Below are 71,453 nucleotides of genomic sequence, written 5' to 3' on the forward strand. Positions count from 1 at the left end.
GGTCAAGCTCACTGACTTTGTGTGTCCCCCAAAGCTCTGTTCTGAGAATATTCTTTCTTGCTTGGTGATCTCATCTGCTTTCATGTGATCAATGATCATCTCCATGAAGAGGATTCCAAGATCTGTGTATCCAGCCCGAACTCTGCACTATCTGTAGTCTTGACACCGCCGACTGTCTTTTGGCTGTCTCAAACTGGATGTCCCATAGACATTTAAACTCAGCACATCCAAAAAGGAACTCATCATCTTTTCCCCCAAACCTCTGCTCTTTCCAACTTCCTTATGACTTCCAAGGGCACTACCATCCTACCCCTCACCCAGCTCACAAGCTTGGTGTCATCCTTGACTCTTCTCTAGGTAGATAGAATGCTAGGACTGGAGTTAGCAAGACCTGAGTTCAAATCCAGCTCCAGATGCTTACTGGCTATGTGACCTATCTATATAAGTCATTTAACTGATTATTTTCCTCATTTTACAGCTTCTTCAACTGTAAAATGGGGATGATAATAACATCTACCTTCCAAGTTGTTATGAGGATCAAATGAGAAAATATTTGTGAAGAGCACTTAACACAATACCTGGCTTTTAGTAGGAACTATACAATTGTTTATTCCCTTCCCTTCCCTTCCCTTCCCTTCCCTTCCCTTCCCTTCCCTTCCCTTCCCTTCCTTCTCATTCTTCCTTTCCTTCCCTTCTCTTCATTCTTCCCTTCCCTTCCCATCCCTTCCCTTCATTCTTCCCTTCCCTTCCCATCTTCCTTCCCATTCACTTCACATATCCAATCTGTTGCTAAGTCTTGTCCTTTCTACCTATACAACATTACTAATCACCTTTCCCTTCTCTTCTCTGATACTAACACCACTGGGGTGCAGGCTCTCATTACCTCCTGCCTAGACTTGCAATAATCTTTTGCAATAGCTTTCTGGTTGGGTTTCCTTTCTCAAGCTTCTCCCTATACCAATTCAACCTCCACTCAACTGCCGAAGTGGTTTTTCCTAAAGTGCAGCTCTCACTCAATAAACTCCATTGGCTCCCTAGCCAGCCTCAAATTTAAAATCCTTTGTTTGGTTGTCAAAGCCCTTCACACCTGGCACCTTCTTCCTTTTCTAGTCTTCTTAGACTAGACTCCCTTCTTATGAACTCTATGGTCCAGTTCCTCTGTCTTTCCTGCAGTTCCTATCTTCTCTGGCTCTCTGCCTTTTTACAGCTGTACCAGATGCTTGGAATGCTGTGTTCCCTCTTCTCAGCCTCTTGTTTTCCCCAGCTTCCTTCAGGACTCAGCTCAAGTCTCCCTAACACAAAAGATTATTCATAGTCTCCCTAGATTCTAGTACCTTCTCTTCTGAGATTACATTTCCCAGATTCTGTGTATTTCTTATATTTCCCTGGTTATTTATGTGTTACCTCCTCCACTAGAACTCGAGCTCCTTAACAGGGACAACTTTTGGCTTTCTTTGCAGCTCCAGTGCTTAGCACAATGCTCGGCATAGAGTGGGCATTAAATCAATGCATGTTGTTGGCTGCTAGAGATTCAATGACCAAATAAAATAGTTCTTATCTTCCAGGACTTAAATTCTATTTTAGGCTTGGAGTGATACATTTTGGCGACAATTGAATTCAATACAATTTGAGTAGATAGGAAGCAGTAATTGGGAGGGCATCAATAAAGGCTTCTTGCAGGGGCTAGCATTTGCTTCAAACCATAATGGAAGCTAAGAGTTGAAAGTAGTCCAGTGGCAAAAGTCCTGGGGAGACAGAATAAGACTTGTTCTGCTCTTTCCCAAAGGGCAGAACTAAGGGCAGTGGGGCCAATTTAAGCTTGACATTTAGGGAAAACAATGAGAGCTTTCCAACAGCATAATGGATTGCCTTAGGAGGTGGTGTGCTCTCCCTCCCTGGAGACCTTAAAGCATTTGTAAGACATGGCATTCTATATGAAAAGGGATTCCTTTTAGGTATGGGTTGGACTAGATGGTTCTTGAGGTCCCTTCCAATTCTCAAATTCTGGGATTCTGGGGAAAGAACTAAGGAAACGGTGACAAGGAGTGTAGGTGATTCTTTCCAGGAACTTGGCAGTGGAACTCAGAAGAGATATATGACAATAAAAGATGGAGGAGTCAAGTTTGGGTTTCCTTTTTTTTTTTTAAGGTTTGGGGATACCTGGATATATATTCAGGCATCAGAGAAGAAAGGAATCACTGGCTAGAGAGAGATGGAAGGCAGAGAAAATAAATGTGAAGGAGATAGACGCAAGAATACAAATGGAAGGTTTGACCACAGCACAGAGAAGGGTCACCTTCTGTTTGGTCTAAGAGACCAAGCAATAATAATAGCTAAGATTAATCTAGTGTTTTATGATTTACAAGATGGTGTATCCGCAGAGCCTCATTGGAACCTCACAACAAGTGGGAGCCTGGGAAGTGTTATCCACATTTAAGAGGTGAGGAGAATAAAGCTGTGAGAAGTGCAATGACTTTCTCATGGTCACACAACTTATAAGTATTAGAATCAAGGTTTGAACCCAGGTCTCTGCTGATTCTGAATTCAAGGTGATTTTTCACTTCTTCAGGTTTCCTTCCTGAGATAAATAGAACAAAACAGACATCACCTGAAGCCCCCAACTGCTTTGTCCCTATAGTTCTTTGCTTCCAGAATTATAACCAGGATGGGGTCAACAGAACTCATGAATGTGTCAGGTGTTAAGAATGCTGAAGAAACAATGCAGCGTAGTGTCTAGCTGTTGGTTGGATTTTTTTCCCCCCAACCAATCAAAAAAGTATTTCTTAAGCACTTGCAGTGACTTATACTGTGGTAGACATGAGCTACAAGCACAAAGAGTGAAATAATCTCTACTTATAGTGAGTTTACATTCTAATGGTGGAGGAAGGAAATACATATGAAAATGTACTCAGCAAAAATAGCAATTTGGTACATAGATTAATTAAATATGAAGTACTTTGGGATGCAGGGCACCAGCAGTTGGAGGGATCGGTAAAAGCTTCATGCAGAAGATGGTGCCTGAGACAGATCTTATGGGAAGAGAGGGACTCTGAGTTGGAGGCAAGGAGGGAGTAGATCCCAGGCATGGAAGACAGTCTGGACCTGTGATTTTATCAGGGGAGGGGACTCCAAGTGAGAAACCTCCCTCCCCAACGATAGAACTCAGTATGTTAGAGTTTTCCCCCTATGATTTAGGGAAAACCAATCAATCAACAAACACTTATTAAGCACCTGCTATGTGCTAGTCCCTGTGCTAGGTGCTGGGAAAGCAAAAACAAAGGTGAAAGCCAAGAAGTTCCTGCCCTCAAGGGGCTTGTAGTCTCCCCAGGAGAGTGAGTATGTGCCAAGGGGATTGGAGGGTAAAGGCACTGGTATCTGGTACTTGAGCTGAACCTTAAAAGAAATGCAGACTGGCACCTGTTCTGAGATTTCTGTTCCTATAGAGTGACTGGCTCTGGAGTCACACAGTTAATATGTCTCAGAGAGAAGACTTGAACCCAGGTCTTCCTGACTTAGGCTGACATTCTGCCCAAAGCACCGTGTTACTACTTAAACTTCTTTGATAAGATTAATTAGCTGAAATATGCAGTTACAAGTTGGGGGCTGGAATGAATCCCTCCTCCCATCTACCCTCTACCAAGTACTGGCCTTTCTAGAAGAAACCTCAAGTTGGTATCCCAGGATCTCTGTCTTCCTCTTTCCTTCACAGGGCAGTGACCTATACCATATCCTCAACAACTAAGGGAATATTTTGGGTCATTTACCCAAGGCATAGCATGGGTTACTTGCCTGGAGCACAACAATTCTTCATTACAGTTCAGCGAGCTTCAGAGAAGGGTAAGCTCCCACCTCTAACATTTCCTCCCTGTGTGACCTTGGGTATGTCATTGGAACTTTCTGGGTCTTTGCTTCTATCCTCTGTATAATGAGGGAGGTAGAATTAATGACTTTTTAGCACTAAATCAATGATCCTATGAAGTATACCCATACCACTGGGCTCAGATACCACCCCCCTTGTCCCCATGCCCCGAAAACACTAATGTAGGCTCTTGGGACCCATTCAACCCTGAAAGGAAATCAGGGAACAAGTGGCAGAGAGCCTGGCCTTGCCGGGCTGGGGGCCAGTCAGAGGAGAGCTCATGTGCCTGCTCTTGGAGAAGCTCTATTGAGATTTCAGTTCATCATCAGAATGGCTCATTTGCAGTGATAGGTAGTCCAGTTGTTAATATCTTTAATGGTATAGGAAGGGTAAACTCCATCACTTGGCTGAACAGAGAAAATATGCAGAGAAGCCACTGGCTTTCCATAAATCATCAGAGTATGGAGCTACAAGGGAGGGAAGACTTAAAATTCAGGTCAGGAGATGGGTATTCTCATAATCCGTGCTAGAGAGGTAATTTATTCTGTTTATATCTTTTTACTGCAAGACAAGGGTGGAAGGGGGGACCCCTCCACAGTGATTTTGCATTTTAAATATTAGTTCAGACCACAGTGGGGCGTCACACTTTTTATGGTATTTATTTCGATGCAGGAGGAAAAGGATGGGGATTGTGTGTGTGTCAGGGGCGGGGGGACAGCAAGAGTGATCCTGGGTGAAATCGATGGCTTTTAACGGCCCGATCTTATTAAGAATTACAACTCCGTGAGAGAAAAAGAGAGAGGCTGGGAAGGAGCCACTGAGTCTTGGCTCCAGAGAGCTGGGAGCTGAAGGAAGGGTTATGGTACAAAAAATGGCCTCCCTATATGATTCCAATTGTTGGTTTATTTTTACCCCCTCTTTCCTGATATCATTTTATTTTTAAATGATAATAAAACACAAATGATTAAGACATAGAAGGTGAGCAGCTACATCTGTGGAATAGAACAGGAAGGAAAGGAGGAAAGAGAATAGAAAAACAATAGCAGAGGGATAAGACACAACAAGAAAGACACACAAAGAGAAACAGAGATGGAAAGAGAGAAACAGACCCAGAGAGACAGAGAAACACAATTCAAAGACAGGTGGAAAATATAAAAACAGATAGAAAAACAGAGATAGAGACAAAGGATCGATGCACACACACACACACACACACACACACACAGAATCAGAGACACAGAGGAAGAACAGAGATAGAGAACAAAAGACTGTAATAGAGAGAATTTTTAAAAAAGAAACATGTAAAAAAGAAGATGCCAGCTTCTCTGTGGGCTAAAGTCCCTCGCAATCTGTCTTACAATATTCCATCTCCCACCTACAAGCCTTTGCCAGGCTGTGCCCTGTGCCTGTCAAGCTTTCAATGTTCACTGTGGCTTCTTGGAATCTCAAGTTCCCTTCAAGACTCTGCTACAGTGCCATCTCCTACTCATGATTCCTGTCTGTTTTCTCGCCACTGTTTAATTCAGGGCCATGTTTAAAACCTTGGCAGGTGATATACTGGTCAGCTCCAATAAACAAGCTAGATGAGATCTGCTTTTGCAAGATTCTTTTCCCGAAGGGGTTTTTGGGCACTAAATCCCTCATTTCTCCTCACCCCCATGGCAGACAGACCCTAGAGAGGTGGTTAATGTGAATCAAATCCCTCATTCTAGGAATGGGCAAGGTGAGATGTGAAGGGGTTTATTTGTGTGTGGAGGGGTGGGGGAGCAAATTCCCAAGCTGTCCCTTGGGGCCCAGGCTGGATTTTGGACCAGAGTCCTACCCTCTCTTATATCTATTGTGCTGTCTCTGAAATTCCTTTCTCTCACTGCAGGAAGATGGGAGATATTCCCATTGTTTCTTCATGTCCTGAACTCATGAGAAAAAAACTTGCTGTGCTTTTGAGGACCTATGGAGAGATGAAATCTCTTTCCATTATGTCAGATTGCCCATCTACTGGAAATAGGTTTCCAAGACTGGAGAAACAAAGTCCACATTCTGCTCAGGCTGGGTCAACAGTGTTATCTTTGCATTCAAAATATGGCCTTATTCCAGCTCTCCAAATCTGTTCTCTTCTATTTGTTTAGAAGCTGCATGCTGGAGTGGAAACTGTTTGATTTGCAGTGAGGAGAAACCACAGTTCAAGGCTTGCCTCTGAGCCTCCCTAGCTGTGTATTCTCGGGTGGGTCACTCATCTTCTCCAAGACCCTCATCTGTACAATGGGGACAGCAATCCCTTCGTTATCTATGGTGCAGAGTTACTGGAAGCTAAGTGGTCTAGGGATTAGAGAGCTAGACCTGCGGTCAGGAAGACCTGAGTTCAAGTTTGGCTTCAGATACTTATTATCTATGTGACCATGGGCAAGTCTGCCTCAGTTTCCTCAGCTGTAAAATGAAGATAAAAACAGTATCTATATCCTAGGGTTGTTGTGAGTATCAAAGGAGATGAGATTTATAAAGCGCTTAGTGTAGCACCTGGCACACAGCAGATTAATAAACGCTTGTTCCCTTCTCACCTCCTCCTTCCCTTTTATTGGGCAAATCAAACGAGATAATTGTCATAAAAGACTTCGTAAACTTACAGCACTATCTAAAAATCAGCTTTTATTATTCTATACTGTCCTATATGCTAACTCTGCCTCTAATAGGGGTTCCAAGAAGGACTCTTACTATGCATTTCCTTCTTTCCTGGCTACTGCTGAGCTGTGGAAGGTTAATAGAGAAAAGGCCTATTCCATCAATCCACAAACAGTAATGTAGTACCTGCCTGCTGTGACCAGTCACTGATAGTCCCTGCCCTCAAGGAGCTGACATTCTATTGGGAGAGTCAAGTTGATAACCATTTATTAAGTGGTCTACTATGAATTGGCACTGCTAAGAGCTAGAGATAAAAGAAAGGCAAAAACAATTCCTGCCCTCAAGGAGCTGACATTCTAAAGAAAAAGCATGTACACATACAATTATATGCTGAATAAATACAATGCAATTTTGTGAGCAGCTGAGGGAAATAGGTCAGTCACTCAATAAACATTTATTAAGCATAGTGCCAGGCACTGAGCTAAGTGCTCGGCATGCAAACAAAGTCAAAAGACAGCCCTGCTCTCAAGGAGCTCATGGTGGAATGGTTTTTCTTTTTATTGTTGTTGCTCAGTAGTTTTAGTCATGTCTGACTCTTCGTGACCCTGTTTGGGGTTTTCTTGGCAGAAACACAAGAGTGCTTTGCAATTTCCTTCTCCAGCTTATTTTACAGATGAGGAAACTGAGGCAAACAGGATGAAGTGACTTGCCCAGGATCACACAGCTAGGAAGTGTCAGAGGCTGGATTTGAACTTCTCTTCCTTTTCCTTTTCAGAGAAGGCTTTATTTATGTAGGCGCCTGCCCTTAAGAGAGTCTTGAAGGGAACAAGGGATTGTAAGAGGTGGAGGTGAAGAGAGAGTGCACTCCAGGCAGGGGCACCAGCTAGGTAGGGCAAAGGCATGGAATCACATCTTCTACAGGAAGCCATTCCTGATCCCTCTTAATTGTAGGCTTTCTCTCTTCCCACTATTCCCAATCTATTCTGCATGTAACTTACTCGGACATAGTTGTTTGCATGTTATCTGCCCTGTAACCTGAGCTCCTCAAGATTGAGGACCATCTTTTGCTTTTCTATGTATACTTACCGCTTAAACAGGCGGTACCACATAGTAGGTGCTTAATTAATGTTTATTGGATGACCAGACACAGAAGATAGAATGTTTTATGTGAAGATTGACTAGAAGGCCATTCTGGAAGGACTGCAGAGTGCTCTAAGGGTAATACTATTGAGTTCCCTCTTGACAGGAAGGGAGCTAGCTGAATGCTCAGTTTGGAAGAAAGGGGTAAAAGATAATCTTTGCAATTCTAAAGGACCCACGGTGAAAAATGCCATCCACCTCCAGAGGGAGAACTGATGAATTCTGAATGCAGATTGAAGCATACTTTTTCACTTTCTTTATTTGTCTTCTTTTTTAGTGTGTGTTTTCTTTTGCAACACGGCCAATATGAAAATATGTTTTGCATGACTTCACATGTATAATTGATATAATATTGCTTGCCTTTTCAAGGGGTAGAGGAGGAGCAGGTGAGAGGGAGAGAATTTGGAACTTAAAAAAATGTAATTCTAATTGTAATTGGGAAACATTTAATTATATGTGTATGTGTACATACATACATACATGCATGCATACATACATATATAATTGGCTATCATAATCCACTGGGAGGTAATGGGGAGCAGATCTCAGGAGAGAAACACTGGAATCAAAGAGTCACAGAACGCCTGAGCTGGACCCTCTCATCCTAAACACACGTGGCCAAGAACAAAAGCATTTTGACAATGGGTCATCCAGAGCTTCTTGAAGATCTGGGGAGTAGAGGAGTGGTTCTGAACTCATTACCTTCCAAGGAAGTCTATTCAATTTATGGTTAGCTCTAATTATCAAGAGGTGTTTCCTTCCATGGGATCCAAGTATACCTCTTGTCAACTCCCACCCATTGCTTTGGGGGTTTCCCTCTAGGACCACACAATACCAAGCTAATGAAGACTTCTTCCACTAGAACACAGCTAGTTAGTGTATCTTCCCTTTCCCATTACCCACAGTTTTTTCTTTTCTAGGCTTATTCTCATCTACAATTCCTTTCACTGATCCTCACATGGTGTGAATTTGAGGCCTTTTGGGATGTGACCCAGCTTAACAATGTCCTTCTTAAACCATGGTGCCCAGAAGAGAGCATAACATTCCAGATGTGGTCTGATCCAGGCAGAGGGAAGTGGGACAATCACCTGCTTCAAATATACCTTTCTTAGAACAGTCTAAGTGTTTGAACTTTTTTTTGGAGGGTTCCTAGATGACATCATTGATTCGTATTGATCAATGTTTTCCCCAGCCATGCCTCATCCCTCCGTCTTTAGTGGGAGGTAATGAGCATTAGTGGCACTGCCTGCCTGGAGTCAGGAAGACCCGAGCTGATTTGGTTTTTTTGTTTGTTTGTTTTTAGGCAGTTGGGGTTAAGTGACTTGCCCAGGATCACACAGCTAGTAAGTGTCAAGTGTTTGGTCTGAGGTCAGATTTGAACTCAGGTACTCCTGACTTCAGGGCCGGTGCTCTATCCACTGTGACACCTAGCTGCCCCAGGAAGACCTGAGTTAAAATCTGGCCTCTGACTCTTACTAGCTGTGTGACCCTTGGCAAGTCACTTAACTCTGCCTCAGTTTCCTCATCTGTAAAACGAACTAGAGAAGGAAATGCCAAACCACTCCAGTATCTTTGCTAAGAAGATCCCAAGTGGTGCCATGAAGAGTCAGACATGACTGAAATGAACATCAGTCGCTTTTTCTGATGAACGTTCTTAGAAATACTTGACTCCATGACACCCAACTCTCCTTCCCGTTCCTGAGACCTAATGAAGAAGAGTCCTCCACAATTCTTTCATAACCTTGGCCAGTGGGTTTCCCAATGCAGAACTGCCCAGTCTTCTCAAAGCAGTGCTCCTATCCCAGAATTTTGTATCAATAGCAATGATGTATTTCCTCCATGGAGAGCACACTATTGCTTCATAACATCTGACTATGTCACTCTCTTGCTTAAGAAGCCTCAGTGACTCTCTATTGCTTCTAGAATAAAATACAATTCTTTGGCAGGTAAAGCTTTTTCATGGCTTGACTTCAACTTAAATTTCCAGGATAATTACACACTCTTCTTCCTCACAAACTCTATATTTCAGCCAAACTGCTTTAGTTGCTATTCCCTATATGTGACATTTCATCTCCTGCATCCTTGACTTTGCATTGGCTGTCATCCATACCTGGTATTCCTCTCTTCCTCAAGTTCACCTGTTGGAATCTCTAGCTCCCTTCAGCACTCTGCTCAGGTATTACCTCCTACCCCTGGCACTTTCCAGTTCTCCTAGGTATTAGTGACCTCTGAAATTATTTTTGCCTTGTATGTATTTTGTATTCATTTATCTGTATGTATATTGTTTTTCCCCCTATGGTATGTAAGCTTTCTGAAGACAGAGGTTTAACTTTTGCTTTTGCATCCCCATTGCTTTGCATAGGGCCTGGCCCATAGTAGATCTTAATAAATGGTTGTTGACTTGAATTAATCAAAGTATGGATTCATAAAACGACAGGGTAGAGTTGAGGGATACTGAGTTTCTGAAAACAGAGAGGAAGCACTAGGGTCATACAGAGTTGAGCCAAGAATTGGCAACCTGGTGAAACCCAAGAAAGGAAAAAGAGAAGGTAGGACTGAGTTGTTTCCCAAGGGAGATATGAAGAGGGCCAGAAGGGTTCATGGAGACTGTGAACAGACCAGTGTACAGACAGACCTATATAAGGACTGAGGAACATGCAGAGAAAAGGTCTCTTCTTTCTCCAACTTTCCCTCCAGCTGTTGTCTGACCACAGACATTATAATAAAATCTGGTGTTTCATACTCTCCAGGTACCTGTCTATCTACAGACATAATAAAACAATCTGTGGCTTTACCTAAAGGTTTCAAGTAACCTGAATTTTGCCTCAACCTCAAAGAATTCATAGAGATAGAATTAAATATAAATTTAAGCTGAGAGGCCAACCTCTGCCTAAATGTTAGAAATTTTCATAACTGGGGGCTCAGAGAAATTGTGATTGAACTAATAACTTTTCACTTAAAGTAAACTCCCTAAAGCCACAGAAAAGGGAACCGTATGAACCCTGGGGGCCATTAAATTGTCCCCAGGCCTGAAGTGAGTTAACTATTGTTAGCTATTACTCTTAACTATTCTTATTCTAAGAGTGTGTTAGCACCCCCACCCTGGGATCAAACCAATGACCTCTGTCTACATTAGCACTCTGGCCAAATCCAGTGAGCTAATCAATCCCAGGGAAACAAGAGCCACACAATTTTTTTGTAATGATTAAGCAAGTGTGAAGGGCTCCCCTCGAGGACCAAAGTAAGGTAGGTAAAATTTTATTTTCTTCCCACTTATACTGTGTGCTCCCTAACTCCCTGGTCTCTTCTCAGCTCCTCTTAGACTTCAGCAGCTTTCTTATTATACAAATGAGGAAACTGATCTCCATCACCTTCACATTCAATCAGTAGGATGGAAATTCCTTGTGGGCAGTGATTGCTTACTTTCCCTGTGAGAAGCTCTTGAGGTAGGTGGTTGGGGAAAGTCCTTGCCTAGAGGTATATTATCCTATCTTCTCTGTTTAGAGAGAGGGAATGTAAGAAAGGGAGTGTCCTGGTCTGAAGAGCTGAATTGAATTTCATCTGCTCTTAAAGGGAAAAGGTTCCTTTAAGGGCACCTGAAACCACTGTAGTGGTGGGAAATATAGGCAATGGCCATGATTATAAATTAAAAATTCCAGAAAACAGTGAGATGAATGAAATCAATAGGTAATATGGCCTGGTGGATAGAGCGTTATACCTGAAAGTGTGACCATCTGGGTTCAAATGTTTCCTTTGACTCTAATGGATTCATAGGAATGTAGACTTAGAATTGGAAGGAACCTGAGGCCTGGGGAAATCCAGCGATTTGCCTAAGGTCACACAGGTACTAAATGTGTGAGGTAAGATTTAAATGAAGTCCCGATGACCCCATTTTATCTCTTTTTTTTTCCCCCATGAAAAAATGTTATTGAAGATTTCAATTGCCTTTGAACATGAAAGACAAGACTGATGTACAGTGACTCTCAGTGGGGTTTTTCCCTTGCCTTTTGATCAAGATTTTCCTTTTCCTATTTGTACATAATTTTAAAATCAGCCTAGCCTTGTAATTTATAAAGCATATTTTTCTGCAAGTGAAATTCCAATTTTGTTGTCAATTAGAAATAGTGATTACCTTTACCTATCGTAGTATGAGTTTGCAGTGAGGCTTTGAGGCCAGAATCATATCATACTTGTGTACATTTAACGGACAGAATTAAATACATTACATCAGTTCTTGCAAATCTGGGATATTTCTGTCCTTCCCACAATTCCCCTGAGATACTATGATATCTTCCTCTACCAGTTGAGGGAGTATGAGATTACAGTAGGTATGATGTACTCGTCTAGTGTGGTAAAAGCACAGTTGGGTGGAACAGTAAACAGAGCATTGGGCTTGGAATCAGGAAGATTTATCTTCCTGAGTTCAAATCCTGCTGTAGACACTTCTTAGCTGTGTGACCCTTGGCAAGTCACTTAACCCAATTTGCCTCAGTTTTCTCATCCTTAAAATGAGGTGGAGAAGGAAATGCCAAGCCACTCCTGTACCTTTGCCAATAAAACCCCACAAGGGGTCACAAAGAGTCAGACATGATTGAACAACCACAGGAAAGTGATAAAGGAGAAAACAGCCCACTTGAATATCAATGAGAAGTATATCTTTGAGTCAAGAAAGCCAAAAAAAAAAAAGGCAGTAGAACAACCAAAACATAAAAGGCCTTATTTTAAATATATCCAAAACTGAAACACAAAACAAAATATAGCCCTCAGAGATGGACAAATCTGAGATTGGTATCTGATTTCCATAGTAATTTTGAGAACTTCCAAGAGAAGCTACTAATGGGTACTAACCCCATTTTATCTCAATGCTTTGTCTTACTTAGCTCTAGGATCATGGGCAAAATACTTAATGTCTTGGAGCCTCAGTTTCCCCATCTATAAAATGGAGATAATTCTGCCTGTAGTACTTATGTCATAAGGTTGAGATAAGGCTGTAATGCTGTTACACATATGAAGTGATCTGCAAACCTGGCAGATGCTGGCGATAAAAAGCCAAAAAAAAGAAACACTAGCCTTTCTCCCAAAGAGAGTACATTCTATTGTAGGGATAGAAAATGTAGGAAGATACATGAGTAAGTGTCCTTTTCTTGACATGAAGAACTCCCAGTTGAAGAAACTCCATCTACCAGTGCAAGCTGGCACCTTCTAGTCTTCGGCAGTTGTCTAAAGTAGTGGGAGATGAAATGATTGCCCAGAGTCATATAGTCAGTAGTTTGTCAGGGGTGGAACTTGAACACAAGCCCTCCTGGGTTGGAGGATAAAAGGAAGAGGGAGGGAGAAAGAGAGGGAAAAGAAAGAGAGGGAGAGAAGAATGAGAAGAGAAAGAAAGGAGAGAGAAATAAGAGAAAAGGATGAGAAAGAGAGAAATGGAGGGAGAGAGAGAAGAGCAAAGAAAGAGAGAGAAGGAAAGGGTGGAGGGAAGGAGGATGGGAGAGGGAGATGGAGGAAAAGAGGGAGAGAGAGATGGAGGGAAGAAGGGAGAGAGGAAATTGAGAGGGGAGGAAGAGAGAGGGAGAGAGAGAAAAGAGGAAAGGATAGAAGGAGAGGGAGGGAGGGACAGGGATGGAAGGAAGGAGAGACACAGAGAGAGGAAAAAAGGAGAAGAGAGAAAGGAAAGAAAGAGGGAGAGAAGAATGAGAGGAGAAAGAGAGGAGAGAGAAATGAGAGAAAAGGAGGAGAGAGAGAGAGAGGGAAGGAAAGAGAGGAGAGCAAAGAAAGAGAAAGAGGGTGAGGGGAAGGATGAAGGGAGAGAGGGAGACAGGGATATGGAGAGAGAGAGAGAGAGGGAGAGAGGGAGAGAATGAGAACACTAATAAGAGGGTTGGGGGGAGGTGGGAAGGGGGTGAAGATCAAGAAAGGCCTCATTTAGGATTTAGGATGTGGCATCTGAGCTGTGTTTTGGGGGAAGCCAGGGATTTTCCTGCAGTACATATCTTTCCCCTGGACTTAGCACTAAACTTCTCTACAGTATGCCATATGGTTCTCTTCTCTTTTCTTCTGCTCCTCCTCCTTTCCCCTTCTACTTCCTCTCTCCCTTCTTTCCTTCTTCTCTGCATCCTCTTTCTTTTCTCCTCTTAGCAGGGTTTCGGTTCATGTAAACTCTCAAGTATTCACGAGTCCTGTTCCACTGCCAAACACTTGCAGCCTGGACTCTCATAGTAAAGAGAAGTCAACGCCCCTGTAGATCCCAAATAACAGCTCAACTAAAATTCTATTTCAGTTGACTCCACCCTTGCTATATATAATTTAATTGGTTTAAAACAAAACAAAACAAAATAGCTCAAGTTTTAAAAAAAAGCCTCCCTTCCCTCCACACAAAGAAGTGTTTGGGTTGAGAAATGTTGGTGCCTAATTAAAACAGCCTCATTCTCTCTCTTTTCGTGGGTTATTATGACAAGTAGTGGGATTATCTGGTAAATCATTTGACCTGATTCCTATAGAGCTCCCATGGCTGCTGAATTTGCCTGTGAAGATGAAAAGATAATCAGGACATCTATTCTCACTCCTGGGCTTGGGGAAGGGGAGGGAGGAGGCAGTCAATGACTTCAGACTAATAGGAAGGGGGTGGGGAATAAATGGATAGCTGATTAGCCTTAGTCCCCTGGTTCTAAGGAAAGCTTGAATCCTAGTTTCTTCTTCTATAAAATAAAACAAAACAAACACACAGACTAGATACTTTTAAAGATATTTTCCAGTTCGGAAACTCTCCATTCTAAGCTCTCAAATACCTCTGATATTTTGTCCTTTAAAGTCCTCTCCAGCTCTTACATTCTCTGTTCTAAGGCCTTTCCCCAGCTCTGACATTCCATGTTCTAAGGGCCCTTCCATCTCTGATATTCATTCTAAACTTCCTAGCCTTGGTCTGGCTGAATCGTTCAATCTCTACTCCTGGTGGAGTGACTGAGAAGGGAGAAGACCCCTGTGAGGGGGAAGGAGTAGGGTTTTATTCCTTCTGTTTTATTATAGCCATTTGTGCCTTAGTTTCCCTAGCCAGTGTTTTATAAAGGTTAAGTACTGTTGGTTATTGTTGTGATTATATAGTTAAGATAGAGAACTCCTAAGAACAGTCTATTGAGGCCTCAATAAATGGGGGGTCTGTGAGCAATGGGAGTCTGGCTGGCCTCTACCTGGAGTGGATTGAGAAGGTGTCTCTCCTGCTGAGGAGCAGGTGTCTGGAAAAGAAATCTGTGTAATGCGCCTTGTATAGGTGGGTTAGCTGCAAAATCTTCAAGTGTGCAAAACTTTTCTCCAGATCATAGAGTGGACATTAATTTTTTCTTCCTTTCTTTTCCTTCCTCTTCTTTCCTTCCTCTTTCTTTCCTTCCTTCTTCCTTCCTTTCTATTTTCTTCCTTCCTTCCTTCCTTCCTCCCTCCCTCCCTCCCTCCCTCCCTCCCTCCCTCCCTCCCTCCTTCCTTCCTTCCTTCCTTCCTTCCTTCCTTCCTTCCTTCCTTCCTTCCTTCCTTCCTTCCTTCCTTTCCTACCTCCCTTTTCCTTCCTTCCTTCCTTCCTTCCTTCCTTCCTTCCTTCCTTCCTTCCTTCCTTCCTTCCTTCCTTCCTTCCTTCCTTCCTTCCTTCCTTCCTTCCTTCCTTTCCTTTTTCATGTTGTATGAACCCAGCAAAAACTTATCAACAGATATTCCAACAAAGCCTCCACTTATCCTTGTCCACAAATTACATACCCCCAAACAGTAACTTGACAGTTAACAGACAAAAGGGATGTGACCTTTAACTGTGTAACGCAGGCATTGACCACTGCCATTGAAGAGAGTTCATGTGACTTTACATAGATAATTTAACTCAAGTGCCTTCTACTACACAGTGCCCATAACGATATCTCAGTTCTTAGCGCCTCCCTGTAAATTACCTTCTATTTTACTTATATGTGTATCTTTCTTCCAATTGAATGTAAATTCCTTAAGGACAAGGATTGTTTCATTTTTTGACAATTATGCTCCTATCGCTTATCATGCTGCCTGGGAACATAATAGCCACTTAATAAGTGATCACTGATTGATTGATGTATTATAGTAGTCATTGTGTCTATTATTATTAACAGCCTAGTTTATATTTTGGCCTCACCTGATTTCTTTTAGACTCTACATAGAAGGCTATCTCTTAAGGTAGGTGTTTACCCCCAGGATCTAAACTTCTCTTCCCTCCTCAATCTCATCCACTCAAATGGCTTCACCTGCTACCCCTATGCAGCTGACTCCGAAATCCACATCCCAATGTACCAGCCTGACTTTTGAGCTCCAAATCTATCTAGCCCAGACACTTTCACTCTCAATAGAATATCTTCACCTGGTGTGCATCTGACTATGTCTGAAGTCTTTATCTTTGCCCCTAAGCCTGTTCCTCCTTCTGACCACTATTTTTGTCCATGCTATGACTCAAATCCATCCAGTCTCCCATGTTTTATGTGCTGGCATCTTCTTTCCTCCCACCCCATGGACTCATAATTGTTTTCTATATCCCCACATATACATATGCTGTCTCTCTGATGTGGCTGTGGAATCCTCAAGGACAGGGATTTTCACTTGTCTTTGTATTCCTAGTGCCTGGTACATGGTAGGTGACCAATGTTTGTTGCTTGCTGATTGATTTTAAACCTTAAGGTTATCTTTGACTTCTCCATCTTTCATCCCTCCCATTCAATGAATTACTAAGTCCTATTTGACCTCTATGATATCTCTAACATCTCTCCTCTCTAGGTCCACTGACTCTGTCCTAATAACAGGCCCTCTTTAGCTTCTTCCTGGACTGTTGTAATAGCTTCCTAAAGAGCAAAGGTTTGCTTCACTCTCCCTCCTCTCCAAAGTATTCTTCATACTACTGCCAGAAGAATTGCATTTATGTATCGATATAGTCTTGTCTTTCCCCTGTTCCAGAGTGTCCACTGGCTCCCTATTGCCTACCAAATAAAGCTCAAAGTCTTTTGTTTGGCATTTAAGAATGTAAGCTCCTTTCAGGCAAGGGTTGTTTAATTTTTGCCATTGTATCCTCTGCACCTAGAATAGTACTTGGCATATAGTAGACACTAAATCAATCCTTATTGGCTTTAATTGAGTCAACATACCCCAAGCTAACACTGCCCTCCCTCTCCAGTCTTACTTCAATGCTTCAGGCAGATTGGACCTCTTACTATCCCCCTGTAATATTTTCTTTTCTCTTGCTTTGTTCATTCTGCTCCCTGTACCTAGAAGCCATACCCCACCCCCAGCTCACTGAATTACTACTCATTCCTTAAAACCCACCTTGAATATCCTTTCTTACAGAAGCCCGTCCTGATTGCTACCAGTTTTTAATGACATGCACAACACTTTGCTCATTCATTTTTAAAAGCATTTATATTATTTTTTTGGTATTGGAGAGTCACCTTTGGCATAAGGGCTAGACAGCCAACCTTGTAGTAAGGAAAATCTGGGTTCAAGTCCTACTTTTTTTGTAAGCCTGAGTAATGCCCCTGAATCCCTCAGTTTCCCAGGCAATTCCTTAAGGCAGACTACCACCTACTACTAAGGCTACTACTACCACCCTCCTGGATTGTTCCAGCACCTCCTAGGGGGAATTTAGGAACCTCTTGAAACTTTGGAAACTAATATTATTAAGTTGCAGAGCAGAGGCTGGATCTGAATGGGTAAAAGGAGTTTTCTCACAAGGTGTTCTGTATACCAATGAAATTATGGGTCCAGTTCTAAATTTAAAATAGTTATTTATGTGCCCTATGTATAATCCTCCACCCCACAACTAGAACATAAATTCTATGAGGGCAGGGACTGTGTCCCATCTAAATAAATATATATTCATTAATAATAATCAGAGGTTCCCAAACTTATTTGGCCTACCACCCCCTTTTCAAAACAAATTACTCAGTGACCCCCTGGAAATCTACTTTCTCTAACCATTTAATGCTTTTTTTAAAAATGCATCATTTCAAAAAATATACTTTTTTAAATGATGCATTTTAAATTTAATGATTTTTATAAATTTGTGGGTTTTTCCCTGCTTTGAAATTTTGATGAAGCAATATTGCATCATGTAACCATATAGTATTGTATTATAAACAAGTCATTACATGCACATATTCCTGCTGATACATGCTTGACTTCCTGACAATGTACAACATACTCATCTGCTAACACTTGCTTGTTAAGACCTGTTGGTAGACTTGATCACTGATGGGTTATAACTTGCATTTTGTGTGTTTATTTGGAAAATAATGTAATCACTATGAGTTTAACTCTGTTACACAATGGATGAAACATGCATGAACATTTCAAAATTTTGTTCTCTTCTTTCCTTATGCTTCCACTGCCCCTTTATTTTAATTCAATGCCCCCCAATTGCACCTGAGGCTATTACCACCCCCCTGGATTGTTCCAGCACCTCCTAGGAGGAATTTAGGAACCTCTGGGAATTTTGGAAACTATTAGTATTAATAAGAGTAATAACAACAGTTAGCATTTATATGGTGCTTTAAGATTTGCAAAGCACTCTACAAATATTATCTTACTGTATCCTCACCACAGCCCTTAGAGGTAAGTTTTTTTTTTAAATTGTTCCCATTATACAGATAAGGTGGGCACAAGTTAAGTGACTTTCCCAAGGCTGAACAGCTAGAAGGTGTTTGAAGCCAAATTTGCATTTGGGTCTGTTTTACTTCAAGCTCAACTCTCCCACTTCAGGTATTTAACGAATGTTGTTTTAATTGAATTGCTATTAGAACACTTGACAAATATGGATGCTGCAGGAGGACACCCACAGATAGGACACAGAATGGCTAAGTGAAGCCTCCATGCCTTATATTGGACCTTGCAAGGACCAACTCACATTCTACTGAAACCTAACGTATCCATGCAGATGAATTTAAGCATTTAACATTGTTATCCTTTTTTAAACCTGACATTGTCTCAGAAATTACACTAGTATGGTCAGTGAAACTAGTATCTGATGTGACTTACCTGGGATGTAAAGTGGAGACTGATGGCAGAGTCCCTGAGCCCTTGCTTTTATTTTCAGAGGCACCCTATGGGCTCCTGAGGCAGGCTGTGTGTGTGTGTGGAGGGGGGGAAGGGAATGATTGACCAAAGTGCTTTTAGCTAAGACAGAGGCAAGGGGGAATAAAAAGGTTTCTAATTCACAAGGGCAGTTAATAGAAAAGGAAGACAATTTTACTCACTTTGCAGAAGGTCTGAGAAGGAGGTGGCCTGGTAAGGGAGATGAAAAGAATATCACAACACACTGAGGGAAAAAGATCTTTTTTATTATTAATTTTTCTTTTAAAAAAGTTTTTTCTTAAATTTAGGTAAACCTCTTTCTGGTCTCCCCTCCCTTGCTCTCCACCCCCCTCTTAAAAATATAAAAATGTCCAAACCCCAGAAGACGAAAGTACAATAAATATGCAGGAAACACAAAAACATACTTTATTTGTTTCTTTATACAAAATAAGGAAACTAGAAGCCCTCAACTTCCAAAAAAGTGTCATCCTGTACATCCTTACAGCCCTGACCTCCCCCACACAGCTCAGGGCCAGGGGCCACTGGCTTCCTAGGGCCCTTGGCCAGCTCAGCTTGCCAAAGCTCCTCTGGTTGCACTCTGCAGAGCCAGGAGCAGGCGCTAGTGTCTGAGTCTTGCCCCATGGGGCTCCACATCAAAAGCAAAAGGGGCAGGGGAGGGGAGTCTCCCTAACCCAGAGGGAACCCCCTGCACGTCAGAGGTTGGGAAAGCTGAATTGGGGTCTGGGGAGAGGCCACAGGGGGGCGACAAATTCCAGGTTGAGTTTTCTTCTTTCCTAACCCAAGTCCACACGAAGACACGTTTTTTCCCTTATATTCTCTGTCTCTCTCATTTTCTCTCTCTCTCTCTCTCTCTCTCTCTCTCTCTCTCTCTCTCTCTCTCTCTCTCTCTCTCTCTCTCTCTCTCTCTTCTTTCTCTCCCTGTCCTCTTTCTTCCCCCTTTATGCTTTCTCCTCTCTCTTCCTCCACCTCTCCTTACCTCCGTACTTGTCTTTTCCCCTGCTTTCCCTTCTCACTGCTTCTTTTATCTTTCTTTCCTCCCCATTCTTTCTCTCACACACCTTTCTCATTTTTTTTAAAGAAAGGGAGAGGTGAGGGAGAAAAAAGTTTTTAAAAATGCTTTTCGAAATTGGAGAAGAAAAAATCGTCTCCATTTCTTTGCCTCTCCCCTCCCTCCACGAAAAGAAGAAAAGGGGGACATGGGTTTAAGTCTCGCAGGTGCTTCAAGATCTGTTGATCCAGTGGGATTGACTTTGGTCCAAGAAAACTGCTTGTAGCCTCGAGGAGAAAAACACTGTGGTCTGGCTCTCGGTCCCGGAAAGAGCCACCTCGAACCAGCTTGGGTGGCCAAGTGAGGGATGGATGGGGCTCTCCCCAAGTACTATCCCGCCTTTGGAGGAGTCAGACATTAGAGGGTGGACCTGAGGGAGGACTGAGTGAGGCTCGGTTGGCGATAACGCCTGGGTTTGGAGGCAGTGGGATACAGGCCCGGGTCTGGGCGTTTTGGTATAGGGGTATGTGTGTGTGTGTGTGTGTGTGTGTGTGTGTGTGTGTGTGTGTGTGTGTGCGCGCGTGCGCGCGCGTGCTCTTGCTCTTTCATGAATGTGTGTTTGCTCTTGCTCTTTCATGAATGTATGTGTGTGAGATTGTGATTCTGTGCGTGAGTGAAAAATTGTGTGTGCATGTGTGTGCTGCGTAGGACTCTGGATCCACAAAGGCGCCGGGCCTGGGGTGGGGAGAGGTCTGGGTGCTCCGTGCAGTTCCTAAGCCGGGTGTATTGGGCGGGGAAGGGGCTGGGGAAAGGCCCAGCAACTTTTACCACACGGCGGCCTCATTCAGCTCCTGGTTGGGATGTGACAGTGGCCCGCTGTAACCGCTATTGCTGGACATAGAGAAAGGCGGACTGGGCCCGCCGGTGAAGACCTCGCCCGGGATGGGGTGCAGGGAGCCAGTCATGCCAGGCTCAGGGCTCGGTGTGTCCGGGTGCGAGATCATATCCGTGTACCTTTGGTTTTCTGAAGAGTGGTGCCCCGGGAGGGGTGGCTCCAGGGGCCCCAGCGGGGTGGAGCCGGGCCCTGAGTTCGGTAAGTAGCTGGAGTCCGCGGGCGACTGAGCCTGTGACGGCGGGGCGTGCGGGAAGAAGTCATAGTTTCCTCCAGGGCCGTAATAGTCTCCTTGGTAATCTGGCCAGTGGGGATGGGGGAAGGTACCAGGGAAGGAGGGGCAGGGAGGGAGAGATCCATAGAGGAACAGAAGCAAGCCATAAGCCCAGAGATGGAGACAGATACACACAGACAGTCAAACGGCCAGATACACAGAGACAAATCAGAAACAGAATGGAGTAAGGAACACACTCACACAGAGAAACCAGATACAGCCCGAGAGATAGAGGGAATAAAGGGGAGATCAGAAGTAGAGGAATACAGAGATGGTTGGAGAGACAGAGCATCAGAAATAAAATACGAAATAGAAAAAGAAACAGGGATAGGAAGGAAGGACACACAGAAAAGGCCAGAGAGACAGAGACACCAGAAACCAACCGAGTGTCAAAATTGAAAAAAAAAAAAAAAGGGTGGTGGTAGGGTAGGGTATATACATCCACGGGAAACGCCAGAGACAAGCCAAGAGATGGAAATAGAAAGCAGAGATAAGAGTGTAGAACAGAGGTACGCAGAGAAGGTCAGAAACATTAAGATGCAAAGACCAAAGAGAAAAGAGACACAGACCAGGTGCACAGAGATAAGTAGAAGCAGAGAAACGGAAGCAAAGATACAAGTAAGGACCGAAGAAAAGGAGGGGGGAAAAGAAGTGAACACAGAGGAGAGAAGATGAAAGGATACAAATAGAAATGGATGAGAAAAATAACGAGGTGGAGATAGATTGGAATATCGAGATAGAAAGAAGGAATAGAGAGGAGGAAAATGTGGGGGTAGGGAAAGGGAGGTAGGAAAGAAGAAGAATCATTAGAAAGGTGAGAGAGAGCAACCTATGAGATCTCTGGGCCAGAGACAAGCCTTTGGAAGTGAGGAGTTGGGGGAAGGAGATGGTTCCCTCTTACCACTGGCTGGGAGGAGCCCTAGATTATGCCACAAATTTCGTCCCCTTCTCCCCATCATCCCCTCCCTCTTCCCTCCTCCCTTGCAGTTGGTATAGCAGATTCTGAGCCAATCTGAAAGTGGAGGAACTGTTTATCCTAGCCATTTCAGTCTTTTCCTAGAAGACCAGGGCTGGGCAAGGGCACAGGACTCAGTCCACACTGGCATGAGCCCTGACTGACAAAGACAACTGGAAGAAGAGTAAAGACCAGTCCTCACTCCCTTCACTCTCCCCCATTCCTGCCCCTCCATTCCACTTTTGGAGCCGTTATTCCTAATATTACCACATTACTGTGGCAAGCAGAGAGGCTTGCCCACGGAGGGTCAGAGTGATTATCCAGAGGGACTCAAGTGGGGAAGTCCAAAGACTGCGTTGGGGGGAGTTTATGAGGGAGGCGCTGAGACCTTTCCCCGCCCTTCCCGTTAACCTGGGCCCGATTTGCCCCAAAGGCTGGAAATTTACCCAATTGTCCCAGACTCGAAAAGAAAAACCAATTGTTTGTGAAGGAAACCTTCAATTCAAAAGTCAGGAACACAGGTTATTAGTATTGGGAGGGCCCTGGGAACATGAAATGTCAGAGCTGGGCGGGATCTCAGGTATAGGATGTTCGAAGGTGACGAAACCTTAGAACACAGTATCAGAGCAGCATGGTCACCTGGAGCATAGAATGTCAGATCTTGGCGGGTCTTAAAACACAGAACGTGAGCATGTCAAAAGTGTAAGCAACCTTAAAACAAGGAATGTCAGATGTGAGAGGTTCTTTGGACATCATTAATCCTCTCTCTTATTTTACAGAGGGGGAAACTGAGGTCTTGAAAAAAGTCAAGGTACTTGCCCTAGGCTGTTCAGGAAGTTAGTGGCATATGCACTCGGACCCAGGTTCTTCACTATAGCTGCTGGATTTACAGCTAAAGGACATCTGCGTTTCGCCTAAAGCCTACGGGGAATCGCCCTGAATGTTAATTTCTAGAGGCACGTTAAAAAACAAAAACGAACACGCTTCTGTCTTTACTTTTCCCTCACATCTGCGGAAAGGTGTGCAGTGTGCGTTTGTGGGCCCCTTTGAACGCCAGTCACAAGAATGTGACTGCTCGAGGATCCAAAAATCGAAAATCGAACTGTCCTTCACCCCATTCCCCTAACCCAGTCTCCAGCGGGTGGGTCTCCCAGAGAGGAGAGAGAGGGTGGGAGCCCAGGGAGAAAGAGAATGCTGTTCTTTCGCCCACGCCGGCAGCGGCTGTGGCTCTCCCCCTCCTTCTGGACCCCCTGCCGTTCAGTACGAAGGCGCATGGAGCGCCTCTCCTAGCAAGCCAGGAGCCGGCGGCCCAAGGTTCTGGGGAGGGGGGAGAACTACCTCAGCAAAGGTGAGGAGCCGCGCTGGGGAGGAAGGAAGAGAGGACAGGGCCCTGCACTTCGGTTGCCTGCAAGCAGCAGCGGCGGCAGGGAGCCGAGGAGCCGAGGAGGAGACTTTGCAAGTCCCCGGCCTACTGAGGGGAGCCGGCGCTCGGCTAGCGGCCTCCATATGGTGGCAGGGTTTGGAGGTAATTGGAACAAATACCGTCTGAAAGAAGTACAAAAGGCTGCAGCTGGCGCTTTGTTCGCGCTCACACAAGAGGGAGAGGGGGCGCTGCGCGGAGCCCAGGGCTTCTGTTCACACAGACAGCTCCGGCACAAAGTGCCCTTTCTTGCGTGCTGCCGGGGTGCCAAACTTGGCTGGGGCTTGGGACGGAATCTCTCGGAGCGCGGATTAGAGCGGCCCGCGTGGCCGCAGCTCCGGCTCTCCCCTCTCGCCCTTCTCTTCCCCCCTCCCCATCTCCATTCTCTGTCTCTTTCCTCTCCCTGCCTCAGTCTCTCGTCTCTTTCTCTTTCTCTTTCTTCCCCTTTTCTTCCTTCCTTCCCTCCCTTCCCCCCTCTCCTCTCCCTCTCCCTCGTCTTTTCCTGTCTTTCTCTGTCTCCCCTTTCTTCTCTACTCTCTCTCCTTTCCCCCTCGCCTTCTCTCTTCATCTAACCTACTTCCCACTCTCTTCTCTCTCCTTTGTCTCTCCTCTTTCTTTTTTCTTTCTTTTTTTCTCTCTCACTGCTTTTTCTCCTCTCTCGCTTTCTCTTTCCTTCACTGTTTCTCTTCTGTCTCTCTTTTCTTCATTCTTACTATCCCTCTCCTTCCCCCTTGCTCCCCACAAAGGTAAAGGGGAGAAGGAAGGGTGAGTTGCATACAGCAGAGGGGTCAGACTTCTAGCAGGTGCCCAGAGCAACCTGACCGGTGGAGCAACAAGTCGAGAGTGCTCCCACTCAGAGCTCTGCCGTGACGTACGGGGCTCCACCCATGAGGTCCGGAAGGAAAATGGGAGTAGTAAAGGTGGATCCTGGGAGGGTAGACTCCCAGAAAGGTGAGAACAAATCAGTGCTAATTACTGATATTTATAGAGACCTTTAAAGTTGCAAAGAGATTTTTCATTTATATCTTGTTTGACTCATAACAATCCTGTGAAGTAGTTACTACAAGTATTATTCCCCCTATTTTACAGATGAGGAAACTGAGGCTTAGTGAAATAAAATGATTTACCTATAGAAAGATCATTATTGCTTATTATTCATGATATTGTTTTAATCTGTCAATCAAAATTATTACAAATAATAATAGGCTTACTCTTTAGAAACCTCCCACCTTACAGGGTCTAGAGGTATAGAACAGGCCCTAGTTGGGAAGCCTCTCTGTCAGGGTGCCCTTGGCCAATAGGTTGTGCTCTAGAATCCAGTTGAATGTCAGAGCACTATTCCCCTGAGGTCTGAGCTTTGGGGCAAAGGGATGAGAGGCCTCTGTGAGCCAGAGGTCACCAGATGCCACCCACTGGAACTTTGGCCAAGACTGGATTAGGCAGGACCTTCCCGACTGCTCACATTGGTGCCATGACATTATTGTTACCGCCAAAGGGTTTCGGTCCCTTTTCTTTGGAGCAAGAACACTGCACCCACGTACACACAAACTTAAAACTAAAATAATGCTTATCATTCAGGGAGTGCTTTTATTGCAAAGCACCTCACAGATCCTACCTCATCCGATCCTCACAATGTACAGACATGTACATACACATACATATCACAGAAATGTGCATAGTCTTACCGTACTAATACACATATCACACATATGCAAATAAAATAGATACACATCACAGGTACACTTTTGGACAGACACAAAAATAATGTACATACAAATATACATGTATATATATACACACACACAACATTGAGGTAATAGACATAGAAATACACAGTACACAATATAAATAAAAACATATACATCACAGAAATACACATATGCATCATACAATTTCCACATATGCACACATACACTCCATACAAACACAACTATCCATATACCACAGATTCCTCAAAAACAAAACATACAAGTACATACCACAATACACATGCTAACAGATACATACACATATGTATACAGATATGCACACCACTAACATATACATGCACACAAACAAGTTCTCTTATATTATTTATTAATTTTATTCAAACCCAGCCCATTTGTTCCTGGTATGAATGATCACTTTATACTTAACTAACAAAATTACTTTTTAGTTAAAAATCAAACAGAATTCACATGGTGTGGGCGCATAGAGTGGGATAATGTTGCCAAGTGGTGGTGACCACTTAGTGAGAACAATATTGAAGACGCTAAGTCTCTCTCTCTGTCTCTGTTTCTGTGTCTCTCTCTGTCTCTGTCTCTCTGTCTCATCTCTACTCTCTGTCTCTCTCTTTCTCTCCCTCCCTCCCTTCCCTCCCTATTTTCTCCTTCCACCTTTAATCACCGTGATCTCTAATCTGCCTTGCTCTTTATGGTCCCTCCACCCTCCCAGGAATACATGATCTCAAGCCCTCCTCCCAAAAATTGCTGTTCTGTTGATTTTATTTAAAACCACAGAATCCAGCTTTACCCCTTTTTACTCTTCTGGGGTTTCATGCCCAGGGAGGCAGATGATCTTCTTTCCCAGCTCTCTTCCACTCCTCCCAAAAGTACATTCACCATCACTTCCTCCTAACCCTTAACACATCCACAGAATCAGTCTGTTGGGGCTGACCCTAGAGGCTCTAAGAAGCCTTAATTTGGCTTCAAAATGTCTGCAAATGGCACCCCCTGTGTATGACTGTACTAGCAGAGGAACACAGAATCTCTTAGAAGAGATTTAAGAAGTTATTTCATTCAACCTTCTACCCAGGTTTTGTATTAAGCTGGAATCAGCTTACCACACCCCTTGACCTATTAGAATTATTTCTTCTAGGTCTCAGAGAGCTAGATTTTGGGGGGACTAAAACATTTATAAAATATAAACATTAAAAACTGCCTTGAATTTACATTTAAAAAATGTCCCTCATTGTGGTCCCCCTCTGTGCCCTGTGCCCCAGGCAGCTGCCTGACTTAGGCTTAGCTATGTCCCAGAGCCAGAAGGCAGGGGAGCATGGCAAATTCCCCTGGAGCCCTGGGGCCCAGAGTTAGGGGACAGGTGAATGGAAGAAGAGCTGAGTCTTCCTGGAAACCAGTAGGGATGGAGAATGAATATTTCCCAAACCCAGCAGTGTGAAAGCATTATTTGTAAATTCTCTCCAGTTATCTTTGAGTCTAGGCAAAAACTCTGAAATACAACTCCCCAGACTGCAGTATTTTTGGGGGGGGGGAAGGGAGGAGCTCCAGGTCAAGAGGAAGCCCTATCTTGTCTCTGTGTTAAACTGGGTATGAGCTAACATGGACCTGCCTCTTGGAGTCACTGTCCTCTCTCCAGGGACACTGTTTGCTTCAACCCAGCAACGGAAGCTCTAACAATTGGAAGGGTCTAGGAGAACAATCGTCTTTACACCCGGTATGCCAAAGCAGCATCCTTTGGCTTGCACTCCACCCCCAGGGAGGGTTCATTACTGTCCTTTGATTGTCTGCTGGCCAGGCCTATGGATGGGCTCAAGGGCATTGGGCAAGACACCTCTCAAGGTTTCTACTCTCCCCTCCCCCCCATAGCTCTTTTCAGGAAAAGAAACTCAAGACACTATAACTAACGTTTTAAAAATCTGTCTCTTCCTCTGTCTTTATCTTTTTAGTCTCCCCGTTTCTTCTTTTTCTCGTCTCCTCTCTGTCTCTGTCTCTCTATCACTTTTTCTGTCTGACCTGTGAATGTCTCTATCTCTTTCTCTGTCTCCTATAGCTCCTCTCTCATTTGAGACTGCTCTGTCCATACATTCATCAAACATTTAAAGCAATAGATTTTTACATACTCAATTCCCTTGGATAGAGTTTTTCTTTTAAATGGAAACGCACGATGTACAAAGGCAAAACTAACTGAAGATAAAGTCAACTACTCAAACTTTACAGCACGCAGAAGACGGATGGGGAAGGGGAGACGGGGTTGCTCGTGGCCGTGGAGGAGGGGTGCCTCCATGTCCACTGAAGTGTTGAGGAGTGAGTCAGGGGCCCTGGCTGTACGGCGCCCAGAGCAGCCTAACCAGATTTCTGCAGAGCGCCCATATCGGCCTGGAATTGTGAGCAAGCCCAGTCTCTGGTACTTGGGCGTTGGTGAGTGTGAGCCTGCACGCACAGTTGGGGACAGATGCCCTGGGCAGGAGTGCCCCTAGCTGGGAGCTAGTGAATTTCTAAGAGGAGTCTCTCCGGAGGTGTAGGCACGTCTCTGGGCTCCTGGGTGGCTACGGGGAGTACTCTAGGGGCCCGGGCGCTGGGACGCGAGGCAGAAAGAACTCCACCGATCGCTCCTTACCTCCATAGTAAGTGTAGGGGGTGGACCCCAGCATCTCCGACTCATCCAGCCGGCCACCAAGTGGACGCATGCGCCGAGGACTCCTGAAGAAAGCGTGTCTCCGCGCACCAAGAGCGCTCAGCTGTTTCATCCTGCGCTCCTTGGACCGCCGGTTCTGGAACCAGACCTGGGGATGGAAGGTGGGGGAAGCAGTGAGCAGAACCCTAAGGTTGGGCCTCTTTGGGAACATCAAGACCGAGGGGCAGACTCAGGAAGTACAGTACTATTAGGAGGCCTGGGCTTCCACTTTGGGGGGGGACAGCATTGAGGAGACTAGTTTTCCCGTTTGATTTCCTTATCTCCTCAAAATACCGCCAAAGTGGGATCTCTTTCCTGTCGCGTCTCCACCCCCCCCACCACCACGAGAGAGGAAAAACTCTAATGACATTCCTCTTCCTCCCCCCCCCCCCTTCCCTATAGTCCGGTCTCCTTCCACCAGGGAAGAGGGTGAGGGAATGGGGGAAGAGGGCGGATTAAAGTCAGAGCTGGTGAAGGGAGGGAAAGTTCAGAGTTAACTCTTCGAACCAACCAAGAGTGAAAGATTTCGCAAATCCGTGGGGAGATTGATAATGAAGTCGACTTCTTACGGCCCCCAGCCTCAGCCTCAGACGTCTTCATAAAGACAAGAGTCAGAGGTGTTAACAACAAAGATTCTTCCTCCCCTTCCTCCTTGCCCTGTCTGTCCTTTCTCTTTTATTTGTCTTGTCTGTTTCATTCTTCATTCCCCCTCCCCTTTTCTTGTTCTCTTTCTCGATCTCAAAGGGGCTCTCGACCTGAGAGATAACCTAATTATTTGTACCTCCTCTCCCCCGCCCCACAGTCTCCCAACCCCCTTCCTCTCTCTCCAGGCTCATCGGAGAAACGACCTTGTCCTCACTCTTTTGGATAATAGGAAGAGCGAAGAGCTTGGAACTGAGGAGACCTAGATTCTAGATCTGACTTTGCTGTGTGATCCTGGGAAAGTCTCTTGCCCTCTCTGGGCCTTAATTTTCTCCTCTCGAAAATGAGGGCTCTTTGAATCTAAGGTCTCTTCCAGCACTGAATTTTGTTTTAAAGACTCTTTCTTTTTCTCACGTTCTGTTTGAAGGTCCCTCCTGGCTTTAATATTGTATATTCTAAGGTTTCTTCTCGTGTTTCCAGGTCCTTCTCAGTTCTGACATCCTATCACTGTAATAGTCCAAGGCTCTGAGGAGGAGAGGGAAGAATCCTGGGAATGTGTCCTTGGACACTAGCAGAAGAAGGCAGCCTCCCAAAGAAGCAGATCTGCTCATCATAGCCAAAGTACCAACTTCCTCTCTTATGCCTGAACTCCTCTGCACAGCCCCAGCAGATACCACACATTCATCATACATAAGTATCTAAGCACTCCCAGGGACCTCCTTTTCCTTCCCCTACTTCTTCCTCTATTCCCATTTCCCCTCTTCCTACTTTCCCCCCTTCTACTCAGGTCTCCCTCCTCCCCCCTCTACTCCTTTCCCTTTCCTCTTCTTCCTTCAACTTCTTCCCTCTTCCTTCCTCTCTTTCCCTCTTCCCTTCTACCCCCTTCCTTTGCCTTAGGCAAACGCAGTATTACCCCCCTCCCCGAAGATCTATTGGGTCCTTGGAGAGGAGGGGAGTCGAAGGGAGGAGTGGAGACTTGCCCTGACCTTGTTCCTAATAGGATCCAACTTTGACCGACTCTGACCTGGATTCATCTTTCCTGCCTTTGCTTTTCCCGATTATGGGAGAAAAGCCCAGCCCAGGCCTGGACTCCTCCTTCCTTTCCCTGTGGTCAGTACTGAGCCTACTTCCAGCTGTGATTTCAGTGCCTTGACTGGGGACAGTGATTGGGATTCTCAAAAAGGGGGCAGCTTGTGTGAGGCTCCGAGAGGAGGAGGGAAGAGACCAGAGAAGACGCTGGGAATGAACCGAAGGGCTCCCGGGTTCCTTCTTAGCCATCAAAGGGAGGAGATGAAGGGGAACTTTGGAGGCAGAGGGGAGAGGGAGTTTAGAGAATGAGAAAAGGGTTTTTCTCAACAGCCTCTTCCTTTTGTGTAAGGCTTGGCAGACAGCTTTCCTATCCATTAACTCATATCATCCGATACTGCTATTAATAACTCACATACCACTTCAAGGTTTTTGAAACATTTTCTCTCACAACCACCCGGGCAAGCAAAGCCCCAAAGAGTTATTGTTTCCTTCTTCTAGGGCAGGAAACTAAGTTCTAGAGAAGGGAAATTACTTGCCCAAGGGCATATGCAGAGAGCGTGAGCCAGGATTAGAGGCCAAGACTCCTAAATTGTCACATCAGGGGGCTTTCAGTGGAAACATTACAGGTAGAAGAGAAGAAAGAACAGGAAGCGGAAAAAAAAAGAACGAGAAAGGAGAAAAGAGGAAAAGAAAGGGGAAGAAAAAGAGAGAAGGAAGAGGGAAGGAGATGTGAGGAAAAGGAGAGAAGGGGAGAGGGATAATGAGAGCAGCAAAGAGGGAAAGGTGAAGAAAGGAAGGCAGAGCTAGAGAAAAGAAGAAAACAGACGAGGGGAAAGGAAAACTTAAAGAGAAAAGAGAAAGAGATTGAGTGGTAGGGAGAACCACAGCCAGCTAGGGACAAAAGAGGGAGGAAGGCGGCGGCGTTGCGGGAGCAGCTGAAGGCCGTCCCAGGTTTTTCCAAGGGGCCGGGTTGGGGGTTAATGGCTCCCTACCTGGATGACCCGCATGTTGAGGCCCGTCTCTTGCGCCAGCTGCTCGCGGATGTGGCGCGTGGGCTTGGGAGTGGCGGCGAAGGCGGCCTTGAGCGTTTCCAGCTGCTTGGCCTTAATGGTGGTGCGCGGCCCCCGCCTCTTGGTGCCGGAGTTCTGCTCCTCGTTCTCGTTGTTTGTGGTTTCCTTGTCGGACGACGTTGAGTTGTCGGTCTCTTTGGGGTCGTCCTGGAGAGGGTCCTGCAGGTCTGGGGACAAACTTCGGTCCGTGCAGGATGACACTGTAGGGGAAGGGCAATAGGGTACAAAGGTGAGCGGGAGCGGGGAATACTGCGGGAGCTCAGTTCTAGAGGGTCGGGGCTGAGAACCTCCTGCGTCCCCGCTCTTCTTTTTTCTAAAAGGGGGATTAGGGCAATTCCGACTACCTAGAGGAGAGGACTGTCAGCGCTGGGAATGGGGAAGAGAGGGCATGGGATTGGGGAGGGCGTCTGCTGTGGATTTCTCTGAAGTCCCCGGCCTCTCCCTATTCCTCTCTTCTTACCCCCACCCCTCTCTGGTCCCTGGCACCTTGGGCAATTGAAAGGCAGGACAGGTGGAGCCTGGGGCCCTCGCCTTGACCCGGTATGTGGAAGACATTCCCTTCTGTCAGGAAAAAAATTCGTTCGGACAATCTGGGTTCCATCTTCAGAGTGGGAGAGGCATCATAGGGGTAAAGGCAAGGGGGAGGAGGGCCAGTGCTAAGACCTGTAGGCGCCACCATTTTATGCAGTGCAGTGTGGGGACAGGACTCATTCCACGGCCAGTTGTGGTCACGTGGGACAGAGGGCAGGCAGAAGGCCAAATGTTCCCTCTCCCCACCCATCTCCAGTTTCAGCACTTCCTCACACCCCTTCACACAGTCCATTCCCCTTCTCTCCCTCCCCCTTGCTTCCCTCGATCTAAATGCTTTTCCCAGGTACAAATCCAGAGCCCCGTGATCCCGCCCACTACAGAGCCCTGAGCCGGAGCAGGAATGAGATCTGTCCCCACCCCCCAGCCTCCCACCTTCCCGCCCCGACGCCCCAACGCCCAGATGCGCCCAGGCTGAGGTTTGGGCGGAGGCTGTGGCTGCAGCGGGAGCACGCAGGCCTGGGTCCGTCCAGTCCAGTCCCCAGAGCCTCGCGCACCAGCCACGGGCCTCGGGCGGGCTCCGGGTACCTGAGTTGAGGCTGCCTTCCTTGACACTGGGCGAGTTCAAATAGTCCTCTTTGCAAACAAATTTGTTCTCATCTATTATATAGAGTTCCTCTCCCGTGGACAGTTGCTTGTTGCAGACCATGCAGGTGAAGCAATTGAGGTGAAATACTTTGCTTCGGGCCTTCCGAACCAGGTCGCTGGGAGAGATGCCTTGCGCACACCCAGCACATTTGGTGCCAAACCGCCTGAGGAAAGAACAGGGAGAGAAAAGTGGAGAGGGAGAGAAGCGTTAAGGTCAGGGTGGAGCCGGGCACCCCAACTCCAGCCCCGGACTGTGCCTACCACCCTTATAGCCTTGCATGTCCTTGCCAACACTACCTAAACCCTTCACCCCTCCTCCAGATCCCCACCCTCCAGCCTCCTTCTTTCCTATCCCGAACTCTCGGTTTCCTCTCCCGCCTGGGGTGGGAGGCCGGAGGCAACTGCAGGAGCTTTCTAATATTGCGGTTAATGCTTATCTATTAATCACAATTTTATTTATTCATCGGAATTAATAACAAGGTCGTAGAAAATCTTACTGGGCAAAAAACAGACTCCCAAACTGGTTCCCTATTAAAATAATAACGAAGATGGGGCGGGAGAAAGGGTAAGATCAGATTTCTTTCCCTTACAATCACTCTAACCCGGGCTGCTATCCTGCAGACCCTGAAGCCCAGGGGCCCAGGCGTTGGTACAGGCTTGGGGAGAGAAGGTTGGATTCTAAGGGGGATGAGGAGAGTGGGGAGAGGGGCCCAGGTATTGGAGCAGCAGGAGGTGGATTTTTTGGAGGCAAATGAAAAAAAGGATGTCAGGGGTTCGGCTAAGGCGGGATGCTGCCCACCCCTGGGAAAGAGCTTTCTAAAGCCTTATTCCCCGGACCGGCTGCAACTGATAGATGGCAGTGGAAGGCACAGACTTGGGGTCTTTACTTCCCTCAGGACCCATTTCCCGGGGTTCAGATCTACTTCGATCAGTTTTTCCGTGAGCTACTGGGCAGTCTGTGGGCTTCAAGCGGTCCCCTTTCCCGGCGGGATAGGAGACCAGGAAAAGGGCGGGGAGAATATAATATCGAGAAGCCCGGTGTCCTTGGGATTACAAAACTGGCTTCTTGTTGCCAAGGAATTGAGGACAATTCTTACCCTCTCCCAAGAGCGCTAGTTAATTTTAGGGAATTCCCCAGTCTTTTCATTTGGGCTGCCCGATGGGGGAACGATTTGCTACCCCCAAAGAAGAGAAGGAACTCAGGGTTTGTGATGGCCAGTGACAAATTCAGGAGTGAGATGGGAGGTGAAGGCAAGGTTCCCCCCCCCTTTGATGGGAAGTACACACAAAGTCGAGCTCACACACTAAAGCCACACAGACATACACATTAGCACCCATATAAACACAGAGATACACAGAGACATGAACACAAATAGTAGCACACAGACACCAACACACAAACTAATAGGCACACACATGGATACACCAGCACACACAAAGACATGCATACCCACAGGTACTAACAGACACACATACAGGTAGACCCACTAACATGCGCACACTTCCGTGGGCACATACAGAGGCAGAGAAGCAGGCCAATACCCAAAGATACACTGACATACTCAAAGACACACAGTCCCATATTCATACGAACACAAAAGCACACACATACACACAGGAACACAGAAATGGTCTGACTCTCCCAAACAGGGAGAATTTGGGTGACGTTGATGCAGTGAACACATTAGGCCCCATAAGTCATTTTCGTTCTTATCCTGAAGTATAATTGACTCATCTTCGCCTTATCCAAAATCATTAGAGGCTTTGAAAGCACCACAACTCGAGGGGGGCCGGGCAGCTAGCGCCTATTAGGAGTAGTTTACATGTGTAAAGCTGAGCCTGGCTTTTCACCTATTGAAATTCACCTTCGTTGGGCCTGAGGGGCTTGGCTCTCTGACTCTTTCTGGGATCTGTCTCTCACTGTCTACCCCAGGCCGCTGCCTTTCGGGCTGCCCCACACAAAGCCTTCTTTAGCCCCTATCTCCTGACCACCCTAACAGGGTTTTTCAAGAAAGGGAAAGGTAGGAACAGTTTTTAAAAATCCAACCCCACCAAACAACTTCGAAACGAAAAAGAAAAGCACTCCCCTCCCCATCCCCACACACCTGGACCCTGGAGAGCTACTTGACCAGTTCTTCCCACTCCCCCAGCCCCCAGTCCCCTTCTGGGCCTCGGCGCGCTTCTGTGTTTTCCGAATCCCCACTCTATGGGGCTCACTGGCTTTAAGTCGGTTCCCGGGCTCTGGCCAGGGCCAGCTCTCAACGGGCACCCCCTTTCTCTTCGGGTCCGAGTTAACCCCATCATGGGCAGGATGTTTCCACAGGAGAACCCAGCTCTCTAAACAGTCCCAGGCAGGCCTGGCCAGCCTGTGATCATCTGTGCTGATCCGAGGAAGGGAGGGTGACAAGAAAAGTTTGTTAGGTTCCCCTATCTTCGCACTCCCCTCAGATCTCTGAATTCCCTGGGCTTCGCTCCCTCCGCCTCAGCAATCCTGGTGTGTTTGTGTGTTGGGGGGCGGGGCTGGGGTCTTCTGGGGTCAGAACTAGTCGCTTCGGGTCGCAAGAGGACCCGGCAAGCAGGAAGGCTTCCGGTCCTTTACCCCGACTCTGCAGCCCTGGGCACCTGCGAGAAGGTTATCCCTATCCCAGCCCCTGGGTATTTAGGCACCCGGGCTGAATTGGGAACAGAACTGGTGTGTGTGTGTGTGTGTGTGTGTGTGTGTGTGTGTGTGTGTGTGTGTTGTGTGTGTGTGTGTGTAGACATAGAAGCCCCTAAGCCAGGCCCCTGGATCTCCGCCCCCATTCGCCTCAGCCTCTCTAGAACGCTCTCTATACGACTTCTCTCAGTTCTCAGGCTGGGGGAGAAGAGGGGAGACAAGAGGAGGGGAAGAAGTGGAGGCCAGGGCCGGGGAGCCGGTGTGGGAGCCACTCACCTGAAGAAGTCGTTCTTGCAATAGAGTTTCCCTTCCCTCGAGAAACACTTCTCGGTGAGGTTACATTTGCACTCGCAACACTGAACACACTTGATGTGCCACGCGCGGTCCAGGACGTTGAGCAGAAACCGGTCCAGGATGGGCCGCTCGCAGCCGGCACAATGCACCATCATGACCCTAGGGCCAGGGAAAGCCAGCCGCTCCCCCCCGCTGCCCTCTCGGCCCGGGAATCCAGGCGTTTGCGGTTCTCGCTGCAAGAGCGTGTGTCCCCCGGCCCGGCCCGGCCCGATGCGCCCGCCGCTACCGGGCGGCCGCGAGTCCCGGGCGCCGCTACCCCAGGCCGGTTGAACGGGCAGCCAAGACGCCAGAGAGTCAATCCTCAAGCTGAAGGGGGTCGGGGGGGGGCAGTGAGCTCTCGGTGTCTGGGAGAGGGGGGACGGTGGTGGCGTTTCACAGCCTCATCCCCTAGACCTGCGCTCCGCGCTTCCCGGATCTCTAAGCGTCCCCCCAGTGCTCAGCAGCGGTGGTAGTGGCGGCGGCTCTCTCCCCACCTCGCGAGCTGTTTCCCCGGGTGCCGGAGTGTCTGCTACTTTTCTCCACTTTCATGCCGTCCGCATCCTCATCTTTGTCTGGCCGCTGACTAATTCGCGCATCCTTATTCAGATTTGGTGACGTGAAGACGCACGTAGCGCGCCCGGCGGCCAATGAGCGCGCCGTGGCCATGGCAACCTCTTAAATTTATAGCATATCTAAATTGGCTACAGCATTGTGGTCCGGACAGAGCAAAAAAACAAGGCGTCAGTATTGTTGAGTATTAGATTGTACCTGGTGCTGGGGCTAAGTAAGTATTTACCTTCTCGTTTTGGGGGAGGGGGCAGGGGCGGCCGGGCGACTCCGGAGGTCCACGCGCCTGCCTCCTCGGCTTGCTGGGGGTTTGCCTCGTTTGCTCGCTCTCGCTCTCTCTGCCCAGAAGTGCCTGAGGGCAAGCAGGTCACAGGCTGGGGGGACCAGAGCCCGACTGAGAAGGAGCAGGAGCCAGGAGCCTGGGCCTGGTCTCCCCCACCCCACCCGTCTCTCTTCCCTTCTGCACACTGGGGGAGGCCCAAGTTGCAGAGGTAGCGTTGGCTGGAAAGTGAATCCAAACCTAGAGGGGGCCAGTGTACGCCCCACCCCATTCACCTCCTACCCGGGTCCCCTCCCCCAAGTCCCACTGAGAAAAGCCTCCGGCTTTCGGCCCTGGTGGACAGGAAGGAGAGTGAACTGAGGGGTTGGGCTAGGGAGTTGGGAGGGCCCAGTTTTAGCTTATGGCCAGTACATGTTGATGTCAGGAAGCTTTAAAAGCCCGACTTTAGTTAGGCTGCCCTGGGTCTGGCTGTGGTGGGTGGTGGGAGAGGCAAGGTCCTCACTCCCCATTACCGGAAGAGAGCCTAGGGTCCCCTGGGCCTCCTTCACACTTCCCCGGAATAGCCGGGCTGGGGATAGGGGTACGGGAGCTCGTGTGATAGCCAGTGCCGGTCACGGAAAGTGAGCTGGGGGTTGAGAGTGGATAGCTATTCTTTGTCTCCTTCGTTGCAGGTTCGGAAAGTCCCTCTCTTCTGGTTCCGTGAGTCACTTAGCGCGCCGCGGCGGTGACTTTGGAGAGCTAGGGGAAAGGTGGTTTCTAGTGGCGAGATTGCGCGCGAGGGCCCCAAGCGGCCTGGGCCCGGGCCGCACCAGCCAGCCTCGTTCTGCCCATAACCTGGGGCCTGGCCACTTGCCAACACTATCGAATTTTCGCCATAGCCGTCCGCGCGGCCCCCCTGGCGCCCTCACACACGAGCACGCACACGTCTGCCCCTCGTGTGTACAGACATGGGCCTTTTTTACTCACGCACTCTCTGTATTGGTTATACGTGCGGGATGGGCTCTTTCAGAGGAGCCGAGGTCTAGTGAGAGCCCTAAGCAGAGAAAGCTGTATTTCATCCAGCGTTGCGTTGCATGCGGAGACTGCCAGGTCAGGGAATGTTTACAGCGGCTCAACGGTCCCAGCCGCTTTTTTTAGGGTGCCTCAAATCGCGGCGTGACCTCGTCCTCTCAGCAGGGCGCTTTCGGCCTTGGCAGCTATTAGCCCAGCAGGCTTTCCTCGCTCCCCTTCCGTTAACCTCAGCCTAATTCGGGCCTGGGAAACCTTAGCAGGATCAAAGGAAAACGAGCCAGGTACCAAAGTTTTCTCTCCCTGTGGATGGAGCTCCTAGCCGGGCCTGGGAGAAGGGGGCCAATGTTTCATAAAGATGTCCCTCCTGTAGTCTCCTTTCTTTTGAACACTGGTCGGGTTGGGTGGAGAACGGGGACGGGGGAATTCGTTGGGAGATCCTTCTGTTGTCCTTCCCACCGCTCTGCTCTCATCGTCTCCCTTAGTCCTCTATGTTATGGAGAACGCTAGTTCCGACGCTAGCTCTTCCCCAGTTTGAGTGAGACGCTGTTATCAAAATACGACCCGCGGAGACCGCTGGGAACGTCGCACCAACCGGGAAAGGGGTGAGAGAGACAGAATTTGGGGGGATAGATGTTTGCCCAGATGCCACGGAATCCGGGTCAGTGGGGTCCAGAAACCTTCCCCCTCATTTGTCTGAGTCCCTAAGGACTAACTCTGCCCAGACTTTTTTCAGAGAAGGCAGTAATCTGAAAGAGGCTTGTCTGGAGAGATGGCGCTCCCCGGATAAAACGAAACCAGCGTAGCCTTACACTTCCCCCCGCGTCCTCCAAGCTGGAGAGAACGGAGCAGTCTACATCTAGCAGCGACCCCAAACTCGGCCACAACTTGATTTCGGCCCCAAGCATCACTCCCTGGGACCCAGCCAACTTTGGAACTGAGTTTTAAAAAGTCCTCAGTTCTTTCGTGAGAACACGCTAGCGAGTGCCCCTGGGTTTCTGTGCCCGAGCAGACATCCCTCACCCTAGCTCCTACATACACTTGCCGCTCTGTCTTAGCTTCTGGATCTGTCCTAGCACACGGCGGGCACCAGTAATCCAGGGCATTCTTTGGCACACTCTCTGAGCCCTCAGCTTGTTAACCCAGCGCGCGGTACAATGAAGCTGGGACCCTGAAGGATGAGAACCCTGCGCAGAAAGCTAGTGAGGAGCGAGGCTGTAACAACCCCGGGAAGCCAGGGAGCCCTCTGCTCACATAGTTTCAGGGGAGGTTACAAAGGCTGGCTGCGTTCCCGGGAGGAAGGCCAGTAGGGTGGAAAGGGGTGATGGGAAATGGTGAAACCTATGCCCGCCCTTTTCTGGGTCCTCAGCTCCAAGCTGCTAGGGCAGATTTGCTTAGTTGCTTGGAGATCTCCAGACATCTCGTGGCCACAAAGCACCCAGGTCAGTGTTAGGCCGGGAAGAGCTTGTGTCCACACCCTCGCCGGCCTGGGGCTACTGGATCTTATCGAGACCAAGCTGTGGACTGAAGGGTGGAAGGGGTTAGAGGTTGCTACTCCAATTCCTGTGCATCTCAGCGGGAACTTGCAGGCTCCAATTCCCTGAGGCCCCCACATCTTCCCTTCAGAGACCCACGGCCCAGGCGGAGAAAACAAAAAAGAGGGGGAAAACCTGCCCCCAACAAAAGCTTGTTTCTTAAAGAGAGCCGAATCTTTTCCCCGCCCACCCTCTCGCTCTGCCTAAGGCCTTTCCCCCAAATTTTCCACTGGGGAAATGGGGCTTGGAGAAGGGAGAACTCTTTCTTCCGTCAGCGAAGTCGGGGCCGGCAGAAGTGGAGGAACGAAGGGAGATGGAAAGGACGAGTTAGAAAAAAAGGAGCAAGTTTTCTCATCCGATGGAAATTCTCTCTCTCTCTCTCTCTCTCTCTCTCTCTCTCTCTCTCTCTCTCTCTCTCTCTCTCTCTCTCTCTCTCTCTCTCCTCATCCTCCCCACCCTTCTCTGTATGGAATTTAACAGTGAACATCCACCCTAGAGCAGAGCTCTTGCTAAATGCTTCCTAAAGTGGACTCAGTAGAAAACAGGAATTTCGTTTTGTCCCAAGATTTCAGAAGCCTTCTAACATCCTTCAAAACACTACAAAAACAAAACAGCCCTCCCCAGTTTTCTCCCTTTTCTCCTAAGATGTGATAAGATATAATTTGATATCATATGATTTGATATATGACATCCTATAATATGATATAATACCGACTAGCCTAGCTCCTTTGGGGAGTAGGTAGATGACAGAGAAGAGCAGCAGTAGCAGCCTGAGTAGGGGTCCAGCGCCATCCGAAAGCGCTTTCCCCCAGCTCCCCCAACAATCCTTGGTCTCTGGAGGGCCCAGAGCATTCTGATGGGCTCGAGGCGGATCTTTCTCGCCTGCAGGTTCATCTCTTGGAGTCTCTGGGAGCCAGATACTTCGGAGGTGCGGTCCCTCTCTTATTATGACCGTCCGAGGGTCTCTCTTGCGCAAGAGGCGGGGAGTCTTTCTCGAGCTTTATAAAAGAACTCATCTCTGTGATTGTCCGTTTCGGGGTCGGTTTTAGGGTTCTGTCTTCCCCAGAATCCCGAGCAGCCTGGCTTCCTAAATATTCTGTGTCTCTAGCCTCGCGACCACTGCATGGGACCCTACAGGGGCTGAGGCCCTGGCCCAGGCAGTTGCAGCATTCAAGAGACTGGTTCGCCCTCACCTGAGAGGAGAGGCCCAGTAGCGAGCCATTCGGCTCAGGACCGAGCAGAGAAGGCTAGTCCGCTTGCTAACTGGCGGGCGGCCCTCCTGGAGGCGCCCGGAAGGAGACAGCCGGGCCCCCGCTTTCCTCCAACCTGCGGAGCCCCACTGCACCCGTGGAGGCAGCCCCGCTATTAGGCACCCCGTTCGTTCCCCCCCCACCCCGCTCTCTCCCCACCCCAGTCCTCGCTACGCTAACAGATGGTTTTCCAGGCAGCAAATACCCTTCTATATGTAACTAATAAACCGATTGTGTCTTAACAGGGTAATGCATGGAGACGCAGTGTCACTTATACAAGATGTTGATGGAATTTACTATATAAAAACCTCCTTCCCAGAGTAAAGTGTATCCACATTACCACGGAACAGACGGCTGAGGGATAAGTAAGACAGACAAAAGACAAACAAGATAATAATCTGTTTCCAATCACTTAAGCCCTGTAGAATTTGTAATATGCAGTTTGCATATTCCCTCTTGTGCTTCGTAATTAATTATCTGTTAGGATGCACACACCCCACTTGGTGAGTATTTCTAACTCCGGCGGCGGAGGGGCCGCGGAGGGCCGGCTTCCCCGACGCTTGGGTTCTTTCCCCAAAGCCTGGCTTCTTCCTTTCCGGTTTCCCGGCAGCCTGGGCTCTTCCACCAAAGCCTGGCTCTCCTCTTCCCAACCCCTTCCCATCCCTAGAGGTCTGAATTCATCTCCCGGAGCCTGACTTTTTCCCGGGGCTCCTGATTTCTTCCCCTAGTCGTCTGAGTTCTTCAGACTTAAATTCTTTCCTCTTGAATACCAGGGCTCGCCTTTCCTTTATCTTGGATGCTCGAACTCTTCCCAGAATGCCTGGGTTCTCCCCCGCGTCCCTACATTCTTTCCCCGATGTTTGGATTTATCCACTAAGATCAACTCGGTGGATCGGACCTTGGGGGCGAAGTACCGTTGAGAAGAGGCTTCCTCCAGTCATCTTCTGGAGTTTTTTTCTCCCCTAGGGTGATTATTCTCCCTCCCCATCACTACCTAAAGATGAAATTTCATTTTGGGTTTGGAGTGGGCATCGGGAGATTTTATTTGGGAAGTAGGTTGGAGAGGACGAAGAGAGAGAGACCGCGAGTCGCTTGGTAATCCTTAGTCCCCCCCCCCCGACTTTCTCTCCCTCTCCTTCCGCAGCCCATCTTCTCCCCCTGATTTCGATCATTAAAGGCCCCTCTCCCGCTCCCCTCCCCCTCCTCTCCCGTTCCCCTCCCCCTCCTCTCCTCTTCTCTCCCTCTGCGAGGGCCAAAGAGGCTTTAACTTTAAACAAACCCAGCAAGCCGCCCGCCGCTGCGCTCTGGGCTCTGTCTGCGCGGCTGCGTTACAAATTGTAAATTTAAATTGCTCGCCGGATTCATTACCTCCCCTCTTTGATTTCAGCCAGCCGTGAAAAATTATACCGCTGTACCGCCGAGAAACTGTTTGGCTGCAAAGAGCCGGCGCCTAATCACCAGCTTTCTCTCTCCAACAAAAGTGTAATTATTTTGTTTGGGGTGTAAATATAACCCACGCTACAGACAGATAAACCTCCAGCCGCGCTCCCAGGCATTCCGGGACATGGAGAGAGATCGGCCCCCAATTAATGGCGGGGTTAAAGGCGACGCACGCAGCTGCTGCAGAGTTGGGGAGCCCTTTCCAAACGCTGCACCCTGTCACCTTCCTCCAGGAACCCGGTCTGAGAGGCCGCGGGCCTCCTGCTTCGCTCCGGCTTGCTATCTCGGTCTAGTGCAAGGGGGTACGGCCCACTGGGGGTGCTGTAGGGGCTTGGTTGTCGGATGCCGGGGATAACAGAGGAGCGGTCAACCGCCGAAGGGGGAGCAGCTGGAGAGGGCTGCTGAGGAAGCGCGCTTCGGTCTAGTTGGAACAGGACACCACCTCAGATTCTTAGGCAGGGTTTTGGGAACTGTCTTGGCCTGAGAATACCGAAGGGTGACTTTCGCCCAGAAAGGCACGTAGGCTGGTGTGTGAGCACTGCTAGGGAGACGTGAGGATGTGCAGCATGAGCCATCACCTTCCAATTCCGTTGAGGCTTGGGAAGAAAATTCGGCCACGGCCCGTGGATTTGCTGGGAGGCGGGAGTGGTCAGGTGAGGGTCAGAGATCGGTCTGCTAAGTCCTGATCGTGTGCAGTGTGTGTAGGGAGGCCTGCCTGTTCCTGTTTCCGCCAGGGCCAGAATTTAGGCCCAAATTCCTGGTTTTGGTTGGGTTAATTAGGGCAGTTACGAGCACTGAAGCGAGGTCCACCGGAACCTACAGGGATTTGGATTGGGTCTGTGTCCCTGGCCCCACTGGGGGCACTAGGAAGCTCCGCACCTCAGCCCACCCAGGCGGCCTGATCCGGCTTGTCTTTGAGTCCTCCACTCCTTGAAGGGGGAGTGACAGGTCAGCGGCCAAATGAATCTGCCCAGAATGCCAGGTCTGGTCCTACTTTGTCAGGATATTCACCCCCCTCCCTCATTTTATGGTCACTCTGGAACCTAGAGATCATTAGCAAAGGGCAACTGTATCTTCTTCCTTTCTTCCTTTTCTTCACGTTTCTCTCTCCCTTTCATTCTTTCCTCTCTTATCCTTTCTTTTTGCTTTTCTCCCGAATCTATTGCTGCCTTCTTCCCCTTTTTTGCCTTTCTCTCTCTCCTCTATTTTCCATTTCTCTACCCCAACTTCTTTCCCTGGTCCTTTCTTTCCTGTCTCTTCTTCGCTCTGTGCCTCTGTTGCTCCCCTTCCCTCTCCCCCTTAAGAGAATCCCTGGTGCTGATGGAGCGAAGATCGCTATGGGCTGTTTGATTTTCTCCCATAACCCTGGGAATCCGTTGTCTTACACCGGCGTCCTAGCGGTCCTGCGCCTATGAGCATCTGGAAGGAACAAGACCGGCATCATGCTCACAGCCGCGTCGGATATTGGCTGTTTTGCTCACTTCCAAGGCGTGCGACCACCCCGAGGTTCCAGCGCTCCCCTAACTTCCAGGTATCCCGGACCTGGAGAGAGTCTATAAAAAGCAGATCTAGATCGGACTACAAAAGGATTAAACGATTTTCAGAGCCACGAAAATCCTAATTCGAAGGAGAGGAGAGACCGGGCCTTTATGCAGATGGGGGATCGCTGCAAGAGAAAAATAAAATTGGGAGAAGGACTAAGTGCCTCCCAGCCACCCGGGTTCTGGGTTCTACTTTAGACACATCCCAGTATATATGAGGGAATGGAGTGGGAAAGAGAATAGACATATTCACATGCAGGGTACACATAGTGATTCTTGAATTAATAGAAACAGCCCCAGTGTTGTTTGGAATCTATCTATCTATCTATCTATCTATCTATCTATCTATCTATCTATCTATCTATCTATCACACTCCACAGACAGGTAGAGATGAGAATAAAATAGAAATAACACTGGAAAAGTTGTCCATCCTCCAGAAAACACATCCATGTAGAGGTCTATGTACCACACACATGAGTTTTCTTAGAGGCAGAGGTGCCTTAGGCAGATTCACGGACCGAGGAAAGAGTCCTTTCTAGGGAGATCGGACTCCCAGGTTTTCTCGGGGCTCTGGAATGTAGGCGTCTGCACAGCTCACATAGGGATGAGTTGAATCACTTCTAGGGAAAGATAGGGCCTCCGCAGTGGATTTCTTCTCTCATGTTCTAAACATAGGTCTAGTGGTTTTGCCCGGGACAAAGCTGCATGGGGCTGCAGACTCTTGCCTGTCATTTTGCCAGTGGGAATAACCCTTCTGGAGGTAAAGGCTTAAGTAAGCCCAGTAGCCCGTCAGTTTTGGTGACCTGAGGCTTACCAACAGCTCAGCAGGGGTCAGCGGTTTGGGGTTTGTGGAGGCTCTCAACTTGTGTGTGCTTGTTCAGTGGAGGGTGGGGGCCAAAAAGCTGTTGGGAGCCATAGATTGGGTGAAAAGATCTCTGCTTCCTGATCCCTCCCTCCCCAAGCTCATTAGCTCATCTGGGAAAACCCAGAGCTTTTGTTCCGACAGTAAAGATAATTATTTTTGAATGTTTCAGCGCCACTGAGATTGAGCTGGAACCCAGGCTGGATCAGTTCAGGTCTTAGCCTTTCCCGGGAATAGCGAAGGGAAAGAAGGGAAAGAAAGAAGGCGCACCAGGACCCCTTTCCCAGGCCACCCAGGTTGGAAATCCCAGATGTCTCCCTCCCTGCAGGGCCCCCTCAACCCCCAGTGCCTGCCAGAGCAGATTTGTCGGCAGCTGAGGCGAGCCTTCCTCTGTAAACTCGGGAAGGCCCGTGCTGGTTAATGGTATTGTAAACTGTAGCTTTAGGAACCCGCTTGGATCGGAGAGGGCCTGCTACTCCTACGTTTCACTGGAACAAGAGCCGAACCGGAAGGGAGGTGTCGGAGGCGGCGGTGGGTGTGGGGGAGAGAAAAAGAGAGAGGAAGGGAGGGAGACAGGGAGACAGGGGGGGAGAGAGAGAGAGAGAGAGAGAGAGAGAGAGAGAGAGAGAGAGAGAGAGAGAGAGAGAGAGAGATTCTGTGAAAGTGTGAAGGAAACAACAATCAGTAGTGATGCGCATTCTTTCCTCCCTAAATTTTAGGTGTTACGGGCTCTTATTCTCCTCTGTCCTAGTCGTATCGGCTCTGCAAAGATCCCTTTCTCCTCCCCCTTTTCCAGGAGCTGGTTGTCTCCTGTGATAATTCACTGAGCTGCGAAGGTAGTTTTCCGAGTGTTTCCCGGATAGTAAAAACACCTATGAAAGCCATCTCTCTCTCTCAATCTCTTTCTCTCTCTCTCTCTCTCTCTCTCTCTCTCTCTCTCTCTCTCTCTCTCTCTCTCTCTCTCTCTCTCTCTCTCTCTCTCTTTTCCCCACCCCCACACCAGGCCCGGCCCCTCCCTCCCTCCCTCCTCCCCTTTTGTTATCGCCTAATTTGGATTTCTTTTGAATTCTTTCTACTTCTGCAGCTTCGGGGGTGTGTGTGGGGGGGTATGTGTGCTTGTGTGTGTTTCTCGGCTGCTAATGATTGTGTGTTGATATAGCGATGCGGTGCCCTCATTAGCCTTTGTTTAGAAGGTGTTAAAAGGAAATGTGCATCCGAAAGCGGCGATTTCCACTCCGCCCAGGCTGCTAGCTGCTCTGCAGTGGGGAGCCTGGGCTCCCACTCGGCTACGGCTCTGGTCGCTGCCTGGCCAAGGCCCTCTGTTCCGTCCTCCCCGCCCCTTCCGCCACAGACTTTCATAGCCAAAGGCGAAGGGGAGAGTAGGGGTGTGTGTGTGTGTGTGTGTGTGTGTGTGTGTGTGTGTGTGAGAGAGAGAGAGAGAGAGAGAGAGAGAGAGAGAGAGAGAGAGAGAGAGAGCGAGCGCGAGAGAGAGCTATTATGGATGATCCTTCCTTTCTCCAGTCTTTTTTGCTTTTTCCTAGTGCCCTCTGCTCTCAGCCCAAAGGTTGCAAAGGATCTCCGCATATCCTGTAACCTCGGCCTCAGTTTTCTAGAGTTAAGATTTTTATCTCCACAGGAGGGTTCCCCTCCAGGAGGGAAGATCCCATTGCTAAAACCCAGAGAAGTCAACCAGGAGGCGCAGGGGCGTTTTGCTGGGGAGGAGGGGAAAGGAGGACTGAATAAATGCAGGCCTAGAACCTGTCTCCCATTTCTTTCACTTGAGAAGTCACCACTCCCAGCCCTGCCTCTGTTTTCAGGATCCAGAGGGGTAGCCTAAACCTCAGGGTCCTCCACACCCATTGGTTTTCTATACTTGCTCTGCTTCCCTTTGAGCCCCACCCTCGCAGGCCTCAGCAGTTGCATCTGGGACAGTGCTGGGCATAAGCTTTGGGAACTGAGGTTCTGCAGGGCCCCGAGATATGTCTGGAAGCCTCTAACTTTTTCATCCTGAAAAAGGAGGGGTGTGTGTGTGTGTGTGTGTGTGTGTGTGTGTGTGTGTGTGTGTAGGGAGGGAGGGAAGAAAGGGAGGGAGGGAAAAGGGGGAGGGAGGGAGGGAGGGAGGGAGGGAGAGAGAGAGAGAGAGAGAGAGAGAGAGAGAGAGAGAGAGAGAGAGGAGGTGGTGAAGAGTCATCTCCTGGGTTCGTTGGCCTTTCTGCCCCCATTTCTAACGAATGAACAGATTAAAAAAAGAATCCCCCAACCTGAAGTAGAACAGGCACTTTCCCAGATGAAGGAACAAGGAAATCCTACTGAATTCTTGTCTCTTTTGTGCGTGTGTACAGAGAGTTTCTGGGCGAGTCAAAAAAAAAAATCCATTTGGTTTAGGAAGCCGAGATTAAGCTCAGACGAGCAGAGGCAAAGAAGGAAGGGTCACTCTGGGGCGGGAGAGGAGGGAAGGACCAGGAGAAGGGTTCCTTCTCCTCCCCTAGATCCCCCAGTGAAGGACCTTAGCTTAGTTGCTAAGAACATCTGGACCAAAGCGGGCCTCCTGGGTCCTCTCGGCTCGCCAGACACTCCCAGACCTCCTGCCGCTCAGCGGCCCACTGGTTCTGCCGATCTGGGGAGTTGCTTCCCAAAGCCCATGGGTCGGAGGGCCGGAGACAGAGTGGATGGTTGGAAAGGGCCTCTGGGCCTCCTCTCAGAGTAGTAGTTTCGGGGACTCTGGGAGAACGGGTAGAAGTCTAAGTTCCAAAGGCCCGCCACCTCTTTCCTCTTCCTCCTCCCCTCTCCCTAGTTCCTCTCCCCTGGAGCGGGGAGAAACACACCCTTAAGTTCAAAAGCAAAGAAGAAGCGGGTTAAAACTGGCTCTGGAGTTCGAATGGGGTGGGGTGTGAGCACTTCCCTCTGCTACACGTTTAAGATTGGATCAAAGGATGCGCAGGAGCGGGAGGTGAGCCAGATACGAGTCACGTTCTGGGATCCGCTACCCCCCTCCCCACCCCGACCAACTAACCCCCGCCTACTAGTGTCCTTTTCTTTCTCCCAGCAGGTTTAGCAAAGCAGGTAGGAGGTGAATTCCCAGGAACGCTGGCAAGCTAGGGCAGACAAAGGCAGCAGAGAGCCCGGAGCTGTCCGCGGTGCTGAAAGCTGACGCCATACAAGTTCTAGCTTGGAACTCGGTGATCCTCCTTTCCCCCTCTTTCTCCTAGTCCTCTCCTTCTTTTCTCCCTTGGTCTCATTGATATTTTTTTCGTTTCATTCCTATTTTCCTCTCTTCATTCCTTACTCCCCGCCTTTCTGTCTTGTATATACTGCGTATATATTTTATTTCAAAGAATAAAGTCATTCATTAAGAAATAGAGAACAAAATCAAAATAAACGATGTCTGTCTCTTTATTCTAAAGAGCATAGAAAAAAAACATTTAGCTAGGAGATACAATCCTCAGATACAAAATTATAAAATTTTAAAATAAAAACAACAGCAACAAACAAAAAAGCTTTGAAGCAACATAGGTGAAAGCAACTGGCAGCCTGAATCTTTCTCCAAATGATTGGATAAGAGAAGGCTTGGGTGCTAAACATGCTAATTTGAGTAACAACAGACGTCTGACACATTAACCCTTGGAGAGAATGCACGAAGCCCCAAAAGTGTCGATGGGAAGTCAGGTGAAAGAAGAAGACTGGATTATCAGGCTTGTCTGATATTAAAAAATGTGGGAATATGATTCCAGTGATCATTCAGACATGGAAGCGTGTAAGGGAAATTAAAGAGTGATAGGGGAAATTTCAAAAGTTCAAATGTGAATGGGTCCATTTTTATGGCATATCTTATGCATTTAAATGTGTATGAATGAATGAAAAAAATATCAGGCACTTACTACATGCACAGCACTGTGGTAAGCTCTTGGGATGCAAATAGAAAAGCAAGAGAGTTTCTGTTGTCCCTATGTACACACATCGTTATACATACATAACACAATTATTTACGCATATAATCATGCCATATAATTGTAACTCATATTTGTGTAGCAAGTTAAGGTTTTCAAAATGAGTTACACATATACTTTCATTTGATTCTTACACTTACTCCCTGAGGCAGGTGCTGTCACTATGCCCATTTCTACAGATGAGAAAACTGATGCCCAAAGAAGTTAAGTCATTCATGCTAGATCACACAATATCTGAAGTGTAAAACAAACTCAAATCTTCCTGATTGCAAGTCCAAAACTTTATCCACTGAGGTAGGATGTTGCAAGTAGATATATATGTAATCAACACACAACATTTAAAACATGTCAATAGAACACAAAACATATCTGAACAGGGGTGAACTTAGATTTCTGCACAAACACAGATACCCACAGATATTCTCACCAAAAAGGCAACCCTCTCATTTTAGGGATATATTAATAAACACACACACACACACACACACACACACACACACTCATACACACAGTGTTTGTTTGCCCACAGATACCTTCCCACTACCCTTTCATGCACATTTTCCTCTGTAGCCTTCCAAGCTTCTATGTTCTCCTCTGGAGGATGTCTTCACAGGATGCCAACTAAGTCTGCTGAGGTTTCAAACCCCATTGCGAGACAGAACAGGTAAGGGGAAGAGTAAATGAACTAAATTGGCTTTCCATCTTCTATACTTGGACTATATTTTCAGCGAACAGGAAAGAGGTCTAACTCCCCACAAGCATGAAGGATTCTAAATAAAGATCTCATTTATGGTCAGATTTGTAAGGGACTTTGTTACTTTAGGCAAATTACTTAATCTCCCTGGGCCTCAGTTTTTTAAAAATGTAAAATAAACAGGTTGTATGAGATAGCCTTTGAAGTCCTTTCTAGCTCTGCATCTGTGATTCTTCTAGCCTAAGCTATACCCAACTGAGAACACGCTATACAACATACCCCAAAAGTGACCATTTAGGTTTTGCTGAAAGACTTCTAGTGAAGTAGAATGAAAGCAGCCCATTTTGTTTTGGGATAGCTTTAAGTTTTAGAAAATTTTTCTTGACCTCATTGCTAAATCTTTCTTTTTGGAAGCTCCACTCATTTCTCTGGGATCTGCCTACTGGGGCCAATCAGAACTAGTGTAATGCCTCTTCCACATGACTTTGGATTCTAGCTTATATTATGGATTATAGCTATCAAAAGCCTTCTGATTTTCTCTCCTTTAGATAAAACACCTCCTAGTCCTTCCAACTAATTCTCATTGGACCAAGGGAGAGAAATCAGCTGATGATAGTCTCCAATGGACTCCTTTTCTACTCTTGAATGAGTGAATGCAAACACATTTTTAAAGTTCTTACTAGGTGCCAAATATTGTGTTGGTCTGGGTATACAGAGGCAGAAGTGAGACAGTCTTTGCCCTCAAGAAGCTTATGTCCAAATAGGGGAAGACAGCACATATAAGGTAATGGGTGGCTCAGGAATTGTGAGAGGAGCCACAGGGAAGTGGTCCATAACATTCTTCAAGAGCAATGGGAGCATTGATTGGATTGCTATTCTCAGAGTAAAATCAAGAAGCAGGGGTTGGAGAAAAGAGGAAACGAGGATATTCATATAGTAGAGTAGGTGGCAAAACATCAGGTGGGCTCTTGGTTGCCTGTTGACTGATGGAATGTGAAGCATGGTCTATGGCTCCCCAGTTGTAGCTGGTTTTGTAAAGAAGTTTCATTTACTTACTCATCAATCAGGACATCCCAGACCTGGAGTCCTAAATCTGAGTACATTCATTCATCCTCCCACCCCCACTCCATCCTCCAACTTGATAACCTTCCAATATTGGGATGACCTTCCGCACTGAATCAAGACACGCTCTGGCCTCTTACATCTCCTTGGTATATGCACCAGGATTTTGGTACATGTTCCAGGAGACAGAGAAGATGAGCCTAGATATCCTTACTATGTGCTCTGAGATCACTGAGCTCTGGAACCAATACTTAACAGAGATGTAACCAGAGTATTTGAAGCAATATAGGTGAAAGTAACTGACAGCCTGACTCTTTCTCCAAATGATTGAGTAAAAGGATGCTCAGGTACTAAGATGCTAATTTGGGCAGCAACAGACACTGGCACATCAAACCTTGGAGAGAATGCACAAAGCTCCAGAACTGTTGATGGAAAGGTGAAGGAGGGGGACTAGAATGAAAGATCAGGCTTGTCTGATATAAAAAATGTGGGAATATGTTTCTAGTGATCATTTGGAGATAGAAATTAAAGAGTGGTAGGGGAAATTTCAAAAGTTCAGATATGAATGGGTCCATTTTTGTGGCATATTTTGTGTACTTAAATACATACTGAATGAATGAAAAAAATTATCAAGCACTTACTATGTGCACAGAACTGTGGTAAGCTCTAGGGATAAAAGTAGAAAAGCAAGAGAGTTTCTGCTACCTCTCTATGTACACACATCGTACATATGTAACACAACTATATATACATTACATACCAATATCTTGCAGAGTTCAAGTGGAAAGTGTTGCCTCATGCAGTAGTGAGCTCCCCTGGTCTTCAAATGGAGGCTGGATGACTATTGGTTGGATATGTTGTAGAAAAGAGTCTTATTCAGAGACAGGTTGGACTAGATGGCTCCTGGGGTCCTTTCCAACTCTGTTGCTCTGTGGGACACAGAGGGCATGAGTCATTACAAGGTCCAGAATCAAAGGATCTCAGTTGCAAGGAACCTCAGAGGTGAATTAGTCTATTTTGTACGTAACCAAGAATCCCCTCTCCAACCTACCTGACAAGTGGTCATCCAGTTATTGCCTGAATATCCCCAATGAATCGTCTACTTCTTGAGGCAGCCCATTCCACTATGGGATATCTTCAGTCACCAGGCAGTGTTTCTTTATATGAAACCTAAATTTGTCTCTTTGCAACTTCTATCCATTGCTTCTAGTATTGCTCTTTGGGACTCTTTAAATACTTGAAGACAGTGAGCATAATCTAATCTATATTCTTTCTCCAGGCTAAGAATCCTTGGTTCCTTCAAAGAATTCTCATATGGCAGGATCTTGAGGCTCTGGTCTAAACCATCCTGCACCTTCCAGTTTATCAATGTTCTTCCTAAAATATAGTGCCCCAAACTTAACATAATACTTTTTCAACAAAAGCAGAATGCTGAGGTACACCACTAACCTCTGAACATTATCCTTCTCTTAATGTAGTCTGAAATCGCATTACTCTTTTTATCTGTCATATCACACTGTTGACTTATTGAGTTTAAAGTCCACTAAGCCCCACAGATCATTTTCAGATGAACTGCTACCTCCCCAAACCTTCTTTATATTATGTTTATTTTATCTTCTTTTTTGAGATAAAGATGAATAAACATCAACAAACATACATATTTCAATGTACAAAGGAAGAGTAAGAGGAAATTGTACACCACACTGTGAATTTCTATTACATGCAGCTTTTTTAAAAAGTATATATTAAATTTAATATAATGGCTCTGTTCTGGAGGAACCCAGCACTGCATGTCTGTGTTCCCTTCAGAACCTCTCATCTTGATAGCAAAATTTATTTTTGAATCCAAATGAAAGACATAATATTTTATAGTTATTTAGTCTTATTTAATTTGGGCTGGCGTTTTTCTGGATGATTTTTTTTTTTTGCTGTTGTTGCATGCAGGATTTTATTGAACACATTTAGTCATCTCTTTCAGGTTCAGATTTGATGTTGTAAGAAATAGGGAGCTAGTGAAAGGTTTTGAGTATGAGGTGTAGTTTAAGTTCAAGGAAGATGAGTTGGTGATGGAATGATGGATCCATTGGATGAAGGGACCCTGAAATCATGAAAGCCATCTTCAGGAAGGTGGATGCAGTGGCATAGGCATAAGGCCATTAGGGTTTGCACTAGAGGATTGGCAGTGGGGATTTGGGAATGGGATGAACTGAAGAGACATCTTTAAGACAGTAGGAAGAAAACTCAATTCAGCAATGGGAGATTCAGATTCAAGTTCCTGAACTTCATTCATTTTCACTGAGCTTAAGGTCCATGGTTACACTGAAAACTTTTTTGGCCTGTGTTTATACTTGCACATACTTTCTTTTCCCTAGTTCATATAGTACAAGTTTGGATTTTGAAATATTGGATTAGCTTAAGGCTAAGTCTACCATGTAGGTCATGTCTATATATATGCAGGTTTTGACTCTCTGGGGTTAATCCATTGAGGATGGATTATTGCTGTCTGCAGAACAATTCTGTCTCCTGCCTTGATCCATTTTGAAGTTTAGTGGCCCTTGGCAGGAGAAAAGATAAAGTGTGTCTGAACTTTTGACATTCCATGTTCTAAGGCCCCTCCCAGTTCTACCATTCCCTGTTCTAAAGACCTTCTCAGCTTTGATATTTCCTGTTCTTAGAACCCTCATAGCTTTGACATTCCTTGTTCTAAGGCTCCTCCTAGCTCTGATACTCTATGTTCTAAGGACCCTTTCAGCTCTGATACACCACATTCTAAAGACCCTTCCAACTTTGACTTCTATATTCTAAGGCCTCTCCTGGTCTTGGTGTTCTATATTCTAAAGTGCTTCTCAGCTTTGACATTTTATGATCTACTTTGTATGCAGGCATGCATTGCTGGATCAGTAGTACCCAACTACATTTCTGGATGCTAGAAGGGAATAAGAAAGAAAGCAACTGAAGTCTAAACTCAGTCTTAGATTTTCCTAGGACGTACTTGAGAATTCCCTCTTTCTCTGCTTTCTTCTCTCCTTTCTTAATCCTTAAAAGCAGTTATGGGACTTAGAAGGGGTTTCAGAGAAGAATCAGACAGACCCATACTAGGCATAAAGAGTGGACTTTTTATTAAGGCATGTTTGAATTCAGAGAAGGTGAGTGAGACTCAGAGCTTAAAATGAAACTCATGGGGCAGAGGGATGGGGGAGCAGTGGTAACATGAAAATTATACAGGTGAAGAGATTACCAGAGCCACAGTGGATTGGACTAAGTTGGGGCAGAAGAGGGCAGGCAGCAAATGTTCTGAGATACCAAGCTCTCTGTCACTCCTAGTCTATGGGGAACACCTGAGTCATAAGGCGCTCCACACTAGGCTAACTCACTGAAGCAGGTGAAGGTCATAGACTTTATAGGGGTCAGCTCTTTACTCAAGTATGCTCTGATTGGCTTTGCATCTCTGATATCATAGTCAGGGAGCTCTTGGGTATTGAACAATGTGAAAGAACTGAAGTAAACAAAGTACTAGACTGCTTGGCCCACACTGAACTACTCTCCTCTCCCAGCCAGGCACAACAGACCTTTCTAATCAATCATCCAGGTTTTCTTGAGCTGGAAATTTCTTTCACTCTGTCTTTTTGTGGGTTCTGCTGCTCTAGAATTTGTTTAGAGCCATTTTTTTTATAGGTATTTGGAGGGGTTTGAGGGAGAGCTCAAGCAAGTCATTGCTATTACTCTGCCATCTTGGCTCCACCCCTATTTTATTTTTTTAAGCAATTTTTTACTCTCCAAAAAAAATTTTGGTCTATGAATAAGAAAGAAATTTGCTTGTCAACTATTAAAAAAGAAAAAAAAACCTGTGAAGGGCTGCCCAGATTATAGACTTGCTAATTGTTTTCTGATATTTAAAAGTTTTTTTTAATTTTTAAAAAAATTTTATTAATTTATTTCGATTTATCAACAATCACTTCCGTATGCTTTTGAGTTGAAAATTTTTCTCCCCCTTCCTCCCCCCCACCCTCCCCAAGATGGTGCACAATCTGATATAGGCTTTACATTTACATACTCATTAAACATATTTTCACATTAGTGAAGTTGTAAGTAAAAATTAAAACCAATAGGAGGAACCATCAGAAAGATGAAACAAAACTCAACAGAAGGTAAAAGTAAGTGATAGCGATTCGACTTCCATAGTTCTTTCTTTGGATGTGGACAGCATTTTCCATCACAAGGCCTCTGGAGATGTCTTAGATCCTTGTAATGCTGAGAAGGGTTCAGTTTAACAATCTTAGTCATTGCATAACGTGGCTGTTATTGTGTACAAAGTCCTCTTGGTTCTGCTCACTTCACTCAGCATCAGACCATATAAGTCTTTCCAGGTTTTTCTGAAGTCAGCCTGTTCATCATTTCTTATAGCACAACAGTATTGCATTACATTCATATACCACAGCTTGCTCAGCCATTCCCCAATGGATGGGCATCCTCTCAATTTCCAATTCTTTGCCACCACAAAAAGAGCTGCTATGAATATTTTTGTCCATGTGGGTCCTTTTCCCATTTGTTTGATCTCTTTGGGATCTAGCCCTAGAAGTGCTATTGCTGGATCAAAGGGTATGCACATTTTTGTAGCCCTTTGGGCATAGTTCCAAATTGTTCTCCAAAATTGGTTGGATCATTTCACCAACAATGTACTAGTGTTCCAATTTTCCCACATCTTCCCCAACATTTATCATTTTCCTGTTTTGTCATGTTGGCCAATCTGATAGGTGTGATGTGGTACCTCAGAGCTGTTTTGATTTGCATTTCTCTAATCAATAATGATTTAAAGCATTTTCCCTGCTACTGCCTATAGGGCAAGTTAGATTTCTATACCCAACTGATTATGTTATGCCCTTCTTGAGAGAAAGCCCGATGAGAGTAAGGTTCAAACAATGCTCCCCACCCCCTCCCTTCTTTCCCTCTGCCATAATAGGATGTTGTGTCTTCTCCTGTAATGCAATTTGCCCTTGTCTGCCTCCTCCTTTCTCAGTACATTTCTAAGATCGGATTGATCCACTTATTTGGATCCATCTAACCCACTTGATTAGATTTTTTTTTTATCATTACATCAAAGTCAACTAATATCCACCCTCTTTAGGTATACTCCTTTAACATGGTGTAATAACAATACAGTGCTCAAGGGTTGCAAGTGTCATATTCCCTCATAAGAGTTTAAACAGCCCCCCCCATTATTAACAACATATTATATCTTTCTGTCACATTTACCTTTTTATGTCCTTCTTGAGTCCTGTACTTGAAGATCAAATTTTTTGTTGAGCTCTGGTCTTCTTATCAGGAAAGTTTGGAAGTCTCCTATTTCCTTGAATATCCATCTCCTCCCTTGAAAAATGATGCTCATTTTTTGCTGGGCAATTGATCCTGGCTGCATTCCAAGCTCCTTTGCCTTATGGAATATCATGTTCCATGCCCTTCGGTCTTTTAATGTAGCAGCTGCAAGGTCCTGTGTAATCCTGACTGTGGTTCCATGATATTTAAATTGTTTCTTTCTGGCTGCTTGCAGCACCTTCTCTTTCATCTGGTAATTTTGGAATTTTGCTATTATATTCCTTGGTGTTGTCAATTTGGGATCTCTTTCAGGTGGTGATCGGTGGATTCTTTCTATGGTTATTTTCCCTTCTGGTTCTAGAACTTCTGGGAGTTTTCCTTTATGATTTCCTGAAAGATACTGTCCAGGCTTTTTTTTCATCATGATTTTCAGGTAGTCCAATAATTTTTAAATTGTCTTTCCTGAGTCGATTTTCCAGGTCGGTTGTTTTACTGATGAGGTATTTTACATTTTCATCTATTTTTTCATTTTTTTGTTTCTGTTTGACTGATTCTTGCTTTCTCATAGAGACATTAGTTTCCATTTGTCCAATTCTAGTTTTTAACAGATTGTTTTCTTCTGTTAGTTTTTGTACTTCCTTCTTCAATTGGCCAATTGTGTTTTTAGGGACTTGTTTTCTTCAGTGTATTTTTTTTCCAGTTGGCCAATTGTATTTTGAAGGACTCTTCTACCTCTCTCATTTGACTATTAAAATCCTTCTTGAGCTCTTCTAAGAAGGCTTTTTGGGCTTCAGACCAGTTCATATTCCCTTTTGTTGTTGCAGATGTGGGTTTGTTGACAATGTTGTCCTCTTCAGAATTTCTGTCTTGATCTTCACTCTTCTCATAATATGAATCTATGGCATGTTTATTTTTACTCATGGTATTTCTTTATTCCCTGGCCTTTAAAAAGACTGAGCTCTCCTGCTGGGGAACAGAGGGCACTGACCCAAGCTTCTTGTGTTGGGAGCCTAGGTCTTGGTCACTGGCTTTGTGTGCTGGGGATTCTTATGTTGGCAATTGGAGGCTGTACGGATTTGGCAGCTTACCTCGTGTTGGGCTGGAATCAGCAAAGCTAGAATTTTCAGGCAATTCTAGGTTGATGCTTTTCCTTTCCTTTAGCTTTCTTCAACTCTTTTTTGATGGGTACTTCTGGGTGTTTACCTGCCTGGGGCCCCCTGCAGTGTTGTCTCCCTCCTTTCTGCTAATGCACTGGGAGATTCCTTTGCAGTAGAGTGCCGAGGCACCTGGTGGTTTTCTGAGCTGGTTTCCACAGATTCCCTCTGCCCTCACTGAGGCACTCAGAGGTCCAGGTGTTGGTGTTTACCTGTTCTATCATCTGGGCTTCAGGATTTCTTCACCATTGGAGGCTGCAGGGCTCCAACAGCTCACCTGGTGTTGGGCTGGAACCAGCAAGTCTGGGGCTTTAGGAAGCCTTTAGGTTGTTTTCTTCAGCTCCTTTCAGATGAATGCTGCAGGTTACTTATCCCCCTGGGGCCCCTTGTAGTTCTGCCTCCCTTATTTTTGCTGAGGCACTGGGAGACCCCTTTTGTCGGGCTGCTGCACTGCTGCTCCCCATCTTTCTTCTAGTTCAGTTGTTCCAAGGTTTTTTTCTGGGGTGATATTTCCTGGGTTTTCAGAGGTTGATAGGGGAGAGTAAGAGCGACTACCTTTTCACTCTGCCATCTTGGCTCCCGGAAGCAGAAGTCTATTTAAAAGTTTTAATTGATGTTTTTAATTTCCATATCACCTTCATTTCTTAACATATTCCTCCCTCCTCCTCTACATAGTAAGCCAGCCCTTATAACAAAAAACACAAATGAGGGAAAATAATTGATTGAAACTAGCTAATATATCAATAAGTATGACAGTATAGACAAAGCTCCTCCTTAGTCCCCCAATCTCTGCAAAGAGGCTGAAAGAGGTGTATTTTCTTGACTCTTCTCTAAGGCTCAAATTGGTCATTATAAATACATAGAGTTCAGTTTTGGTATTGTTTTTCTTGGTGGGAGGAGTTGTTGCAAGACTGACAAGTAAGTCAACATCATTTATTAAGCCCTTAGTGTGTACCAGACAGTGCTAAGTAGTGGAGATGCCAAGAAAGAGAAGATACAGTTTCTACTCTCAAAAAAAGTCACAATCTAATAGGTCATCTTACAGTCTATGTTCTTATATTCTATGTTTGAAATTCCCTCCTAGCTCTGACATTCTCTCTTCTAAAGACAGCTCTGCCATTCTGTTAAAAGCAGGGATGTGCTGTTAAGTGTTTAACAACCTGCTTTTTTTCTCTGAAAAAAAAATGTACTCACAAAACATTTTAAAGTTTAATCTACATTAACATTTTCTCCATCATTTCTTAAATCTAGACCATCAAGAAAACAATAAATCAAGTACTGATTTGTATTGTCTGATGATTTCTGAGGTGTAAATGATCACACTGAAAATCTAGCAGTTGCCTCTCCAAAGTGGGTTCCAGCTGGTTCCACCAAGCTCCTGGTTATTAGGTTCTTTCTAGCTTGGATAGTCAATGATCAAAGGTACCACATAGCCCTTGAATTCTATGTTCTGTTCTACGTTCTAAAGCTTTTTCTGGTTTGGATATTCTATGTTGTAAAGTTCCTTCCATTTCTGTCCTTCTCTGCTTCTCTGACAGGTTTAGTACAGGGGATGGTAGCCTAAGACCTCAACAGAAGTTCCTTATCTAAACCTTCCCTGTACACTTCTCTGTATAGAAAGAATTTCCGTTTCTTGGGAAACCCATAGTTTCTTTCCAAGTACTGCTCCATTGCTCCCTTTTACTCATGGCTTTTTTTTGATGCTCCCAGTTCTTATTGCTCTGGAAATTACTTCATATTACTTTGTCTCTAGTTATTATTTGAATACATATTGCTTCTCCTCCAGTAGAATGTAAGCTCCTCAAGGGTAGAGAAAATGTAATTTTTGTCTTTACATTCTGCAGTACCTTGAATATAGAAGGTGATTAATAAGCATTCATTAAATTGAATTGAATCGAATTATCAAATACAGTACAAAATGATTTAGAAATAGTTTTTGGATTTTTTTAGGTTATCTATGCTATGCACCTCTCCATTTGTGTCGTTGATCACACCACCTTGGAAGAACTGAAAATTGGCAGGTCCCTAGAAGTATCTCTAAAAACAGCTACACAAAACCCCTGAAGCTTGGGACAATACACTCTCCACACTGGAAGCAGACCCCTACTTTGACAAAGAATTTTAAAACTCAAGTAATTGACTGGGATCATGAGCAAACAGTGCAAAAAAAAGTCAGACTGTAGAATCTTACTTTGGTGACAAAGAAGATCAAAACATAGAACCAGAAGAAGTGCCAAAGAAAACAATTGGTTGGGGACTGGAGAAATTCTTCCCTTCCAGCATATCAAACCAAACAAATCTATAACACATAATCATGTAGACAGAGAACTTAAGACTTACAAGTGCCCCTGTCATGGAGAACCCAGGAAACAGATGGTTAGGAGGGTAATATGACAACTGCAGGAACCCATAACCTCAGTGCTAGAAGGAACTTTGGAGGCCACTTAGTCCAATCACTACCAAAGCATGAATGTTTCCTACATTATCTCTGACAAGTGGTCAAATACCTTCCTCTTTAATATACCCCACTGACAGGGAATTCACTATCTTCTGAAACACTTTAAGACATGACTGATGGTTCATAAGTCCTCACTTATATTGAGTGTGGGCTCAAGGTCATACAATGAGTCATCAGTTAGTCTAAAACTAGAAGCCACATCTCCAGAGTCTCAGTGTGTGCTTGGATCTTTCTTCTCTTTTAGTTGCATGTTAATAGGACCATACAGTAATTAATCTAGTCCAGGAAGGTATTTCTGAGACCATTCAGTTTAGGTGACCCAGTAGATAAGAGTATTACACTCCATATAGACATAGATTCAAATTCTATCTTAGTTACTTAGTAGGTGTGTGACCCTGGGCAAGTCACTTCATCTTTCTCAGCCTCAGTTTCCTTATTTGTAAAATGGGGATGATAATAGCACCAACCTCCCAGGATTGTTGTATGGTTCTTATACTAACATAATACTTAATAAAGGCTTTGCAAACTTCAAAGCAATATTTAAATGATAGCTGTTATTATCATTATCTAATCTAATTCCTTAATTTTATTGGAAGCCGAGGCCCAGGGATGTTTAGTTTTTATGTTTGCTGGATATCATACACTAAGGCCCCTTATATAACTTGCTCCAATATAACATACCCTATTGAGAACCAGTTGTGATGTAGTACCCAGAGAGCTGAAATTGGAGTCAGGAAGACCTGGGGGTCAAGTCCTGTTTTTGCTACCTACTTGGATGGCCCTGGGCTAGTCACTTAATCTCTTAATGCCACAGGGAATCCTCCTGACCTACAAGTTTCAGAATAGTGCTGGTCTACTTTGGTAGAAAGAGTTTCCTCACCAATTAATTGGTATAGTTTTTGTAGCAATTAAATCACAGATCAGGTAAAAAAAATGTATCTGCTAAGATTCACAAGTCAGAGACATGTGTTTTCAGACCTTGGAATTGCAATGTTCTCATAACCATTTAAAATATTTTCAGTTCAATTTAAGCATTTACTGAGTACTTACCTGACATGTTCCAGGCACTGTGATACAAAGAGAAAAAAAGAAAAGAATATTTGTCCTCAGGAAGCTTATGCTCTGCTTATATGTTTTTAATATCTTAACCCCCCCCATCACTGTTATTTCTCAGTATTTCCCCCTTGTAACAGAGAAGTCCAGCTAAGCTGAACATCGAGCACATCTGAGAGCACATGCCCCATTGGTCCTCATCACTGCCTAATTCTGTACCAAGACAGGGAGGAGAGGAACTAGCTTTCCTCCTCAGTCCTCTAGGGTCAGGATTAGACATTGCATTGCCATCTCTTGTGGTTGTTTCACTTGACATTATTGCAATCATTGTGCATGTTATTCTTTTGGTTCTGCTTACTTGGCTTCAGAGCAGATGATACATACCTTCACAAAGTTCTCTAAATTCTTCCCCATTTATTATTTTTGAAAATGGGATGATGTCCCATTCCTTTCTCTTATAGGCTTTCTTTAAGAGAACTGCATGTTGGCTGACCTCCTGGGGAGAGAAAATACTTGGCATCAGGAGACTTGGAAGTGGTCCTAATTTTGTGTGACCTTGTCGTGACTCTTCATGACTCCATTTGGGGTTTTCTTGGCAGAGATATTGAGTGATTTGCCATTTCCTTTTCCAGCTCTTTTTACAGATGAGGAAACTGAGGCCAACAGGGTTAAGGGACTTACAGCTAGTAAATGTCTGAGGCTGGATTTGAACTCAGGGAGAGAGTCTTTCTGACTCCAGACCCAGCACTCTATCCATGGCACCACCTCGCTGCCCTGTGTGACCCTAGGAAGTTATTTAAACTTTCTGTTCCTCCTGTTCCCCCATGTGCAAAATGGAGTTTTCTCCTTTCTGATGCTTTCTCCTTGCCAATCTGTCATTTACCTAAAAGTAAATGAATCACTTTGAGCTTTCTGGGAGAAATGGATGAGGAAAAGTTAAGCTTTCATGATCATTATGTGGTGGATTTATGATATCATTTCTTTTTTTCAGTCCAAATCTAGCTTGAAGAAGAGACAGCAGACACAGATCTTATCATCTCTCCGCCAGGGACGCAGAACTAAGAAGACAGTATTAGTCAGTTCCTGGTGGAGACTGAGCCCATGGGAATTTGGCACTTTTCCCTACCACCCCACTGACTCTGAAGACTGGGAGCCAGAAGAGACGAGCATTTGAACAGGGGTAGTATTTTTAAACAAACACACAAATTTACACAGCCCTAGTCATTCACAATGGAAAGATAATTCAGTGGCAGTTTACAGGATCCCACAGATTTCGAGTTGAGACAGACCTCAGGGAGCATCCAGTCCTGAATTCATTTTACAGATGAGGAAACTGAGTCTAGGGAGAGTGAAGTGACTTGCCTAATGCCATACATTTGGCAGAGCCAGGATTCTAACCAAAGTCCTCTGACTTGGATCAGTGGTGAACAAGTATTTGTTTGAGTCTCTACTATGTGCTTTATATTCTAAGGGACACAGAAATCAATGTGACCCAGTTCTTGCCCTCAGTGAGCTCACAGTCTAATGAGAAAGATAGGTAGTATGATGTAAGTGAAACGTTCCTTAGAGTTGGAGTCAGGAGATACCTGGTTTTGAATCTTAGAGCCAATATTTCCTAGTAATTAAAGATGGCATTTATATAGCATTTTAGAGTTTGAAAAGCACTTCACATACATTATCTCCTGGCTGTCCATGATCTATAGGATCAAATACAAATTGCTCTGTTTGGCATTCAATGCCCTTTGTAACCTAGCCTCCTCCTACCTTTTCAGTCTTCTTATCCTTTGTTCACCACCATCTGTTCTTCAATCCAGTGATGTTGGCCTCCTCGCTGTTCTACGAACAAGATACACCATCTCCTGACTCCCAGTATTTTCGTTGGCTGTCCCCCATGCCTGGATTTCTCTCGCTTCTTATTTCTGTCTCCGGGCTTCCTTCAAATCTCGGCCAAAATCTGATATTCTACAAGAAGCCCCCTTAATTCTAGTACTGTTCCTCTCTTGATTATCCCCAATTTATCCTACACATATCTCGTTTGTTTGCTGTCCCCCTTCTTTAAACTGTGAGCCCTTGAGAGTAGGGATTGTGTCTTTTTGTTCCCTATTCCCCTTTTTTGTAACTCCAAATACTTAGCACAGTGCCTAGAACATAGTAGTTATTTAATCAATATTTATTCACTGACTGAGGTAGGTGTTACAGGTATACCATTTTAGAGATGAAGAAACTGAGGTTTCAAAGGGTTAAGTGGCTTGTCAGAGGCAGGATTCAAACCTAGGTCTCTCCTGACCTAAGGTCTATATTCTTTCTATGTCACACTGTCTGTCCTTCTGCCTCTCACTCTAGTTGTGTGACCTTGATTAAGCACCTAATATTGCAAATCTGAATCCCTATGATCCTCTCGTGTCCTCCCCCCACCCAACCCTCTTCTCTATCTCTCAGGCACAGTCTCTCTCTGATGTTTATTACTTGGATTGGTGTCTCCGCTCCGTCATTCTCCATCCATTGACTAATCTCACCTGCTCCCCCAGTTCCACTAACTTACAGACTCCGAAGTACTACTTACAAATGCTAACCTTCTACCTATGCTCTTTCCTTCATCACATCCAAATTAGTATCCAATGACTCATGATCTACTCCAGTCATGAGATTGCTTCCAAATGAACTTAAATAAACCTCAGAGAAAAGGTCATTCATGTGTTCCCACAGCCTTGGAATCACAGCAGTTACTTCTTTCCCAACATCTTCAATCTATGCCACTTAACTTCCCTGAACTTCAGTATCCTCATCTATAAAATGAGAGTAATACTATTTAGACTTGCAGAATTCTATAGAATCTAAGTCAGAGAGAGCCCTCAAGGCTGTATAGTCCAGCCTATGCTTGAATACTCCCCTCTGCAGAATGAGTCAGCCTGCCTGTCCCTGTCCACTTCAATGGCTGAAAAAAGCCCTTTGTAAACTTAAAAACACCATAGAAATGGCAGCTGTTGCGAATTGTTGATACTGTCCAGCAAACATTCACCAATGGCTCCAAACAGGCAAAGGTCCAAACAACGGCAGCATGGGGCCAAGGAGGGAGCACTAGACTGAGAAGAGATACCTAGGCTCAAATCCGACCTCTGACCAGTGTGTCACCCTTGGCCAGTCATTTGCCTAATCACTCTGAGCCTCAGTTTTCTCATCTATAAAATACGGATAATAACAATCATTTTATATGTAAAGCACATTGTCAGCCTTCACTAATGATATAAATACAATTAAGGAGGCAAGCTGGGTACACCTAATGTCTAGCAAAAGGAACTTTATGTCTATAATTTTAAGCAAAATTGAGTCATTAATTTAAAAAATTGAGTTTGTTTCTTGGTTTGATGAATAAAAATAATATCCTTCATGACTTAATTTTCAATAATTGTTCAACTTTAAAAACTAAAAAATAAAATTCTTGGATGCAGGCCCCAGTGAAATGTTAGTGCATTTTTGTGTCATACTGGCCCTTTTTCAAGTGATTTAAGGTTTCCAAAACCTTTTATATAAGATATCCCATTTAAAGCTCACAACAGCTCTGTGAGATAGATACTAACTATGGTATTATCTGCATTTTGCAGATGTAGAAATTGAGATTCAGAGAAATTGAGAGACTTTCCCTTCTTTCCAAGTTTCCAAGTTACTTTTTCAAATTTCTAGTACTTGTCTACATGTGTGTGTGAGTGTGTACACACACACACACACACACACACACAGAATGTAAGCTTTTTGAGGGCAGGTACTATTTTCTTTCTTTTTGTAGTAGTTTTTGTATCTCTAGTACCAGGCACATACTAGGTGCTCAATAAATGCATATTTAGTCAAGTATTTTGGCTCTGCATATCTTTCTCCTTCTCACATCTGAAATAGAGGAGATAATACATTTCTACAAACCCCACCCTATAGAACCTACTTCAGATCCTGTCAGAGCTCCATACCTATCTTACAGAAAAGGTTTATTTCTCACCCAAATCCCTCTTGCTTCCACTGAATCTCACATTTTTAGTGAAGTTGGTAAACAGTTGAAGATCATCTTTCAGGATGCCCCTTTCCTCTGAAATATCCCATGCTTTCATACGTGAAAGATCTGTAGTTTCACCAGTAAGTTTACTCACTTTCTCCATTGATACATATTAAAACCCCTGTGTCTTAATAAATAGTCTTAGAATGTTACTGTGGCTGAAAATGTCATCTCTCTGCAACCAGTCTGATGATGAGCCTCTCTGAGTTTAGCTAAGATGGTCCTTGGACAGCAGTCAGTCACTGGGCCCATGGCCAAAGCCTATCCTGCTTGATAGGACCTGACAGAGATTATGCCTTGCAGGCATAGCCTTTGAGGACCCAGGCTGCTCTCCACACCACGGAGAAGCAAACTAGAATTTCCATGAGGGGAACTCTTCCATATTGCCTTGAATAATAAGAACTCAGAAACTAGCTGTGTGACCATGGAAAAGTCATTTCATCTCTGACAGTCTTAGTTTCCTTATGTGTACAAAAGGGATCATAGGACTATGAGGGTTAGTACCCTCATAGGGTTACTGTAGGGAAGGGGCTTTGTAAATCTTACAGTTCTATGGAAATAGGAGTTATTATCAGAACATTATTCATTCATTAGAAAGACACAAAGAAACAGGGCAATTTTGTTACTACCGTATTAAATTTTAAAAACATTTAAAAACTATATATAATAAAAATTTATGATTTTGTATATAATCTTTTTTTTGGCTTTTCTTCATATATCAGTAGGCATCTTGGTGCTTGCTGATGATAACATTCATACTAAAAAAAAAAAGTAGGAAAAGGATTCATTCCTTGCACAAGTATTCATTAACTACCTCTTATGGGTCCAGGTGCTGTGTAGGTACTGAGATACAAAGACAAAAATGAAATAGTCCCAGCCCTTAAGGAGCTTATGTTTTTTGAGGAGAAGTAATATGCACATAGTTAAGTCAATAGAAGATACACACACAGAGTAACTACCAAATAATTTAGTAAGAGAGATTGTATATGGTGGCTTTTTTGGGTCATTCCACCTCTGCTATTTTTCTAGGGTATGTTTTTAATAAGAGGATGAGTTACAAAATTAGAAATGAAAGCAACTTGTTGGATTTTATTGATTTTGTCCCCTCTGGGGCCTCCAGCTGGGATCCTGGATTCCCAGAACTCATTGGCGCAAGCTCCAAAATAATTTTCTACAAAATGACAGTGGCCAGACGTTTTTTCCCCTTATGGGACACAGGAAAGAAAAGGAAAATGAGGGAATAGAGGGGAATGAAACATAGACAGGAGGAGAAGAACACAAAGAAGAAAGTACAGAAGGGAAAAGGAGAAAGAATGGAGAAGAAAGGAGAAGGGTAGAATGAGAAGCAATGTATTGAATTAAGGCAAGACAGATTTTGACTAAATATTAAGAAGAGCTTTCTAACAATTGGAGTTTTCCAAAGACAAAGTAGGCACACTTTAGATGGAGTGGCTTCCCCATTTCTGGGAGCAGAGCTTGTATGATCACTTATCAGGAGTATTGTAGAGGACTGATGTTGGACTAGAGAAAAGAGCTCAAATCCTACTTCTGATTTGTGATTGTTCAGTAAGTTTTCCATCATATACAACTCTTCATGACCTCATTTGGGGTTTTTTGGCAGAGATACTGGAGTGGTTTGCCATTCCCTTCTCCAGCTCATTTTACAGATGAGTAAACTGAGCCAAACAGGTTTAAGTGATTTGTCTAGGATCACACAGCTAGGAAGTGTCTGAGACCAGATTTGAACTCAGGAGGATGAGTCTGAACTGTATCCTAGCTGTCCTACTTCTGATAATGGCTATATTACCTTGGACAAGTCACTTCCCTTTCTGTGCACCTTAGTTTCCAAGTCTATAAAATGAAGGGATTGGATTCCATAACTCAAGGTCCCTTATAGTATTATAGCCATGAGCCTACGAACCACTGAAGTTTCTGATATTTTGAGAGTCCTAAAGTTTCTCTTATCTAGGAGAAAAAGAGGAGTTGGAATGAAAACTGAGATTACAAATACTTGCTGGTTTTTTAGTGCTTTAGAGTTTACAAAATGCCCCCATATGGTTCTGGAATCTAGAGTCTAGATCGGGGAGGGAGAAGTCTCAGGTTCTGCTGGTATCGCTATTAACTAAAAATATGGCATAATGGAGGCAGCATGACCTTAGACAAATCAATGAACATCAGCAAAGATTGAGTGCTGACTAGGAGCCAGGTACTGTTCTAAGTTCTGCAGATACAAAGAAAGGCCAAAACAGTGTCTTTGCCCCTCAAGCTCACATTTTAATGGGGACAACATAGAAACAATTAGACACTTGCTTCTATAACCCTCGGTTTCCTCATTTGTGAGATGAGAGGGATCTCATCAGCTGGTTTCACTGGTTTCCCTTTCAGCTTGCAGTCTCTGATTAGCTGGGACCTTGTGACCACCAAGTCAACTGGGTGGCTGACTTCTTTGCCTTGGATATGGGTTCATGAGCTTGTTTCCAGTGAACCAGAGTAATATTCACAAAGGCGGGGGAGACATAAGCTAGGGAGGAGTGTGGTAAAGTAGATGTAGTATAAAGCAAAGTACAGATAGCACTAGATTCTGGGAGTGCAAAGCTTGGGGTCCTATCCTGGCTTTGCCATTCGCTTGGTATGTGACTTCAGGCAAGCCACTTCCCCCCTCAAAGCTATCAGGTTTTTTTTTTTATATAAGAAGGAATTAGATTAAGTTACCTCCAGGGCCTCTACCACCGATATTCTATATACTAAAGGTCCTCCACACTCTAACATTTTCTGTTCTAAGGACCTTCCCAGCACTGACATTTGGTGTTCTAAGGTCCCTCCCACATATTTCATTCCATATTCTAAGGGCTCTTCCAGCTTTCATATTCTATGTACCGAGGTCCCTTTCCAATCAGCTATTCTTTGGTTATCTGGCTTTAGAGAAGACAGAGAATTGATCAATCATCAGGCATTTAGTGAGCACTCACCCTGTTCCAGGCTCTGTGCTAGACACTGTGGGCACAAAGAAGAAAATGAAACAGATTCTGTCCTCAAGGAGTTATTGAGGCAATGGGCATTATATAGAACACATCGAACATGTATACATATATTATGTATACATATAAATACATACACACATATATGGCAATTACGGGAGGGAGGGCATGCACTAAGAGTTGGATGGGGATCAGGGAAAGTAATGCTTGGGTTGAGTCTTGAGTAAGTAAGAGATTCTAGAAGGTAGAGGAAAGAGAGTGTTCCAATCATCAGGATGGGCCAGTGCAAAGAGATAGCAAAGGGAGGATCAGGAGCACTCACAGGCAGTGTGGTATCATGGAAAGAGTGGGGGATTTGGGGTCAGATGATCTGGCTTCTCATCCCACCAGCTACCCTTGTGACTGAGGGCAAATTCCTTCACCTTTTTCCCCTTTGTAACATGAATATGTTGGACTAGACGGCTTATAAGGGCCCTTCCAACTCTAAAACTAGAATCCTATATACCATATGGGGAAGAAGAAGGAAAAGGAGAAGTCATCAAAAGAGAAATCACATATAATTCAGCTGATGTTCCCAGGAGCTGTCTCTGATCAAGAGTTCACTTGTGCAGACAATTTGGGGTCATATTAAATTTCCCATCCCATGTTTCTAAGAATCTTTTTCTTTCTTTCTTCTTTCTTTCTTTCTTTCTTTCTTTCTTTCTTTCTTTCTTTCTTTCTTTCTTTCTTTCTTTCTTTCTTTCTCTCTCTCTTCTCTCTCTCTCTCTCTCTCTCTCTCTCTCTCTCTCCCTCCCTCCTCCCTCCCTCCCTCCCTCCCTCCCTCCCTTCTTTCTTTCTTTCTTTCTTTCTTTCTTTCTTTCTTTCTTTCTTTCTTTCTTTCTTTCTTTCTTTCTTTCTTTCTTTCTTTCTTTCTTTCTCTCTCTTTCCCTCCCTCCCTCCCTCCCTCCCTTCCTCCCTCCCTCCTTCCTTCCTTCCTTCCTTCCTTCCTTCCTTCCTTCCTTCCTTCCTTCCTTCCTTCCTTCCTTCCTTCCTTTTTCCATCTCTTTCTGTCTCTGTCTCTCTCTGTCACACATTAAGAAGTAGAGAAAGTTGATTAGTGTGAGTGGCAGCCAGGACTGGCATTTCTAATTAACACACAGGCAGGGAGAATACCTCTCTCCTAGAATCAGTCCAGCTCCTGATTGAGTATCGCTGCTGAAGCTAAACCATAAATTGTGTGTCAAAAATAAAGACTCGGCCTCCGGTGCATTAAAGGGACAGTGTCGCCATTTCTCCCCCTCAGCCTCTCCATCTGTCCCGGGAAATTGTGAGGTTTAATTATACCACTTAGATCTCCTGGACTGTGGGAGGAGGTCATTGGACCCTCATTTTCTGGGCCTTGAGAATAGACAGTGGTGAGGGAGGAGAGGAAGGACCTTTAGGGAAGAAGGAGAACGTGAATGGGGGAAGAAGAGGAGGGAGGGGGGCAAAACAAGGGAGGAGTAGGAGGAGAAGTAGTTGGCTAAATGCAGGGAAGGAAGGGATCGGAGACATACAGAGGAGGGACTGGGGTGCAGGAGGGCAGAGTGGAGGGGCCCGCCTTTGGGAAATAGCAGTGGAAGCCCATCAATGGAGAGAGACCCAGGGCTGGGGTGGGGAGAGAGGAGAAAGCAAACACAGGTCCATTAATCTGCAGTTCGTCTGCCTTTTCTGTTAGGAAGATGAACCTGATGAGTTAATTAAGTCGGAGCCTGTAAAACCAGTTTATTTGCATAGCAAACTCCTGGGCCAGTGTGCTCTGAGTGGAGTGTTTAGGCGCAGACAATTCTGGGGAAATTACAGCCTCATTAATATGCTAATCTGGTTGCAGGCCTGGAACGGAGTTTGGGGTTGCTGGTGCTTGGGGGTGGTGGGTGTTCGGTTGCCTAGCAACCCTTTTCTCCAGGTAACCCTTCTCTAGCTTGCCCTTGATATCCCCAAAGGATTGCAATATGGAAAAAGAGGTAAGCGGGGAAAGCGTTCTGTTGTCACAGAACAGTGAGCAAAATCAAAGACACACACATTGGGCATGGAGTCTATACAAATAGGCACTGGGCGCCATCCCCACACACGCACACGCGCACACGCTCCCCTCTCCCTCCTCCTCCTCCTCCCCTCTCTGCTTCTCTCTCTCTCTCTCTCTCTCTCTCTCTCTCTCACACACACACACACACACACACACACACAAGGTTAGCCGCTGACTTAGAGGATTCAAATTCCTCCCCTCTCTCCCTGATAGGAGGCTTCCCACTGCTTTGGACACCCCAGGCTGCCTCTTGCCTTTGTAGCTCCCTGCCCCCCTCACCTGCTCCTCTCTTCACATTCTTCATCTTCCTCCCTATATCCCCTCTCTCCTTTTTCCTGCTTTTCTCTCCTCCACCTTCTCCTCTGATGCCTTCTTTTTCCTCCTTCTTCTTTACTTCTTTCATTTTTCTCTTCTCTCTTCATTGTCTTCCTCTTTCCTCCCTCTACTCCTCTCTTCACATTACTATTCATTTACCCTGTCTCTCTCCTCCTCTTCTTTCCCCTCTTCCTTTCTCCTTCCTTCCTCCTCCTCTTCTCCTTTCTTCTTCATCTAGTCTCTTTTATCTTTTCTCCTGTTCTTTTTCCTTCTCCTATATCTCCTCTCCTTTTCTTTCCTTCCTTCTCATCTTCTTCCTCATTCCCCTGTTCTTTCCCTTTCTCTTTTTTCCTCTTCTCTCATTTCTTTTTCCTTTATACTCTTTCCTTTCTCCTCCTCTCTTTTCATCATCTTCTTCTTTTATCTTTTCTCCCTCTCCTCTCTTCTTTCTCTGCCCTCTTTATTTTCTCTGCCTTGTTGCCTTTCTCTTCTTTTCCATGTTCTCTTCCTTCTCTTCTCTGTTCCTGTTGCTCTTCTTCTCTGCTCTCTTCTCCTCTTCCCTCCTCTCTTCTCCTCTCTTCTTCCTCCTCTCTTTTCCTCTCTTCTTTTCTCCTCTCCTCTCCTCAATGCATTACCTTAGAGATCATCAGTGACTATCCCTCTGATCATGCTCCTTCTGGTTTTAGACTGTCATTCATTGCCCAAGGCTCACTCCTTTGCTTTCCCTCCCTTTCCTCTTTCCTTCCCCAACACACTCTCCCCCCTTTCCTCTCCCTGGTGTGAATACAAACCTCATCCTCATCCTCTCATTCTCTCTTTAATTCTCCAACTCCAAGGCCTCTCTCCTCCATTGACTGTGGCTTTAATGTGCTTTACAACTATTGTTATTAGCTTCTGTGTGCAAAGACCCTGTGACCTAGAACCGTGCACTAGAACCAAGGCTGTAGAGATATTCTTTATCTGCCCAGTGCAGTGGAAAGAAAGTGGAAATGGCCTTCATCCCAGTTCTGCTACTACCTTGCTGTGTGACCTTGGATGAGAGAGTCCTTCTTCTTCTTCTTTGAGCCTCAGTTTCCTTTCCTGTAATGTTCTGGGTTAGGCTAGACAGTCTCACAGATTCCCACCAGTTCTTACATACCCTAAATCCAGGCATTAAGCATTTGTAGTAGGGCCACATTGTTAGGGTCTGGGTTTTCCTTCACTCCCTTAACCTTCCTGAGCTCAAATATTTATTATTCAGATGGCCCCAACATGTGTTTAAGAGACAAAAGGAGGAGAAGGGAAGGGAATTACCACTGTCGGCTGACAACCTCCTTTTGGCTTGTGACAGTGCCTAAGCAGTATGAACATTCACGGTATTGGAGCTCAGCTCCCCACCCCCATCCCCCCTGCCTGGGGCCATGGGGTTGCAGCCAGCAAAGAAGTTAATAGCCAGCACTGCCTAGAAAGAGCCCACCAGCTTGTAAAGTCGGAATCTCTCTTGGATGGGGTCCATTGGCTCTTTCTAATCAGGATGCAATTCCTGGGGATCTATCTATATGCTATGATGCTCCTTTCTCCCATCTTCTTTCCTTAGGGGTGGGGATTGGACCTGTGATTTCTTTGGCATCAGGAACCTTGGAGTGAGGACACTCTCTGCCAGCGCAAGTAGGCACCTTCTCTGATAGTGGCCTGGAGTACTGAGAGGTTTAGTGATTTGCCCAGAGTGACACAGCCAGTATGTGTCAGAGTCAGGATTTGAACCCAGGTCTTCCTGACTCCAACTATTTATCCACCATGGTAGGGTACCAGGTTGACTCTCTCTTCCTTAGTGAAACAAAATCTAATTGGTCCAAATGGAGAGAGCATTGGGAAGAGAAGAAAAATCACAGGATTGTAGGTCTAAGACTGGAAAGAACCTTAGAGGTCATCTAATCCAGGCCCCCTTTTTTACAGATGAGGAAACTGAGGCACAGAAATTGTCAAATGAAGGTTGTGCAAAAGTCACAGGGATGGTAGGGTAAGATTCAAAATCAGATTTTCTAAGGCCCAATTCAATTCAATTGAACTAACATATTAAACACTGACTCTGTGCCAGGTTCTGTGCTAAGTACCAGAGGTAGAAAGACAAAAATGAAAACAGTCCCTGCCCTCAAGTAGCTTATAGTCTACTTAAGTGAGTAGGCAGGGAACAGTACATACGTAGGAGAATGGATATAAAATATATACATAGCAGTTTTTTGGGAGGCTGTTGGAAAAGATTAATAACTGGGGGGACCAGGAAAAAGCTTGAGGAAGTAGTCTTGAGCTAACCCTTGAATGGAAGTAGGGATTTAAAAGGTGGAGGTATTCTAACACAGGGGGAGGCAAGAGAAGGACTGTATCCTGTACAGGGAATGGTAAGTAGGCAGCTGGGGTTACAACAGAATCAGCTCTCTCTTCTCTGTACCACAATGCCAGGAAGGGTTCTAGGTAATTGGCTATGAAGTGAGGGATCTCAATAGATTAATCAATCTATCAGGAAGCATTTATTAATCATGTACTATATGCCAGGTACTGTGCCAATCTCTGGAGATAACAAAAAAAGTTTTCCCCCTCAAGGATCTTATACTAGTGGGCATGACAACATATAATTAATAAATCTAAAGATGGTGGCTTTAGCAAAGGGTTCTTAACTTGAGGTTCATGAACTTTTTAAAAAATTATTTTGATAATCATATTTCAATATAACTAATTTCTTTTGTAATTGTAAGTATTTTATTTTTAAGTATTTAAAAACATGATTCTAAAAAAAAGGATTCCTTGGCTTCCTCAGACTACCACAAGGATCTAGGCTGAAGAAAAGGTGAAAAAACCTTTAGCAGTTGTGGGGACTGCCTTTTGAAAGTAGTATTTCAGTTGAATTTTGAAAAAAACCAAGAGGCAAAGTTTTTGACCACTTTGTTTTATGTTTGTATTTATTCACTTGAGGTCTATGTACTTGGACATAGATTTGTCTCCCCCATAAGAATGTAAGTTCCTTGAAGGCAGAGACTGTTTCACTCTTTGCCCTTGTATCTCCAATATCCCCACCTAGCACCTAGGTGTTTGGCACACCATTAACAATGCTTGATTGATTGATGAAAGATAACTTCCTGCTTGCCTCACAGCGTTGTTGGCATGTTCTTCCCCAATTTTTGGTGTAGGTATGGATCCTTTTGTCACTGAGACAGATTGAAACCCTTCCATGACTCAGTGGAAGTCTTCATAAGTTGCTGGTTCTACCTCCTCTATCATCCTTTGTTCATTGGCAGTGAGATCCTATGAACTTAGGCATATCCTCAGACGAAAGATATGTAGTCAGATCACCAGCCTGGACTTGAAGTCATTCCATTTGAGATGAAACTGCTAAAGCTCATGCTCATTAGGCATA

The 71,453-nt window shown here is 45.4% G+C and overlaps 1 protein-coding gene across 1 annotated transcript; it reads right to left on the bottom strand.

Moving 5' to 3' along the window:
* Window positions 1-19,577: 19,577 nt before the first annotated feature.
* Window positions 19,578-34,634, bottom strand: LHX5 (LIM homeobox 5). Its single transcript, XM_020978050.2, has 5 exons — window positions 34,462-34,634; window positions 31,470-31,693; window positions 30,276-30,553; window positions 27,556-27,721; window positions 19,578-20,871 (listed from the first exon to the last, which is right to left on the bottom strand). Exons 1-5 carry the CDS (start codon window positions 34,632-34,634, stop codon window positions 20,504-20,506), a joined length of 1,209 nt encoding a protein of 402 aa, XP_020833709.1. The 3' UTR covers window positions 19,578-20,503.
* Window positions 34,635-71,453: the final 36,819 nt, after the last annotated feature.

This window comes from Phascolarctos cinereus, unplaced genomic scaffold, assembly GCF_003287225.1.
Source record: "Phascolarctos cinereus isolate Bilbo 61053 unplaced genomic scaffold, phaCin_HiC Scaffold_4;HRSCAF=312, whole genome shotgun sequence".
Classification (NCBI taxonomy): domain Eukaryota; kingdom Metazoa; phylum Chordata; class Mammalia; order Diprotodontia; family Phascolarctidae; genus Phascolarctos; species Phascolarctos cinereus.

Coding starts and splice junctions, on each gene's coding strand:
- LHX5 (XM_020978050.2), bottom strand. CDS start 34,634: ATGATGGTGCATTGTGCCGGCTGCGAGCGGCCCATCCTGGACCGGTTT. Junction 31,694..34,461: donor TGCAAGAACGACTTCTTCAG/GTGAGTGGCTCC, acceptor TTCTTTCCTCAG/GCGGTTTGGCACCAAATGTG. Junction 30,554..31,469: donor GGAAGGCAGCCTCAACTCAG/GTACCCGGAGCC, acceptor CTTCCCCTACAG/TGTCATCCTGCACGGACCGA.